The sequence below is a fragment of the Vigna umbellata genome, chromosome 2, assembly GCF_029865625.1.
Source record: "Vigna umbellata cultivar VRB3 chromosome 2, Vumbellata_1.0, whole genome shotgun sequence".
In the NCBI taxonomy this organism is placed as follows: Eukaryota; Viridiplantae; Streptophyta; class Magnoliopsida; order Fabales; family Fabaceae; genus Vigna; species Vigna umbellata.
The window spans coordinates 45,502,207-45,567,693 of record NC_142166.1 but is presented as its reverse complement, the minus strand read 5'-3'; the positions used below and the strand labels follow the sequence as shown (position 1 = coordinate 45,567,693).

At 32.2% G+C, this 65,487-nt stretch overlaps 8 protein-coding genes and 1 long non-coding RNA gene across 11 annotated transcripts; 4 read left to right on the top strand and 5 right to left on the bottom strand.

Annotated features, from left to right (window-relative positions):
• The first annotated feature begins 5,730 nt into the window (after nt 1–5,730).
• Nucleotides 5,731–12,747, top strand: LOC124838123 (oligouridylate-binding protein 1-like). Its single transcript, XM_047313643.2, has 13 exons — nt 5,731–5,902; nt 6,072–6,210; nt 7,066–7,127; nt 7,396–7,498; nt 7,956–8,032; nt 8,291–8,352; nt 8,473–8,560; nt 8,778–8,853; nt 9,218–9,248; nt 9,338–9,460; nt 10,397–10,485; nt 11,474–11,647; nt 12,105–12,747. The coding sequence occupies exons 2-13, from the start codon at nt 6,103–6,105 to the stop codon at nt 12,417–12,419; spliced, it is 1,308 nt and encodes a 435-aa protein (XP_047169599.2). The 5' UTR covers nt 5,731–5,902; nt 6,072–6,102; the 3' UTR covers nt 12,420–12,747.
• Nucleotides 12,748–14,286: 1,539 nt separating this feature from the next.
• On the bottom strand, nt 14,287–18,062 carry LOC148204104 (U-box domain-containing protein 34-like). The gene is made up of 7 exons (XM_088107065.1): nt 17,872–18,062; nt 17,731–17,782; nt 17,360–17,657; nt 16,894–16,995; nt 16,216–16,644; nt 14,910–15,665; nt 14,287–14,716 (listed from the first exon to the last, which is right to left on the bottom strand). Exons 1-7 carry the CDS (start codon nt 17,984–17,986, stop codon nt 14,645–14,647), a joined length of 1,824 nt encoding a protein of 607 aa, XP_087963191.1. The 5' UTR covers nt 17,987–18,062; the 3' UTR covers nt 14,287–14,644.
• Nucleotides 18,063–20,949: 2,887 nt separating this feature from the next.
• On the bottom strand, nt 20,950–23,720 carry LOC124838127 (putative nucleoredoxin 3). The gene is made up of 4 exons (XM_047313649.2): nt 23,563–23,720; nt 22,674–22,825; nt 21,936–22,415; nt 20,950–21,716 (listed from the first exon to the last, which is right to left on the bottom strand). Exons 2-4 carry the CDS (start codon nt 22,773–22,775, stop codon nt 21,135–21,137), a joined length of 1,164 nt encoding a protein of 387 aa, XP_047169605.1. The 5' UTR covers nt 22,776–22,825; nt 23,563–23,720; the 3' UTR covers nt 20,950–21,134.
• Nucleotides 23,721–26,594: 2,874 nt separating this feature from the next.
• Nucleotides 26,595–32,457, bottom strand: LOC124838128 (uncharacterized). 3 transcript variants are annotated; one of them, XR_015784396.1, is made up of 12 exons: nt 32,251–32,451; nt 32,038–32,159; nt 31,687–31,740; nt 31,347–31,448; nt 30,926–31,002; nt 30,466–30,589; nt 30,175–30,239; nt 29,695–29,764; nt 27,874–27,949; nt 27,660–27,738; nt 27,355–27,579; nt 26,595–26,864 (listed from the first exon to the last, which is right to left on the bottom strand). XR_015784396.1 is itself a non-coding variant. In XM_088107064.1 (11 exons), the coding sequence occupies exons 1-11, from the start codon at nt 32,361–32,363 to the stop codon at nt 27,451–27,453; spliced, it is 987 nt and encodes a 328-aa protein (XP_087963190.1). In that variant the 5' UTR covers nt 32,364–32,457; the 3' UTR covers nt 27,289–27,450. The 3 variants fall into 3 exon arrangements, 2 of the variants coding, with proteins under 2 accessions (XP_087963190.1, XP_047169606.1); XM_088107064.1 differs by lacking the exon at nt 26,595–26,864 and having other exon boundaries at nt 27,289–27,579; nt 30,199–30,239; nt 32,251–32,457; XM_047313650.2 differs by lacking the exon at nt 26,595–26,864 and having other exon boundaries at nt 27,289–27,579; nt 32,251–32,450.
• A 2,236-nt stretch (nt 32,458–34,693) lies between these two features.
• LOC124838122 (pollen receptor-like kinase 4) lies at nt 34,694–37,459 on the bottom strand. The gene is made up of 3 exons (XM_047313642.2): nt 36,612–37,459; nt 35,633–36,253; nt 34,694–35,527 (listed from the first exon to the last, which is right to left on the bottom strand). The coding sequence occupies exons 1-3, from the start codon at nt 37,240–37,242 to the stop codon at nt 34,872–34,874; spliced, it is 1,908 nt and encodes a 635-aa protein (XP_047169598.2). The 5' UTR covers nt 37,243–37,459; the 3' UTR covers nt 34,694–34,871.
• A 1,261-nt stretch (nt 37,460–38,720) lies between these two features.
• LOC148204103 (uncharacterized) lies at nt 38,721–40,713 on the top strand. Its single transcript, XM_088108011.1, has 4 exons — nt 38,721–39,166; nt 39,260–39,788; nt 39,899–40,157; nt 40,358–40,713. Exons 1-4 carry the CDS (start codon nt 38,790–38,792, stop codon nt 40,486–40,488), a joined length of 1,296 nt encoding a protein of 431 aa, XP_087964137.1. The 5' UTR covers nt 38,721–38,789; the 3' UTR covers nt 40,489–40,713.
• Nucleotides 40,714–48,615: 7,902 nt separating this feature from the next.
• On the bottom strand, nt 48,616–49,427 carry LOC148204102 (uncharacterized). The gene is made up of 2 exons (XR_015784014.1): nt 49,188–49,427; nt 48,616–49,114 (listed from the first exon to the last, which is right to left on the bottom strand). It is a non-coding gene; the product is annotated as an uncharacterized LOC148204102 (long non-coding RNA).
• A 1,850-nt stretch (nt 49,428–51,277) lies between these two features.
• On the top strand, nt 51,278–53,637 carry LOC124846567 (gamma-glutamylcyclotransferase 2-1-like). Its single transcript, XM_088107063.1, has 9 exons — nt 51,278–51,554; nt 51,792–51,905; nt 52,003–52,079; nt 52,161–52,217; nt 52,453–52,509; nt 52,608–52,648; nt 52,878–52,949; nt 53,056–53,135; nt 53,230–53,637. The coding sequence occupies exons 2-9, from the start codon at nt 51,797–51,799 to the stop codon at nt 53,397–53,399; spliced, it is 663 nt and encodes a 220-aa protein (XP_087963189.1). The 5' UTR covers nt 51,278–51,554; nt 51,792–51,796; the 3' UTR covers nt 53,400–53,637.
• A 6,580-nt stretch (nt 53,638–60,217) lies between these two features.
• Nucleotides 60,218–64,557, top strand: LOC124846569 (proteasome subunit beta type-6). The gene is made up of 8 exons (XM_047323849.2): nt 60,218–60,451; nt 60,630–60,706; nt 61,253–61,308; nt 62,004–62,076; nt 63,142–63,253; nt 63,660–63,733; nt 63,954–64,028; nt 64,247–64,557. The coding sequence occupies exons 1-8, from the start codon at nt 60,343–60,345 to the stop codon at nt 64,370–64,372; spliced, it is 702 nt and encodes a 233-aa protein (XP_047179805.1). The 5' UTR covers nt 60,218–60,342; the 3' UTR covers nt 64,373–64,557.
• Nucleotides 64,558–65,487: the final 930 nt, after the last annotated feature.

The window sequence follows — 65,487 nt, the reverse complement described above, 5'->3', positions numbered from 1 at the left end:
AAAATGATTATTTATATTATATATTATTAAAACAAACATATATTTAAACCTTTTAGCATAAAGATGCCTTGATACATCATTTAAATGTCATTTCATATGTAAGGATGTCAATTAATCTTGTAGTAACATAGAGTTTAAAACAAATTTTAATTTCCTCCTAATGTGTATAATTTATCTTATAAATGGGGAACTAAAATGAGCTTGAGAATGATCTAAATGAAATGCATGATAATAAACCTAATTACAACTACCTAAATTAAAGCAAATACGCTTGTATGAGAGAAAACCTAATTGTGCATAACAAAGTTAGTTGTCCAAATGCAAATGCAAACAAGTATAAAATTATCTTAATCAACTATTGAATAAATAATTTAACAAGAGAAATGATAGAATTAAAATTCTAACCAAACTTGTAAAACTAAACTAACATATAATTAACTAACCTAACTAGCAAGAACTGAAAATAAAATTATAAACCTAAAATTGAATTCACAAACATGATTTTAACGTAGAAACAAATGCAAAACATAAATTAAAAGTTTAATCAAGCATCATAAACCAAATTTTTTTATTCAAAACTAAGTTATAACCAGTGGTGTGAAAATTATTTAGAATAATTATCTAATCTGTAAAATAGGAAAATTTGTGGCATATCTGGAATTAAATGCTTGTTGGAGTAAATTTCAAATGCTAAAAATGTAATGTGAAAGGTAAAAACATAATTAAAAGTGAGTGTCAAAATATATATAATATTTAGAACTATAAAAATTAAGAAAGCATGTAAGGATTAAGTAAAACCATCTACATCAGAAAACACTTCCTCTTGATGTTTATATGATTCTACTTTTGACTGCCAAATAACATTTTTTATTTCAGGTGTATGGTCACTTTGTACTCATTAAGCCTCAACATAAATCCATAACTAAGTTTAATAGGTTACAAAAGCAAAAATCAAATGCACATCACTAAAAACATGAGTTGTAACGAATGAGTGAAAAGGCATTGTGAAGGCATCAAAAGTAATTGTGTATTGATTTAAAAGAAAAAAGTTCAAAAACTATATTCTTACATTCAAATTAGAGATAACTGGACCAATAATGCAATGCAAAAAATAAACTAAATTGAATTTTTGTGAAAAATATTATGGACCAAACAAAAAACAAAGGTAACAAATTAATTGGTTTAATGTTTTGTTAGGTCTTTTTTGGGCTAGAAATTCAAACAGGTCTCCTTCTTATTCGTTTTTTCAATTAGGTATTTATTTTTGAAAAATTGAAATAAATAGAGGTTTGTTGTCAAATTGGACTAACATTAGAATTATGTTGACGTGGATGTTGATGTTAATGTTTTAAATGATGTGGCAACTTTTTAGATGATTTTAGTTGAGTCTCGCATGAATTTTTGTTTTTTTTAAATTAAAAAAAAAGATAAGTTAATTAAACTTGATTGTTTTTTAAAATTAGGGTTTTCACCTGCCACTATCCTCCTTCCTAAATCCTTTTGTGCACCAGCCACCATTAACATAGTTAAACTACTATCTTCATCACTCTCACAACCATAACTGCATTGTTTCTAAAAGTTAGGGATTTTGTTGAGAGTTTAGGGTAACGTCCATTAATGGTGAAAGAGGAAGTTGATGGCTGTCGCGCCTCCATGAGGACACCACCACCACGTCTCAACTTACATGCGCCACTATAACCACCAGCCATGGTCACCATGCACAAACCACAAAGACGCGAGAGACTCCTAATTGCGAAACCCAGTTCGACAATCATCATCTTCTTTGTTCATCACCATTGCTTCTACCATGTATCCAAATCATGAGCCACCCAAAGTCAGCAACCATGGCAAACCTAAGTTTCGCGCATCCTCCATTGACGCATCAACAGTAGCACCTTTGCAAAACCTAAATAGCATCTCAGTTCAATCGTGCAACCTCCATGGGCGTCGCGACAGAGATAGCGATCCAACCTACAAAGAGAAATCAAAATCATATAACCAGAAACAACAACAACCCATTCAAACAACGTCGTTCAATCTCCTCCGTGAGCGAATCCTTCGAACCTCCATCTACCGCAAGAGAGTCCTGAGTCAGAGAACCCAACATCTTCATCCAAAATCTCTTCAAACATCAACCCTACGAATGAACCCTAATTTGAAAAAGAAAGGGGTAAGTTCTCCCGATTTTTTAATTCAACTTTTTTAATTCAAAAGTTACAAAATTCCATATCAGATTATGTTATTACAACAAAACTATACCACATCATTTAAAAAAAACAATTAGTATGCCACGTACATACCACTCAAACGATGTTTGTCTAATTTGACGGTAAGCCTCTATTTGTTTCAATTTTTCAAAAATAAGGACCTGAGAAAACGAATAAGAATGAGACCTGTTTGAGATTCTGACCGGAGAAAATGACCTACCGAAACATTAAACTAAAATTAATTATACACTTATTAATAAAAAAAATCTATTTAAAAACTAAATTATCACATTTTCAAAATTAATTGAGATTTTTATAGTGAAAACCAAGACTAAAAAAGATTTTAGAACTAAATACGATGCAAAAAGAATGTTATTAATTATGAAAAACATTACAAAATAAGGACTTAATAATGTTAAACTTTTATGATGTTTTTCAATGGAAAAATGAAAAACTGTAATGCATATAATTTTTTTTCATGTTTTCCATCCGTCCAATAATAATTGGTCGAAGTTAGTCCAATGAAAAATAAATTAAAAGTTATATATCCTTAAGTTTTAATTTCACTATTAATTTGAAAAATATAATATATATATATATATATATATATATATATATATATATATACTTAGTTTAAATATGATTTTCTTTATCCCTATTGAAATATAAAAACAAAAATATACTTTGACTTGGTCATTTGTGTGTTATTTTGATCAATTTATATTGTGGCACATTGTACAATGATAAAAAAATGAATATTAGTGACATTTTTTTATCCTTATTATTTATTAAAACTCAACATCAAGTTAAATTAAAGTTCATTTCTTTTTGTCAAGTTTCAAATACTAAAAATTAAATTAAATTAAATTTACAATAAACAATGAATATAAAGTATTTGAAGATTAATTATTAATTTAAAATATTTTAAAAACTCATACCATTATAAAAAATATTTAAAAGTTAATTAAAATTTATGGTAGATCTAACTTGTTTAATTATATTTCATTTTAAGTGATGACTTTGAGAGATCGAGACTGTTTTAATGCACTTATTTAGTGAACTCATTAAAAAAGAATTATGATTATCTCATGAATTAGTCATCACTTTAACGTTTCTAACATTATCAATCTCAAGTCAAGATAATTAATATTTTCACTAAATGATTGGTCTTGATTTAGTGGTTCATAAACCATCACAATGTTTAAATTAGTTATCAAAATATATTAAGTTATTAAAATCTTTAACTTAAATATAATGATATATTTTTACGATAATTAATATATAACAAAGAGTAAACAATATCACACTTATTTAAGTTAACTATATTTAAAATACACTTTTCACTGTCATGGATTATAATAATGATAACACTAATTAGCACCTATATGATTATTACCATTTATTTAGACTATAGATGCCAGAGCATCTTTCCAAGATCGAATATTAAAATGCTACAAATTAATTTGAACCATTCCACATTATTTTTAATATTCAAATTCACTCTTAGATTCTCTCTTATTAACAACATTGTTAGACCTTAAATTCTTCCTTATTTTGATTTGTCGTTTTCTATATTTCAGTCAAAATCTAAATTGACTTCACAAACACTCCAAACAATTAATCTTGTTTTTTCCCAAAATTTGACATACATAATCAAAGGAATTGACTAGCTTCTAGAAATTAGAGTGAAAGAAATTTTGACATACATAATTAATGATTAATTTTTTATCAATAACTTTTTTTTTATTTACTACGGTTGAAATTCATCTACATCACATATTTTTGTAAACACATGAAACAATATTTAAGAAAAAAAAATAGTAGGATTTGTTTGTAATAAAGTATTATAATTGTTTACATCTATTTTAAAGTATTAAATCAATTTACCGAACATGTATTTAAATGTTGATTTACGTTTTATCATAGTTATTGTTGGGTTAGAATAATTAAATAACTTATTATTAGTAAGAAAGAAACATTACGTTGCTTCATATGTTTTAAGAAAATAAATTTAGTATTATGACTATGTAAAAAATAACGAATGATTTGTATTACAATTGTGTTTTCGAATTATAAAAATGATTTGTTTTGTTATGAAATATGTATTATGGTACTTAGCATTTCAATATTTTATCTTCTTTATTGTTTTTTAGTTTTAGAAAATATTAGTGATAAAACAAAAATATCAAATGTTTAGAAATTTCGTTTTTTTTAAATATTATTATGACTAAATTATTTTTGTTTTTACCATTAATTTTTATTTTTAAAATATATTAAGAATAAAATAATATTATGAGATAGATGTAACTAAAGAGTGAATATTTTATATATTTTGTTATCAATTTTTAATTTTACAATTTACTTAAAAATAATAATACGTAGATGGAATGAGAAAATTTTGTTTATTACATATACGTAGTTTAGTTTCATTATTATTACCAGATAAAATACGTTCACTTTCTTTTATGATAATAAATTATTATCATCATCATTATATATTATTATAATAATAAAATTAAATATAATTAGTTTTATAAAATAATATTTTTTTATTCTGTAAATAATTTTATAAATAAATAATAATAATTAAATTTAAAAACATTCAAATTGAAAAAAATTGATAAGGAAAAATCTATACATTTTTCTTTATTAATTTTACAAAATATGACTATATATATTTTTTAATTTTAAATCGTAGTCAAAGATAAAAAAAGTATGAGATGGGTATATAAAATAAGATAACTTTTTTTTATATGTATTATTAACGGAAAATGTATAGAAACTGAAATGGGAAGCAATATGATTTTTAAATTGCAGCATATTTTAGTTAAATATATCCAAAACAGTAACTTATATAACTTAATAGAAAAAAAAAATTAAGAATAATACTGAATCAATTTTATATAGAAGCGTAGGTCATGAATGATGTGATTCAAAAAATACAGTGATATATAATTTTGACTAGAACACAATATTCATTCTAAGAAATAGACATTGGTTAAAATAAATATTTTTAATTCCTTAGAAAATTCTTCCAATAATTTTTACATTTTGCTTTTGGTTATCATTTATTATTTCATAACAATTTGAAAAAAAAATGAATTTAAGATGTAAAAAATTACTATAACTTCATAAAAACTTATTATCCAAACAAGCACTCACCATCCTAATTAATTAACAAATTTTACTTTATAGGGCTTAAAAATTGATTAAAAATATCAGCGACTCAAATTCAAATACAACCAATCAAACAATACATGGTTGTTGACTAGATATGGAACATGAAAATAGGATTTAGTGATCATAAAAAAAAAAGAAACTAAAAAAAATCAATCAGATTCCTTAAAAAAACAAAATTAGTTAGTAATAAAACTTATCTTATATAAAATTAATTAATATATTAAAACAATCAAGTGGGATGAATTTGTAATTGCCATAAATTACAGGTAAAAGTAAACGGGTTTACCCGGTTGAGTTGGGTAAGGCGATCCGGGTTAAAATACAGTGGAAGTGGATGGACATGGTTATGAGATTGGCGGAATGAGGTTGGAGAATTGATCGAGAGAGTGCGAAATCAAAATCCAAAATCCAAAAACCAAAAACCAAAACCAAAAACACCAATTGCGTTGGGACCATTCACCATTCACCATTCACCGCCTTGTCTTCTTCTTCTTCTTCCGTCTCTCCGAATCACGGTCAGAAAAATATCAAAACAGCTTCCCCTTTTCAATCTTTCCCTCACGCGCCTCAGATTTCAATCACCGATTTCACCATTATTATTAGATTATGTTACGATTATTTTTTTGGTTTTTTCCAATTATTACGAAATAGTTGCGGACAATTATGCGTTTTTTCTCTTCTCAGGAACAATCTATCTGAATCGCGGAGTTAAGATATGCAACAGAGGCTGAAGTTGCAGCAACAACAAGCCCTCATGCAGCAAGCCTTGCTTCAGCAGCAGCAGATGTACCACCCTGGCATGCTCGCCGCTGCCATGTCTCAGGTTAGTTTTTCCCTCCATTTTATTTTTTCCTTTTTTCTTTGTTTTTTGTTTTTCAATTAATTCTGAATTTCCCTATCGAATTTGTGCATCGGACGCCAATTGCATTTGCTGTGCTGTTCCATTTCCGTAGAGAAAGAAAATAGGGCTTGGGGATTAAAAGAAAACATTTAATTCACGTAATTAGGGTAGTTTAATTTTAGGCCACTTCACAGTCGTGTAGGGTACAATTGATTCCCGCGTTACTGTTTTCTTATTCTCTCCACAGGAATGATTATTCATAAATGAAAATCCCGTTGTTTGCTTCGATTTTATTTGGTTCATTTTCATCTAGTTTTCGTTGTCAAGAAAATTGCTGCTGCTGTGGTCTATTGTTGTCGTTTAAATTATTCTGAATTGTCGACTTGATATGATTTAATTGTTGGTTCTATTACGGAGTGCCGACTAGTGAGTTATATGTATTTGTGATTTGCAATTATTTTGCTCCCAAACTTTTAGCTCTTCAATATGTCAATGATTGCCAAAATGTTAGGTCGAAGTCAACTGGAATATGTCAAGAATTTATAACCTGTGTACCTATGAAGCATAGCATAGTTGTCTTATTTAATGGAGGAACTGTTGCAGAATAGTTTTTGACGATTATGTTATGAATTAAAATTGTTTTATGCATTTGGTTGATTTACTATCTGATTTGTTAGAAGTATATGACAAATAGCTCAGTCCTTTGCCGTGTCTAAATATTGTACTGTATTTTTCTCTATTTGATTCTCTTCAAGGTTTCTGTCTGTATATAGTTGTTTGGACCTTCTTTCTTTTTGTCCGTTTTATTTATTATTTGTTGTTTTGTAAACTTTGCAGATGGAGCCTGTTCCAAGTGGAAATTTGCCTCCTGGTTTTGATACTTCTGCATGCCGTAGCGTGTGAGTGTTTTATTTCTTTCATATTTTAGCTGATTTTTGTCCATAGTTTCATGTTTGTGCTCAAGTATGAGAATTTTCATTTTAACCAAATTCTAACAGCTGTAGATATATTTTGTTTTTGAAAAAATGGCGTTCTTATCTCACCTGAATTTCTGAGAGATAAATTTGATGCTACTGAAGTTCAATGTCATATTAAATAATCACTGCACTAGAATTAGTATAGTTGTCCTCTTTGACACCTTATTGATCTGAAGCTATGTTCTTTCAGTTATGTAGGAAATATTCATGTAAATGTCACTGATAAACTTCTCGCAGAAGTTTTTCAGAGTGCTGGTCCTCTTGCTGGCTGCAAGCTCATAAGAAAAGAAAAGGTTTTTGATTCAATATTCAACTCTATTTTCTTTGTTGGTGACCATTGATGCTATTATTATTATTGTTGTGCTTGTAAATGACCTCTTTTAACAGGCCTTCTCGCAAAACTAGAAAACCCTGTTATTTTTCCTATGTTTCCTTAATATTATGAATATGTTGATTATTAGTACTGATGAGCAAGCTTGTATTTTATTTTTTTAAAAACCTGGTTGGCATTAGAATTTAGAGTATATAATTACTTTACTCTGAACTTCTCTAATGGGACTCGTTTTGAAATCTTTATTCTACAAAGGTGTTATGTTTTCTAGGAATTATGGAAAGATAATTGCATTTCAGTACACAATTTGTTTGGTGATTCTGGCCTTTACTAACAAAATTATAGGTTTGAGTGTTTCCTACAATCTTGATTTTTAATTATTTTTTTGGCCTTTTCTTACTGTGTAATTGATGTTACAGTCCTCTTATGGTTTTGTGGACTACCATGATCGAGCATCTGCGGCCCTTGCAATAATGACATTGCATGGACGACAACTGTAAGCATTTTTGTTTGTGAACTGTGAATAAATTCTCCATCTTTATTTTCTGGAGATAGAGGAATCGTTATCGTTTTCACTTCTATATTCTTTTTTTACTGATAGACCAATTATTTACTTTTATACATGGCATTGCATAATATTTTCATGGCTCGAAGATGTTCTAATTGGACAATCTTGAGTCCTGGCAGGTTTCTCAGAGTTCACTTTAATATGTAGCTACTTTGCATGATTTTTTCTTTTTATTTCTGTTTGCAGATATGGTCAAGCACTCAAGGTGAATTGGGCATATGCAAATAGCAGTAGGGAGGACACATCAGGTTAATTTTAAGAACAGTTCATATGGTTTTGTGATTTCAATTATTTTGCTTCTTGGGGGCATTCTTTTTCTTTTTTCTTTTCGATTGTATATTCCTTTAATTTTAGTTTAAAATCATCAGGGCACTTCAATATATTTGTCGGTGATTTGAGTCCAGAGGTTACTGATGCAACTTTATTTGCTTGCTTCTCAGTCTATCCTAGTTGTTCGTGAGTTCCTCATTGCTTTTTTGTTTTTTTCTTCATTGTGAATTTTTTGGTCATTGGAGCAAGGTATATTCTATTTTTATTGTGACTGTTGTAGTCCTTATTAGTGGTGAAACGTTGAAGATAGTTAACTGGGGGGAACTTTTCAACAAGTTACTCAGCCTTGAAAGGTGTTTTGGTTTCTGGAATTTACTTTTCCATCTTCTCTCATTATTTGCAGTGATGCAAGGGTTATGTGGGATCACAAAACTGGTCGATCAAAAGGATATGGTTTTGTTTCTTTCCGTGATCATCAGGTAATGAAGATATCAACCAATGAACCATCCTGAAAGGGGAAAAAGTTAAAAGCTTTTTATGGAGCCACAAAAAAGAATAATCATTTTCCAAATAAACTGGACTAAATATACATGTGTTGTAAAAAGATCATTAAATTGTTTTCCTTGTAAATTAAACGGGAACAGAACAGTCAATATCTCCAGATCTCAACTTCATTTCAAGTGCCATACAAATTTTATTTATTGTGTTTTTGCTGGATGTGAGTATGAACTTTTTTAGAATATCTTCCAAGTTAAACCTAACAAAAAATTAGTTTGGTGTAACTATGTTAATTATGTGTTGAATTGATGAAATGATGCCTCTTTATGCATTTAATATATGCAGGATGCCCAAAGTGCCATAAATGATATGACAGGTTTGGCATTCAGTTGTATACCTTTGTTCCCTGCTTCTGTGTCATGTTTTTTGTTCATACCAACTTGTGGTATTTCCTTTATCATGTAGGCAAGTGGCTGGGAAATAGGCAAATACGATGCAACTGGGCAACTAAGGGTGCTGGTACCAGCTCCAATGAAGAGAAGAGCAATGAAAACCAAAATGCTGTTGTGCTTACAAATGGATCTTCAGGTATCGTGTACCTTTCTAGATAGAAGCACCTGAGCCTATATTCCCGAAACCATGAAAAATATAGATGAAGACTTAAGTTTACTTTTCTTTTTCCTTCTACAGTTCATGCTATGTTTTTGTCTGGTATGTGTTATTGATTGTGCTGAATGACGCCATACTGATTGAAAATATAATGGAATGATGTAACTCACCGATCAGAGTAGCATGTATATTTTGGTGGTTTAGGTTGGAGATCCACAATGCCTAAAGATATTATTAAATTATAGTATATAAGTGGATTGATACCTCAATTTGTATGTTAGTTTTGTAAGATTGAGTTACCTTTAGAGTTCACTTTCTTAGATTGTGTAAAAGTCTATCTTAAAGTTTGTTGGAATTATTTGGTCATCCCCTATTAGGCCATTATTAGATCATCTACAAATATATAGTCTCACGCTAATCCTTGGTGTGAAGGGTGTGTTTGAGATCCTACATTGAGCAGTTTATTGAAACTGAGTTAGACTTAAATTTCATAGTTGCTATAGACACCAACGAAGCTGCACTTTTAAGTGTTTGATTTGTTGGGCACCAGTTTTGATGCATACTTGGGTCTCAAAAAGTAACTTAAGTAGACACAAATAGCATGGTTACTTTAGTTTGTATTGGATAAATGTTGTGCTTTTGCATGGTGAGCATTTAGCGAAGTTTGTTATCCACTACTATATAATCTTTCCACTTTTATTTTTATAGTTACTAAAAAGTTTTTGCTGCCTAGAACTATTTCTAATTTGAAATCTCAGTGAAGTAATTGTTGCATTTGCTTCTCCGTTTCCTATGCACTTGTGTAACTAAATTTGCTCATCTATTTCCTGCGTGCTTCTGGAAACCACCATGGAATTTTAGAATTGTTGACAGTGACAGATACTTATAATTCATTTTTTCTGATGTGTTTTACAGATGGTGGTCAAGATAATAATAATAACGAAGATGCTCCCGAAAACAATTCTTTATACACCACAGTTTATGTTGGCAACCTTCCTCATGATGTAAGTTATGTGGATTGAAGAATGAAATATTATGTCGTTATTATTTTCACATTGTAAGAACAAAAACTTTGTTTAATTTCTTTATTCACGAATATGGAAAAATATTTAGGTATTTCTAGATTGATCTGGCTTACTAGAATTAGCTTTAAACATAGTTTTGGATGAATTGCTGAGGGGTGCATATTTTACAGTGATGTATATCTGAATCACCCTTGTTTAAAGTGCCAGAAAAATGCCATAAGATGTATAAGTTAGTTCCCATTTCAGGCTTTCCAACTTAATGACTTACATGTACTTAAAGGACAGACATGTTGGCCTTTCAAGAATTTATTGACTTGAACTTAAATTATTGTATTCAAAATTCGTGCATAATTTTGTTCTAGTTTTCGATCCATGTGTTATGATATTTCTTATAACTTCTCAAATGTGTTTATGAATTTGGCATTGGCAATAGTGACCCAGGTTTCTTAGAGTGTCAATTTACCTCCACCATAGATTGGTACTGCAAATCCTGTAAAAAAAAAACGTGTCTTTACATCTGGGGAGCAATTATCTGTCGTGGTTTGTGGTTTATTCACAACGTTGTCAATCTGTTTCATCATTGAGTCTTATCTGCTGCCTCTTGGTTTGGATCTGTTCTCGAAGTGAAAGAGGGGCATCCCCGTTGATTTGTGGGGAACTGCAAATATGGTGAAGGCATTTGTTGTGCGTCACATGGTTGCAGAGCTCCTTGCAACCGTATTATTGTTGCTTCTTCGTCTGATGCAGTCCATAATTCAAAATCCTGGTTGAAAATAAATTGTCTTAATTTATTAAAACCTTTTTCCAACATTTAGTCCTCCTTCCTAGCATCTACTTGTCGTTGAATGTGTCAAATCTGTGACAGCATTTCTCCGTATTGATTGATCTGAATGTCAGTCTTGCAATTTATTACAAATAATGAACTGTTCCGTTTACACGATTCTTACACGTGGTTTGAGGGTAACAGGTAACACAAGCTGAACTCCATTGCCAATTCCATGCACTGGGGGCTGGGGTAATTGAGGAGGTTCGAGTTCAAAGGGATAAGGGTTTTGGATTTGTTAGATACAACACTCACGAGGAAGCTGCCTTGGCCATTCAGGTGGCTAATGGAAGAATAATCCGTGGGAAGAGTATGAAGGTGAGAATTATTTCGCTTATCTGGTCAACTAATTTAATTGCCATTTCTTCTTTGGTCTGGTGGTTGCCCATAAAGTAATATGCCCATGCGAATGTTTTCCCCCCTTTCCAATAGCCGAGATCGTGTTACTCAGTACTCGCATGTAAAGAGACATGCTTGCACCTAGCCGTACCCTTACCTTTGTCCCTTCCCTGAGGCGCTGATTTACATCATGGGAAGGAGGCCATGTTTTTACAGCATTCTTCCATGCCTGTTACGGACTGATGGACCCAATTTAATATCGTTGGAAAGTTAAAATACTTTTGGAATATAAATGTCATTTCGTGGTTGTGATGCACCTCTAAGTATAATAACACTTAAATTCAGGCTCTTTCTACCGTTGCCTAATTTTGAAGGCTGGAGCGTATGCATTCATTATTTATGGACGAGTAAAAATTATTTTACTTGATTTGTGCAGTGTTCGTGGGGTAGTAAACCAACTCCTCCTGGAACAGCTTCGAATCCACTACCTCCTCCTGCTCAACCATATCAAATACTTCCGACTGCAGGGATGAACCAAGGTTATTCTCCTGCTGAGTTGTTGGCTTATCAGCGCCAACTGGCCTTGAGTCAGGCTGCTGTATCTGGTCTTTCAGGTCAAGCTCTTCTACAAATGACCGGACAACACGGCCTAGCTCCTGCTTCAATGGGCGTAAACTCTGGGGGATCTCAAGCCATGTATGATGGATATACCGGTAATTCATCAAGACAGCAGCTTATGTACTATCGTTGACGCTTGGGCTTGTGCAGATTCACAGTTGCTTTATCATCTTCTGGGGGACTTTGATGTGCCATCACATTTCTCTTTGGTTCCCCACAGCATGTCCTTTTCATACTGGGCTTTTTCTATTGGAGGTATTGTGGCTTGATATTTACTTAGTTTTTACGTCGTGTTGTAATTTGTATTGTTTGATCTAACGAGGATTTTATGACTCAGAAAAAGGGATCTATGTTTTGCTAGAAAGAGAAGCGAATTTTATGTTTGGGTAGTTTTAATTTGTTATTGTGTATTATAAGTATCGACTCAAGATCATGTTAATAATTCTATGCCTTTTGTTTTCCTTTCGTGCCTCGTGAACGGCAGAATACTTACAGACGCGTTACATCAGCCGTGATATTTTCTCGGAAAATCAATTATGGTCTTGATTTATCAACTTTTAATCCCTGTCACACTGCCGCATTCAAAATACCTTGATTTTTCTTTTGATGGTTCATATTTTCTAAATGTTTTTGCGAACTAACCCTTTTTTGGTCAATTGCCAGTTACCCTTTTAGGGGGCTAATAGGATATGAAGCCACCTGTGAAATTAAATTACTATTACTTTACGAAAAATTTCTCCGTTCAGTAGTGGTTTACTTTTAGGATAAAATAATTAGTGATATTTAGTTCCTGTCACGTATAGACTGGATAAGGCATAAAACGTAGTGGTTCAAAACCACAATATAAATTTTCCTCAACTTTGGGGAATGAAATTTAGGCCAGTAATTTGCGTTTTGTTTGATACTACAGAAGAAAATTAGTGCCAGATAAAAATAAGGGAAAATAGATAATAAAAAAAAATAGGATAATTTTGGATAGTTTAGTTTAAAAGAAATAATAGGAAAGAAATTGAAACAAAAATTGACTTGTTGGGTTTTAGATGGAAGGAAGGGAGATCGTTATACCATAATGAAAAAAACGTTATTTTAACCTTAACTCATTGTATAACATTAGATGCATTTGAAAACAAAGAAAACCAACATATAGACAACTATGAAAAACACAAGCAATTATCAAAGGCAAGATGGGAGAAACATAATCTGTTAAAAAACAGAGTATTATTTACCTTTGGCTTAGTAAAGTGGAGAATAAAATAGTGAATAACTGATTTGAACAGTAACAGTGTTTGCAAGCACAAGAAAAGAGATAAGATGACAAACACATTCTATTTCTCCATTTTTATCCTACTCTACACACAACATACAGTGTTGATAAAAGGCTTCTATTGCTTTGACCTAAAAATTATTAATAAAATGACCACTCATAAACAAACATTACGTGAGTTAAAGTTAGCCATAGTTTCTGCTTTTGACGGACTCATTTTTCTCTCTACCGCTCTATATATTTTCTGTTGCTTTGTTCATAATGTTTACCCTACCCAAAAATATGTAATAATAATAAAAAAAAATCAAAATAATATATTGAACGAAAAATGTTAAACGATTAATTGAGGTGGGAATGTCTTTAGTATTTCTTCATGGAATCTCAGCCCATGACCTTTGCGTTTGCGAACCGAACCAGCCTAAATTTTCTGTTTGATTTTTCGTACAATTGTCAAAGTAATTTTTTTTTCTCTTTAAACTAATTAATCTAAATACATACTTGGTTTATATCATATCATCAGTTATGAGTCATTACTTTCTCCCAATTCCACGATCTAGAGTTTGCTATTGAATTAAATCTAAATAAATTTTCAATGTAAATTCACATTATTAACTGTAACAATTGAAAAGTATTAACAATTACTTTAAACATTGTATTTCTAAAAGTCAAGCTGAAGTTAATTATATTAAAACGAAACACGGAGCAACGAAAGAAAAATGTATATATGTGGCAAAATTATTAACAGGAATATGTGGATAATACATTAATTCCCACAACGTGTTCCTCTCAAGTTTTTGGATAACTACTTCTGAAACTCTCCGAAGAGTCAAGAAGTTACAGGAAGAAAGCCCGGTTTACAACATGGCTTGGAATCGTGAAAATATAGTTACAATTTCTATACATGAATTAACTTCGTTTTGTTCAAAACTGCATGGACACAACCTATTACATTTCTGCAAAACAGTGAAACTGTAGCTCAAAAATATGCTACTCTTTTGGTTCAATTTACAACCACCTAAGCAATTTACACTTTCTCCTGGACATGAATCCATACAACATATTTTCTTGTTTGGTTCGATCGTTGTTTTCACTTGTCAGAAAGTCACTGAATTGTTAGCTCTAATTTCCCCTGAGACAGGGTTAGGAAATGGAGGACAATCTCCTTCCTGGCAAAATAAAAAAGCAGGCACAACTTTTCATGTTAGCATGATGCATACGTAACATCCTCTTCACAAGAAGAGGTAACTTTCCCATTTCACATTCTTGATTCTTGGTTAATTATGAGTTCAACAACTTAGTTTTTATGTGTGCTTTGTTTTAGTATTAACTTACTTGTATGATAAAAACAGAGAAACTTACCAGTACAGCTGAAACATGTCTGTCTCGGGGCATATTCGTAGGGTTACCCAAAGCTGAAATAAGGTCAGTATCTTCAGCAAGGTTTCTGAGTCTGTCGAGTTCTGGTAGGACAACCTTGCCAAGATCAGGTCTGTCTCTGCGCCTTAATTCAGCACACTGCACTCCCAACTTGGCAAACGTCAAGGCCTCCTCTTGTGGCCAATCAGAGAGTGATGGATCCAACATCTCAGATAAAGTTCCTTTCTCAATGGCCCTTGCAACATGATGGGTCAAACCCATAGGTGATTTTGCTGTTAAAATTTGTAAAAAGATTATCCCAAGGGAGTATATGTCTGATTTCACTCCTAACATTCCTGTCTGCTGGTATTCAGGATCTATGTAGCAGAAGGTTCCGGCTGCGGATGTCATGTGATACTGCGTGACAGAGTCTGCCACAGATGGTGGAACTAGCCTGGCCAAACCTACATCACTGATTTTGGACACAAAGTTTCTGTCAAGCAAGATGTTGGCTGGTTTCAAGTCCCTGTGCACCAGAGGTTCTGGTTTTGTCTGGTGCAGGAACAGCAAGCCTGTGCCAATCTCAGCTGCTATCTTGAATCTTAGCTGCCAAGGCAGTGGGGGAGTGTTGCCTTGTCGAAAGAGGCGATCTTCCAAGCTACCATTTGCCATATACTCATACACTAGACATCCATATTCTGGACATGCTCCTAGGAGTAGAACCATGTGTGGATGCCGTATGCAGCTCAATACCTCAACCTGTAATGTGCATTACATGGTTTAAGAAATAGCTTTGTTTTCACATATAATAACAAAAATATGTATAGTTTAACCTGTAATCCAGGAGATATAAGATTGACTTAGTGGTAAAATTGGAAAGGAAAGTGAGAGAGGTTGTGGTTTCAACTCTTGCTACTAATACTTGGAAAATATAAGACTGGTTTGACAGGTTTGGAAGAAAAGTGGAAAAGGTTGTCGATTAACTCTCCCTACTAACAAATACTAACAAGTAACATTATCGATAAAACAAAACTTTCATCCACTCATAAATTGCCTTGTTTGATGATTGAATTTTGTAAGGAATGAGTTACAAGTCAAATAGAGGATGATTTTGATTGTTTGTTAGCTTAAAAGTTTTACACTGTATGCAAATCTTTGAAAGTTGAAAACAAAGATGTCTTGCAAAAACAAAAATGAAAATATAGAACATTTTCTGAAACCAAGTAAAACCTAAAGAAAGCAAAATCTCTGATCATTGAGTTGAATTTGTTGTGTTCAAATGTAGTGTTTTGTTTCTATGCTTGTTTACCTCTCGCTGAAACTGTGATCTTCCTTGTTGTGCATCAGGGCGTAGAACCTTGACTGCAACAGGGGTGTGATCCAAAAGGCACTTGAAAACAGGACCATATCCTCCTTCTCCAATTTTAAGGGATTCAGAAAAAAAATTTGTTGCTTCTTCAATCTCCTCAATAGTGTATTTTCTATACCTGACATCTACATTTACCAAAGATTCAAGCACTTTTCTTTTCTCTTCTGATTCTTTAAGTGCTTTCATTTCTGCACTGAGTCTCTTCTGTGCCTCCAGTTCTGCAATCCTTTTTTGTGCTTCGGCAGCCTCAATGGCTGCTTTAGACTTGGCTTTCTCCTTTTCTGCAATTGCCAGTGCTGCTTCCTCAGCCAGCCTCGCTTCTTCCAATCTCCTCTCTTCCTCCATTTTCCACCGCTGAAGTTCCACTGCCTGTCAACCATGCATGCCATTAATCACACATTATTGAACTTTTCCAGGGAAAAACACAATTATATAATTCAAAAGTACTCATGTAAAGATTTTTTACACTGTCATTCATCCATAGATTCTCATGTTCTAGTAAGACTGTATACATCAAGTGATTTCTAATTGGTTAATGTTGTGATAACCAGTGCATGAAAAATAAATTCTAAACACAAACCATATATATATATATATATACACAATATATATTCACACCTTCTGTTGTGCTGTGAGTGCTTCTTTACAAGCCGTGTTATACATTTTCATGGTCTGCTTCAGCTCCAACTTCAATCTTCTCATTTCAGCTTCCATGTCATCCTACAATTGCCACAACTTCAACAATTTAAAAAATCTTATTCTTTTTTACAAAAATGGGCCTAAGCTATGGAATTCTCTTCAACTCCTTATCAGTGCAGGAACTGTTATAACATGTTCAAGCAAGCCAAAAAATACAAATGCAGGATACCTTTGCTATGAGAATCTGGCTTTGTAAATAACTACAAAGATACTACTTACTTTACCTGTTTTTCCATTTTCAAAGACTTACAGAATAAAAACAAAAATCCAGTTTTAACTAAACAAAGTGAAAACAAGATGAGATTCTTTTTAGTAAGTAATAAAACATAAGAAAACTGTTTTCTCAGACCAAACAGATCTCTACAGCACTGCGAACTTTCCTTACCGCTGTTTGTGACGAACAAGATGATTGCTTATCACTCTCAAATGAGAATGATGATAATTCAAGAGGAGAGCCCATTTCCGTAGACTTCCTTCGATAAGACGCTGACTCAAAGCTGAAGTTTGCATCTATGTCTGAGCTATATGATAGCCGACTGTTGGATATTCCTGTATCTAAGTTCAATGAAGGGATCAAACGTTCTGTGCTTCTCCTTCCAGAGCTTACAAAGGATATGTCCGTATCTAAATTGGGAGTGTCTCCATATTGTCTGCCATTGTAACGTTTCCTAGTAAATGGTGACCTGTTTCCAATAGATTTAGTCTTCATATGCTAAAACAAATGCTAAGTAGTATGTATTATGTAATGTCACTGACCTGAATGTTTCATCATACTGTGATCCAGCATCAAAGGAATACGTTTCTTGCTCTGATAGAAACCAACTTTTTCAGTGAGCAGCACATTTCACAATATGTTTAGGGACATAGATGTGTGGTTCTTGAAAGGATGAATCTAACCTCTTATGCTTCGAGATGAGTACACATTTGGCTCTGAAAGGTTTGACCTGCCATTGTTAATTTGACAGACCTGGTTAGAGAAAATGGCAGGTGCAGGACGAGTAGCAGATCGCATAGTTTGAATCTTTCCTTTCGCAATAACATAGACAGTACAGAAATCTGGCGCCCCTTTTGCAATTTCTCCTGGAATATCTGACACCTTGAATCTTCTGATGAGAAAAAAACATTCTTTAAGAAATCGAATACATACTGACACATCCAAGCGAGAGATTCAGGTTTCTATTTTAACAATACGTAATCATAAGGGCAAGTGACTCTAAGCTAGACAGGATAAGTCTTAAGCAATTGTAATCACATTTCCAAACTCTGCATTTTGACTATATCGTGTTTTATCTGAATGAAAGGAAGATGACGAGAAACTTGATGTAAAATTTGCAAGATGACAACGTGAGTTAGAAAGTAGCATACTTGAGAAAACTAGTTTTTGCTGAAGAGCCAAGAACCAGATGCTCAACTCCTGTCTGAGAAGCATATTCAATTATAGCTCTGGGTACTTCTGAATCTTCTAGTAGGACATCCTTGCATTGAATCTATGGCCCATCCACCACACCACACCAAGAAACAAAACAAAAGAGATTATAAGAATTCTAAGATGAACACCATCAGCAAGATAGCTGCTTTCATTTCCAGAAACATTCATCTTGAAAGGAAAAACAACTCACATCTTTTCTTGTACAGAAGACACGATATGGGAGGAAAACACTTCTGTTTTGGCCTTCGTGTTCTTTGCTTACCACTGAAGTATCATCACCCAGGAAAGAACTTATCCCTGCCAAGGTAATAAACCAAACGAGGAATCAATCATGTCGCCATTGTTCCCATTGCTGCTGAAAAACTTTCCTTTGCACACACACATATATGTGTGTGTATTTCACACGTTACTCTAAACTTCCATAAATTCATAATAGAAATTGAGATCTGTTTAATTTTACTTTTATGAAAAAAAAGTGACATTAACTGTCATAAAACTCATTCAAATTGAAATAAATTGTGCTATGTACTAGATTATTTACCAGTGAAGAAGAAAATCTGTTTTTCCAAAATTTACTCAACAAAAACCAATCACTGAACATGCAGAAATGTTGTGCAGAGACAATGATGTTTGAAGCTATGGTTAATAGCAATGGCAATTCCATTGTAGGGTACTTACTAGGGGCGAAAAGAGAAGGTGATGGAGAGAGGGTTGGTGCGAGAAGCTTGACATGGATGAGAATTACTGTTGCACTTCTGGTGAGGAGATTGTCAACTGCCCATTTGAGTGCAGATTGGCTCTCTTTCTTTTTATCAATTGCCACTGCTACTAATCCACTCACACCATCCTTTTTATCTGATCGATGCTTTGGCAACCACATTACTTTCTTTCACTGCAATCTTATTCTGCTCCTTCAATCAGCCAAATACCAAACTAAAGGGACCCTCAAGGCCAAAATGTATTTTCTTCTCTTCCTTTCAAAGGCATCATCTAAAGATCCTTCCTTTTAAGCCTTTTGATGATGTTTCCTAATCTGTGGTTGGTTTGGTTAAGTTGCACCCAGAAATTCCTCGACTTGCTTTGATGAAAAATATATAGGATCACATGATACTCCTGAATAACATAGGACTTGAGGAATTTGTTTAATTCGTTTACTTTGTTAGATTGTTGTTCCTGATTCTCTTTTGATGTTCAAAACCTTAAACGACAAAAAGAATAGTAATAACTAACCGATCCCTTGTATGTCTGTAGCAGCCAATCTGGGATTTATTTAACTATTTTAGGCTTCTTTTTCTAAGATGTAAGAACCACACACATTGTTCTATTCTGTGATGTTGTTTATCCCATCAAAGAATGACCAAAATTTGCGGGTTAACTTTGACTTCGTCCTTTTGGGAATGAAATCTGCTTACTAAATCATATATAGTCAGTAACAGCTCCCATTAATCATATTTTAATGTCATCGTACAAACACAGAAGGGAATTAAATGGTTATAAAAAACGTAAACTGACATCTAAATTTTATCATTAATGTTTCACTATGGTGGATTTAGTTTATTTAAATCAGTAAAGAAATTACAAATATAAAGTTATTTGATCTAGATTCACTATGTTTATATATTTTTATTTGTTAGTTTTGTCCTCTTACTATTACTTTTATAAAGTAAAATATAACTCTACATTGCTTAATGTTCTCAATTCATGTCTATTATTTTATTCAAACTTTAATAATTTTTAGTTTTTATATTTTTATTTTAATCCTTGTCCCTCTAAATGATGACATGCCATGCCTTTTTGATTGACAATAGATCCTGATATTTCTTAAATATCAGACTAAGATGAAAACTTTCTGATGGAAAAGAGATCTATATAAAAAAAGTTGTGCTTTAGTAAGAACTGAAACATAATATCAGTGACTAAAATAAAATAGATTTTAATAAGAACCAAAACATGAGAAAAATTAGAAAAAAAATGAAAATGAATTAAATCCTATTTGATATAATTAAAAATAAGAAAAAAGTTTAAATTATATTGATAATATGGTTGTTTAACCTGATTTTTTTTCCTTGGAGTGGATTACACAAAAAGCATATTGACATCTTTGTATGAATAACTAACTGTATGAGTCATCAACACTTTGAATACATTCTAATTAACTTGAATACCTGCACACATTTTCACTTCCAAGAAGATAAAAAAAAAGTATTGAATTATGTGTTTTACATTGATTATATATTTAAATACAAAAGGGACGTAAAAAAAATACATATAAAAATAACCTATAACTTATAATTATGTTAATATATATTATATTGATGAATAATTACAGTCATTATTATCATATTAAAAGTCATAAATAAAAATTAAGAGTTGGAGTATTGAACAGAATATTTGATTATTTTTACATTTGTTTTTCACCAACAGGGTATGTATAAAGTTGTATCAAAATCATGATACAGACAACCTGCAAGTAAAAGCAGTACATTCTGTAAACAGTTGCCCACACTTTCTTAAACTTAGTAATTCTATTCAGAACTTTATCTTACTTACAAAACTAATCTGATTTAAATCACTCTTAATTTCAAATGGCAGGTTTTGTCAACGTACTGATAAGAATGAAAATATATTCAGTGTTCAAATTTCTTAGGTATTACAACATTCTTTCCATCACGACAGAAACAACCATAATTGTTCCAAACTTACGTTTTTCTATGCTCTATAAGCTGTAGTTCTAGTTGGCCTTTTCTAGACAACTTGGATGCAGGTCATAGTCACAAACATCACAAGAAAATGTCCAGAACTTCCCTTGCTTTCTACAGGAATCACATACATATGCTTTGGCCATATCCAATTTCAGCACATGTTCATGCTTGACATCCTCAACCTGCTTTGGCAGAGCCTCTCCTTCCTTTCTCAGAGCTGCTTCTAGGTCTCTTATCCGTGATTCGGTAAAGGGAAAAGCTTCTGCCCCATATGAAGAGACCATAAACTTGCCATTCACACTGATTACTTTGCCATCAGCTCCAATGAAAACCAAAGCAGGAATGCCCTTTATATTGAAGATTCTTCTAAGATCATGCCTTGTCCTGTCCTCATATGGAACAGCAAGCCATGGCATACTACTTTTGTTGACATTGAATTCTTCAAGGTCCCTATCTGTTGATATTAAAACAATCTCAAAGCAGTCTCCTTTTGCAGCCTTGAGTTTGTTGTATGCATCTCTAAGTTGGACAGTGAAGGCAGAGCAAGGAGGAGACCAGTAGGCACAAAAATACAAGCCTATGGTTTTACCAACTACTTCAGATATGGGCACCTGCAACAAAAAGACTTGTGAATGGCATACTTCTGCAGCTACTATATAAAAATTTCTATAAACACTGATGAGAGAAGAATAAAAGAAGGAAAAATGAAAGTTTCTCAAGTTAAACTTAAATTGTGTAAGTTAACTTTAAGTTATGAAGAATTTCTTTTTCAATTTTCCTTCTTTCTTTCTTCTGCTGGTTTATGGGAAAACTGATCTAAATAGGACTACCTTTCTATCATCTCCAGAGATGAGAAAGTGGCGTTCTTCATGTCCCAGTAATTCTTCCGAGTTTGCTTCCTCACGCTTCCTTTTATCCATGGCTTTCAGTTCCTCGTGTCTCTTCCTAGTGAAAGGAAATGCATCAGCACCATAATCCTCAATGCAGCCAATCAAGTCTTCTTCAACAGTTATGGCATCTGAACATAATGGAATGAATGATGGGATTCGATCAACTCTGTATCTGTCAATCAGTCTTCTGTGCAAAGTTACATCAAATGGGACAGCTAGCCATGGCATGCTCTTGAAGTGCTCTTTAAATCCATCCTCATCACGGTCAAAGGAGATGAAGATGATCTCCAGATTCTTTCCCCTCTTTCTCAGTGTTTCATAAAGTTCAAGAAGATGGGGAGTGAAAGCTCTGCAAGGCCTGCACCAGTTTGCACTGAAAAATAGGCAGATGACTTTCCCATTGCATTCTGACACAGGTACCTAATCTCATGATTTAAAGATAGCAATCATTAGCTACAAACAGAAGTAAAAAAACCAATCAAATGATGCAATCTGTGTCCTTAGGTCGCATTTTACCCTTTTATTTACTTGGAGAAAACAAAAGGGAACCATCTGAGGAGTCTTGAAGTTAAAATACTTAAAGCATCGGTTGATCTCAAGTTGAATTCATTAACTAGCTTATTGTCTAATCAAAACACCCAACTAATAGAAGGAGAGGTTCTGCAGAATCTAAACTACCTTTCCTTCAGAAGATAAAAGGAACTCAACACCTTCAGCTTCAAGTATCTTCAGAATATCATGGTTGTCAGTATATGTGGCCCCAAAATTTAACCCTGCCATTGTAGCTCGATATAGCAGATGTCCTCTCTTTTGTTTAGCTTTCTTGATATCTATTTGACCAAGAGAAAAATATGAGTTTGAAAGTTATGCCCAACAATGACTATAACACTATCAATAGGACCTTGAACTTAGCTCCGACAACAGGTTCTGTCAAGAGCATCATTTGGTTTTTCCTAAATTACTCAATTTGTCTCAAACCGTCCTTCAATTGGATTGGAAGGAAGTAGAGTAGGAAAACATCATATTATATCTGTGTGAACAAAACTTAGAAAGCGGGATAACCATGTACGAAAGTAAACAGGGGGGAAGAATATTCCAATGAGGGTGCTTCGGTCTTTATAACCAGAGAAAGGGTTACGTACACGCAATTCCTAATGGAACCACAATCATATGGTTTTGATGATCAATGATTCAAATATAACTCAATTGAAAAATATAACTATATGGACCTGAAGTGGTGTGTAATTACCGAGAACCATATTTCAACTCACAAGCTTTAATATTTGCATTCAATGGACCCAAAAGAAAGATACCAAGATTAAAAGCACCCTCTTCTACTTCAGAGAATAATAACTTGAGATTTTTGCATCAAACCCAGTTAAGAGGCATGAATTTGTAAGAAGAATAAACCTCACACCCCTAAACATAAATTTTAAAAGGGGGTATGATCAAACTGCAGCAGAAGTAATCCAAAATAGAAGAAGTGATGATGAGTGACCCTTGTGCTGCAAGTAAACAAGTGAGTGGTTGATGAATACAGTTTCAAACTTTGAAGTAAAAGAATTACCTTTGAAGTTGGAGCTGAAGATGAACAGTAGTGGATAGGAAGAAGGAGGAGGTTGAGTCTCCAAGACGAAAGGAGGTGAAACAGAGCGAGCGTTGGGACAGAGAAGAACTTTAAATGTTACACTGACGTGATCAATAAGACTCAATCCTATTCACTACACACATTCAAAAAAAAAAAAGAAACACGTAATAATTATATTTATAGATCAAAACTTCCTTTACATGAGTTTATTCAGCAGCACCATCCTTACAACCTGAAATTAATGTTAATTTTCGCGGAGTAAGTATCAGCAAGCACGCATGTTACAGTTAGAAATTTTCTAGTTTTTTTTTTTCATTTTAGTCTTTGATTCAATATTGATGTCGTTTTTTCTTGAAAACTTTATGTTCCGTAGTTTGGGCATATGCTCCACATGTGAACCGGATAAGCTGATAAATCATAGTGCCTGCATTGTCCGAATGTGTCAGAATTTGATGCTTAATAATTTTATTTACTTCTCAATTGAGTTAGATTATTCTGGTGTAAAATTTTATGATAAGGGTCAACTATATTCATAAAAATAATAATGTGGATTTTGTCATGGTAAACTAAAAAATATTTTAATCTTGAGTAAATAATGTGCTCACTATTGTCCATGATTGAAGATTTTGTTTTCGGGTCATAAGTCCCACACCGCGGAATGGAAGCAAGTTTTTGTCGTATCTTTTTGAAAACACTACCGAACAAACTTATGCCATGCTTTTAACCTAATGTTCATGTAAAGAAAACATTCACATCATTGTTTCTAGTGATGATTAATGCCACTGAAGATGAAATTAAATTATTGATAAATTCATTTAAAATTAATCGAAAAGGAACTCCTTGAATGACAACAATATTTTTAGATCCATGGTAACATAGAAGTTAGATAATAGACGAATGTATACTGACTTATTCCATGTGCATACCTACTTTTATGCATACAATTTCTTATTTTTTATTTTCTTAATTTCAAAATAATACTTCTTAACATTTTACTTTCCCTACCACTTTTAAACATTTTTTGAGCTATTTCTTCGACCATAGTTCTGTATATAATTAGAGTGAACGTAGAACCACTAGTCAAAAGACAACAAGTTGTTAAAAGATATTTAAAGTTGTTTCTATTTAAATTTGTATCAATAAAATATTTCTCATTTAATTTCATAATCGTAAAAGTCCATTATTTTGGAAAAAAATACTTTAAAATGTTTTCAAAACATATTGATATATAACAACATAAATAGAGAGTATACATTCATCATGTTATTCTTAAATATTTTTAAAATTTATATTTTTCAGATACTAATAGAAAGAAGATAATTGCGGGTTTTTACTATATTTATATATTTATTGATGTTTTAAAGTAAAATTTCATATTACTTTTTATAAATATTAAAAAGTAAAACACTTTAAAAATTTGAGTAAACTTACTATATCAATAAGTTAATACTCTTAAAGCAAAAACAAAATGAAAAATTATATGGTGAAAGAAAATTTCTTCCAATCAAACGAAATTAATAAAAAGAAGTAATACATTTTTTAATTACCTAGAAATTTATTATTTACATTATTGAATCTTCAGAATCGATAACCAAATATTATTAAATAACAAAAACACAACAACAAATAAAAATATTTAAAAGATTAAAACAATAAAATGTACGTCTTATAAATGATTTAATGTGGTGATAAAATTAAATTTATGTCACTACTATTTGAAGAAAACCACAAATTATGTAAATATTTAAAAAAATGAAATAAAAAATAAAAGAATTACTAATGAAAGCAAGTTTTATAAAGTGATGAGTTAAAAAAATTATGTAATATCCTTTTTATCATTAATATTTATGTAAATATGCGTCAAACAATATAATAGTTCAATAATTAATACTGATAATTATTTAATTTGTCCATCAGGTCAATTCTTGATAATTTACTCTTGTCAAATACATAATCTTAACTCACGAAATTAGGAATTATTCCATATTTAAAGTAGCATCATCATATTTGAACCTTTAATTGCTTTATCACTTGATTAAAAGAGTAAAGCCTTACTAATTTATCAACAACTTTAATAAATGTTTACACTTTGAATTGTCTTATTGAATATTAAAATTATATACTATACATAGATTGATAATTTACAACTTAAAACTTAATAAGATTGATGATTGTTATAATTTTTTTATTTATTTACTTTTGTAAGCTAAGCTTAATGTTTATTTATTGAATTTATTTTTTGTATTATTAATAAAAAATCATTGATAAATAGAAGCATGTGTGAAACACCCTGATCCACGTATTTGGTTTTCTTTGGTTTAATCAGTTAACCAAACGATGTCACTAATTTTTACTATTTTTTTCACGATTATTAAATTATTAAATATTTTTAAAATATTAAATATATTGGTGTAGTGATAATGAAGTTTAAGAATATGAACTTAAAACTATATACAAACTAGCCAATCTTGATTGGTCGAAGAATATTAGCTTAATTACTTAATTTTTTATAAAATATTAACAAATTAATGTAAAAGAACACTGTAAAAAATTATATGTAAATCCAAGAAATAACGAGATGAAAGAAAATAGACCCTCACCTTGAGAAAAAAAAATTGTAAGGTCGTGTCTTAAATTCTCACCTTTATTTTACTGATTATGTAAAATATAAATTTAAATAAATTTAATCTTATGAAAAATATTTAATTAAAATATTAATTTTAATAAAAATATTTTTATAACATTTACATAAAGTTAAATTTAGTTTTAATTTGAAAAAAAATATTATTTAATTTTAAAAAAAACTAAATTAAATTGAAACTCATACAATGATTTCATAAATAAAATTAAAAAATTAAAAATTATTTTTTTAAAAAACACAAAGGTACACATAACACATAATTAACGCTGTTATGATATTAAGAAATAAGCTAATTATTATACATTTTAAAAAACAAAACCTCAATTGAAACCAATTAAAAAGTGTTGCATTCTAACATAATGAAATGTCTACATAAAGTCTAACGCTTTTTAACATAATGAAATGTCTACATAAAGTGTTGCATTCTATAGCTATCTAAAATGAAGCATTTTCAATGAGATGCTAAAAGAGATGCCAGCGGTCTATAGCTATCTACAATAAAGTGTTTTCAATGAGATGCTGAAAAAGATGCCAGATGAGATAAGTGTTACGAGGGTATTAAATCAGGTCAGTGATCTAATAGGACAAAAAGACCCCCAAGTTATTTTGGATGTAGACTCGACTCCTCCATAAAAATATCCTAATTCAGATTGAAAAAATCAACGGTATAGCATTAGGGAAAATTTATGGCAAACCCGAACTTATCAAACTACAAAATTATATTAATCCATTTAAAAAAGTAAACTAAAAAATAATTCCAAATTAAAAATACATATTTAAAGGTTAAGTTAGGCGTAATATTTTAATAAAATTTCAGTACATATATTTTAACAAAACTATTACTTTTTTATTATTTTTCTGACCATAGCATTATTGTTAAAGATGAATAAATCAAATTTTATATAATTTGGTCTAAACCTGTTTAAACATCAGATTAAACAGGTATTTTTATCTACTTTAATTTAAATTATTATTTTTCAAATATAATCCGATCTATTTTATGGGTTATTCAAATCGGTCCTGAATCAGATTTATTTTACCAACTTTACTCCTCACTTGTAAAATTAGATAAGGCGAAATTGATAATAAATGATAATAGAATCTAAAAAAAGAGTTGGGACGGTACAAACCAGGAGCTGAGTCAATGCTTATCCACTCCTTGCAGGTCTAGGAAATGATACACTATGACAATGACCCGTTTCCACCAATAGAATGGGAAGGGAATGTTAGCTTTTCTTTCGGGAGGCCCTCGTAAACATATCTTTGATGTTGTGTGATTCTGTCTCCAATTTTACCTTCTTCGCTTGTCTACCTTTCTTTACAGTTGTGGCCTTCTTATCTTCACTCCGTTGTTCCTGATAATCAGCAGTATACAAATTAGTTCAAAATGAATAACAAATCCAAAGACTTATTCTTCTTCCGTCCCAGTAAATACCTGTGATTCGTTACATAAACCTGGGTTACTTCCTTCAGCATATACTTGTACTTTTCCAGTAACCTCAAGTATATTTAACCTGCAAAACTAAATATTTTAAGGAATATATCTTAAAGAATCCCATTTCAATCCCTCTATGGTTTCTCTTGTAAGTTATCACCACAAGGAATATTCAGGTAAAATCTTTAAAATAAGATATTATAAAAGGCTATACTTTAGATGGTTACACAAAAGCTCCAGCCAAGGCTTTTCCTTCAAATACTCTCCTAATATACAGACGGCATCAATCACTGCATCGGTAACACAAGTGCGTGAATGCACAGCAAAACAGTGAAACAAAAAGGCCATATATGCATTTTTAAGTATTAAGAACTGTACCGTATGACTGTCTCACTAATTATTGACTGTCACGGTCCATATAGTCAAGGATACTACGAGAGTAATTATGATGACCATTCTTGAGATCAAACAACTATAATCTACAGACAGAACAATCACCTTTTAAGAACGACTAAACCTGATTGATGATCAATTTCCAGCAAAACATGATTAGTACCAATTGTCATTAATAATCCAAAGTCTATTATGAAATTTATAAATATAGATTTGAGGTAAAAAGATAGATGATTGCTTTTATTACACATTAATTCTATCAGATTTTTACTGATTTTGACATCAAAGTATCTTCTACTGGTAACCTTTTTGTCCGAACAAAATTCCAAGATGAACATTAACAAAGACATGCAGACATCAAGGATATATAGTCAACCGATAACCTCAATCCCATAACCAAAACATTTTAGTGCTCACTATAGGCCCGAGAAATCAGTAAACAACTCAATGGTGATCACCAAGAACATGAGTACAACTGCTCTGACAACTAGCAAGATCCTATAGAGCTGATAAAGGAGATGCAACACCATATGCAAGAGATGCAGAGAAGGCACAAGGAAGAGTTAGCGGCATTGAGGGCCGAGAAAGTGACCACTCACCAAAAACAGACGGCCCAGCATTCCATGTTGGGCGGTTCTGGCCTGCCTGAATAAGCAAGCAGAAGGACCAACCAAGACAGTTCAAGAAGGAAGCACAAGAGCAAGCAAGGGAGCTCCTTCGATACACACAATCCACACAATCGGCTTGCTACCATTCACGCCAGCTATCATGGAGAAGCCCATGCCCGAGAAATGGACGCCTCCAACATTCAAGAGGTTCGTGGGTCAACTAACCCATACGAACATTTTGGAATGGACTTCAGATTACTAACGACTTAATCATGGTCCAATTAGTACTAATCATGTTTTGCCTTAAGTTAACCATCATCAGATTTAATCGTTTTTAAGGGTGACTATTCGATATGTAGGTTATAAACATTCAGTCTCAAGGATGGTCATCATGATTAATCTCATCATATTCCTGACTATATGGACCGTTCAATCAATAGTTAGCCGAACGGTCACAGGTATAGATAGTATTGGTGGACCAATTATTTAAATACACGATTACAATGAAACATCAACACAGACGTGTATTTTGCTCATGCCACAATCCAGAATGAGGGAACTGTATTCTTGATTGGAAATCCCTCAAATAAGAGGGTACAGCAGTAACCATTAGTATATTTTCACATAGTAAGAAAGAAGATAGATAGCCTGTTAACAAAAAGGATAAATTCCACTATCCTTTTTCTATCTCCCAGGTTTAACAAACAGAACAACATGCAATTATTTATTTCAAGGCATTATAGAGTATAGTATATCTTTCCTCATTTATTTTAGCCTTTACATAAAATAAAAATGTTAGTTCTACAAGTTGCCATTGTATCCCTCATCACAGTCGCCCATGCATACAGACACAATACAGTAAAAGGCATGATAAATCTCCAAAGTATTACCATATTAAAATGTCTCCCTTTTCCATATACAAAGTATTTATATTTTTTTTTTCCAAAAGATAAACACTTGACTAAGTATTTAACCTCAGCAGAATAAAATTCTCCAACAGCCAACAGAACACAGAATGATAATAAACACTTTACATGTGTCTTTCTCTGATTGAACAGCATAGTTTTTGTCCAAATTGGGCAGTGTCTGTTTTAGCTGACAAACCTAAAATAAGACAAACCAAGTTAACAAACTTCCGACAGGTAAAAGGTTTTCTACCATTTAAATCAAAGATGGCGTCAAACATCAGCCAAAGATAAATAGAAGTTTGAAAGCAAACTACAAGCAATTTAACTATTTCCTATATTGCTTTATAGGTGGATGCATGTATCAGCAATCAAATATAAAATCGACGAGACATGTTTCGGTGTTTGTTACATTTTCTCGAAAACACATGATGAAGTTCAGGCATCCATAGGCCAAATATCATACCTCCATTATAATTAATGGAGGATTGAATTTTCTGCGCTGCGCAAATACCATGTCACACGTATACTAGTTTTTTTCCCTGAATGAGGGGGAAGCTTAAACATCACATCAACCAAATGACAGTAAAGGAAATAATATAGATAAACCTTATAGCACAACCAACGTAGAACCTTTGAGTCATCAAGTCTGAAGAATTTTGAGGATCCAACTTCTGCATATGCATGCGTTAGAAGACCATGAGAATTAGAACAAAGAAAATGATTAACAATGTTGTCACCATACTTTTATATCATCAACATTATAAAAAACATAACGTCAACAACAAACTTCTCAATTTCTTTCCCCAATATCCGCCCAATAAATAACTTAAATCATAAGAAACATGGCAAACTTTCAAACTCAAGTTGTAAATAGAAAGAGTACAAGAATATAGTCACCTTTGATTTCAGAAACAACTTGCATACAGTTCTCCACAACAGACATTAACTGCATATATCCTGGATAGCCATCAATAAATAATATCTCGTCCAATTGCCTGAACCTGCCAAGATCATCCCCTTTCTGCGTGCATTTCAAGAAAACCAGCTACATTCAGAGAAGTAGTTTTTCGGGGTGAAAATACTATCTAGACCTAATTAATCCATTCACAACACTAAAAGGTAGGAGTTCTGCGGACCTCCAAAAAGGGATATCATGGATTTTGTGTGTAGAGGTTTCTTTGAGGATATAAACCTATAGTTATTAGTTTGGGTGGGTTCTATACATAAGGTGTCATATGAGCAATTAAAACTTTTGTTCCGTTTAATAGTTGATCAAGGATAAGCAAATGGAAAATACTTCGGAAATAAAAAATGTCTTCGAATTCCCATGGCTCAAACGAAATATAAAACTTATTACCTTCATTCTAGCCTCCTCAAATATAGGCAACATGATGAAAACAGGATCAATTGGTGTGGATAAATACAACCGACCATCTGTTGGGGAACAAAAACAATAACGATTAAAATTTCTGTTTAAAGTGCTGCTTAGTTTCTCCATTAGTGAAAGACCTAGAGAGTAGAGCCTACTGACATGAGAAGAGGAAACACAATGCTTTCAATCCGAAAAAGAACAAGAGATTTTTCGAATTTTTTTGTGTTGATTAGGAGTACAAGAATATGGCGTTGGCAGACCAGGAACAAAAAAGTATTGTTTTAGTAGAAGTAAAAGATTTGTATATAAGAGATCAATGAGAGAAACAAAGGTACCTAATGCAACATAAGCATGAATAACAATGCAAAATGCATACTTCACACGTAAGCTATTCAAACATCTCTACCTTCAGTTATATAATCTCCCAAACACCAAGACCCGTACAAGTTCTTAAACCACTGAAGTTCTTGAAGCATTCCATTTGCAAACAGATACTGCGTTGCATTTCCTATCAAAGAAGCGAAAAATATGTAAAAACTGAAAGAGAGCACACGTTCAAGAAGCCTTAATCAACTCTAATTCCTTGAGAAAGATTTATAGAAAAAATGTGTGTGATGTGATGTGGTTGACAGGACTAACAAATTGTAATCAATTGAGGTGGAAAAATCACAATAAACAATATTTATATAAATAAGTAACAAAACACTATGAGAAGTACATAAAATAATGGATGTTCTTCAAATTACCAGATTTGGGATGGCGGAGCAATATCATCTGTCCCGGACCAACGGTGCCAGGATCTTCACTCGCATAATAAATAATTAAATAAAATGCATTAACAACTTATTATAAAGTAATGCAAAAAATATTAAAAATATATATCTCCAAATGGCGTATAACAATCACAATATGGTCTAACAAGAAGAATATAAATCGAAATGAATGATCGGCAGCAATACATTACCAGTGCCATCGAAAATTAATTTTGGTATTGTTTTCCAGTTCGTGTATTCTGTCTTTGATGCGACTATAATTTTATAGATGGAAATAAAAAAGAACAGAAAATAACAAGAAGAACTAGTGAGACGTAAATTTACCCGGCGCCACGAGAACCCGTGGTTCTTGAACGCCATCGCACCAACTCATAGGCTTAGCAGAAGAGGATTCAAAAGCCCTAACACTACCAGTCACCGATCGTTCCCTTCGCCAGCAACCGTAACTGTAAATGCAACTGAATACAGTTAATCTCACACGTGAATTGCAGTGTAGAAATACAGCAACACATTAGAGAGTAAAAGTAGGGCACTTACATCTTAGAGTAAAGAGACTGTACAGGGAAGATAACGAGGGAGGAGTTGGAGTGGCGCTGAATCGCGAAATGAAGTACGCGCGGGAATGTGGAGCTCACCCACGCTCGCGCCATTAACCTTTCTGCTTTTTTTCCTTCTCACGAGCGGGCCCTCTCTATACCAACCTGATCAAGCCCAAAGGGATTTTTTTTTTCTTGTTTTTGTTTTATAAGTAACTAGTAAGAGACCTGCGTATGCACGGGTCTCTTAATTATTTTTTATATAAAATGTATAAATATTAAAGAAGCAATCCAATATTAAATAAAATTATTTGTAATATTTTTAGAAAACTATATAACATAATAAACCATTATATTAGTTTGATAAAAATTAAATTATTAGACACAATGTAATATTAACTTTGTACTTTGATAATAATACTAGTTGTTTGATTATTAGTAATAACTTTATCTATGTATGTCATATAATTATTTTCTCGGTTACGGATCAATGTCAACTATTATTATGTATTTTTTGAATATTTAAATGTTTATCTTGGTTAACCTTGGTCTTAGATGCCTACTTAGTCAAAACGAGAAGTTATGTTGAAAATACTCTGTCAAAGTTAATAAAAATTTATAATTAATATGTATTAATTATAATTATCTATTTATTGATCTTAAATCTGAATTTATAATTTTCAAAATAAATTAACAAACGTAATTATAACTCAGATAATCACACTTTATTCTATTATAATATTATTATAGAAACTTTTCATTCATATCAACTTAGATTCCTAGCATGTTAATTTCTTTGCTTATTCAGTTCATCCAGACTATTTATTAGTATTTAATTATTAATAACAACTTTGTTTATGTATGTCATGTTATCCAATCAGCTGGACCAGGTCCGACCCATTACGGGTTGGTTACTTAGTGAGTCAACTCAATCCGAGTCACTTATTAGCAAGCTGAAAAAATTTGAATCCGGTCCAACCCACCACGGGTTGGTGGGTTAGACGGGTTGGCTCACTGACTCACATGAGTTTTATTTTTAAAATAAATTATAATTTTTTTAATTTAAATGTAAATAAATTTCACTCTAAAATGATATTAAACTCTAAAGATAATTAAAAAAAATATATCATACAAGGTAATAAAAAAACAAACACAAAAGACGAACAAATAAGTTTTTAATATTGATATTTTTTGTATCATTTGTCCTTTTATAATATTAGAGTCTTGAATAGATAAATCTATAATATTCTTCTCTTGAAATATATTTTTTATCCCATCTACAATATAATAAAAAAATACTAATTAATAATATTGAAATACAAAATAATAAATAATTAAATTAAATTAGGTGGATTGGTGGACTCATCACGGGTTCAACTCTGTGAGCCAGGTTCTAAGTGAGCCACGTTGAAAACTAACCCGCATAAAAAAAATTACAGTTTTTCAAACCCAACCCAACTCAAACCCGTGGTGAGCCAAGTTGAGTCGCGGATTACAACTCATTTTGACAGCACTTCATGTAATAATGGAATTTACAATTGACTTCGTTATTTAGTTGTAGAAAAATAAATTGTGAGATTAGTTTACGTAAAGGAGATAAAAAAAATGTTCTTTTAAGTTATTAAAAAAACTTATTTCATCTTACCTTATCTTTATTTTAAAATATCAGTTTTTTTTATAGTTTTTACTGTTAAATAGTAATTAATTCTTATCTTTTTTATATTTGTAATTTTTTTAATGATTATTCAGTAAAATAATTAACAAAGGTTGTGAAAGTTATATTCATTACTTTGAAAACTATACATGTTTCAACAAACTATACTAAATCACACTGATTATATATATATATATATATGTTTAGATAGGATTGAGATCTTTAACTCAATTTTATCATTCAGTTGTCTATTCTCTCTTCTCTTTGTCTTAAATGCAGGGAGGATGTATGCAGAAGACACACTCATGTGAGTGAATTTGTGATAATAATCTTATAATAAAGATTATATATTTATAAATATTATAATAAGTTTACCATTTATGTCTGACTCATTAATCACTAATAAATGACTATTGCTTTTGTTAATTATCAATCAATAATTGTTATTCTCGTTCATTAGTGACTATTATTGTTTAGAATAATTTCGAGATCGGTTGATCATTTTCTCTCTTTGGACGGTCACTCGTTCCTTGTCTGACGTGGTGACCATACAATATATATATATATATATATATATATATATATAATCTTATTTGAATTATTAAAAAATAAAAATTTGTTTAAAACTATAGAAAGTGTGATGTTATTTATAATCTTACAACATCTCCTTTATGTGTCAATAATTTTGCTAAAAGCAACCACAGCCTGAGAATTATTAGAAGACATATGAATACATATTTTGGTTGATTGAAGTTTATTAAAAATGTCATCTTATTCAGTAATTATTTTTCCCCTTACAACTTTGAAAGTTTTACATAGCTAAGACGGTCCATCTCAACACCAACAACTTATTACACAAGTCCAAGGCTAAAAATTGTGGTGAGTAATATTATACAAAATAAATGAAGAGTTTGAAAGCGAGAGAGATAAAACGAAGTGAAGAAATGAAGAGGAGGAAGATCCATTGATCATGAAATAGACTGTGAGAGAGAGAAGTCATCGAGACTGGTAGAAACTGAGTAGAGATGATCCAGTTCACTTCCACCTTCACCACCATCGTCACTCTCCTTCAACTCCTCAATCTTTGCCACAGCTTCCTTCCAACCCCATCTACTCTCCAAGCTCCATTCACAGCATCCCATTCCAATCCTTAACAGCTTCACCATCTCACCCTCTCCACTCCCTCTCCCAGGAATCTCCTTATCAAGCACCTCCGCATTCCACCCTTCGCTCACTATGGAGTTCACCCACGCCGCCAAATCCTCATTCGCTCCCTTCCCATGCCTCAGATAACTCGCAGGGAACTTCCCCGTCAAAAGCTCCAGTATCAGAATCCCCAGACACCACACATCGCTCTTCTCGCTTGGCTTCTCAGACTGGCTCGCCTCTGGAGACTTGTAAGCCACCATGAACTGCTGAGCGTGGCTCTTCTCCACCACTGCCACAAGTCCGTACTCTGCCAAACGAGCCTCGAAGGAACCGTCCAGTACAACGTTTGACGATTTCAGATGACCGTGTGGTAAAGCTTGGTCGGGGAACTCCGTGTACAGATAAGCCAATCCCCTCGCCACTCCTTTTATGATCTTCAAACGAGTTGCCCAGTTCAATTCAACTCCGCTTCTTCCTACAAATCAATTACAGACAACATTACTCAAATGGGTATGGGATATTTTAAGGAACTGAATCTAAAGTTCAGATTTTTAAGAGTAAAATAACGAATGGGTCATACCGTGAAGATGACTGGCCAAGCTGCCATTTTCAGCAAAGTCATGAACCAAAAGCTTCTCTTCTTTTCCGTAGTAGAATGCAACGAGAGGGAGTAGATTGGGGTGTGACAATTTTCCGAGCCTGCTCATGTGGTCAAAAAACTCTTTCTTCCCCACGCCGTTCATGTGCTTGAATCTCTTCACCACCACCACTGGCCCGTTCAGAAGCATGGCCTTGTAAGTGGATCCAAAGCTGCCACTCCCCAGAACCTCAGCCGAGGCCCTTAGCAGGTCTTGCAAGTCAATCCCCTCCCTCTGGTTCCCGACGAAGTTCAACCCTCCGTCTTCACTTTTCTTGGATTCAGCTGTCACAACAATGGATTTGGACTCGCTAGAAAATGGAGTAACGTTCTGGGGTTGTGCATCTTTGACCAGCACGGGTTTCTTTCGACGGTAACGGATGATCAAGAGTGCTATTATTGAAGCCAGCACAATCACCCCCACCACTACAACAACTGTTAGGATAATGCGTTTTTTCTTGTTTTCTTTTTCTGTATGTGAATTTGGCGGTTGATCAGTGTCCGATGGTGGGGTGGGGCTTCCAATGCAGGGGCCTAGAGGATCTCCGCATAGACCTGGATTACCTGTTTCACTAGAAAAATTAGATCAGAAAATTCAATTTCAAGCAGCATAATGCACCTTAGTGTAAAAGCTATCTGTGGTGAATGTACACTTGGAGCTGACCATGAATTCATTATCATGGACGGTTGTATTCAATTCTGTGTTCAAATGCTGAAGAGTTTTCTTCAGATAGTCGTTGCCATAATTAAATTTCCTTGATTAAGATTCCGACATTTAACACTGATGTGAACATGTCATCGAATGTTCCAAATAAGGCTAAAATAAACGGCAACAAACAACGAAAGAGAACAAATAGTAAAGTAGATAATCTCCATTGGTAGAAACTATAAAGAGAGAGAGCATAGATGGCTGTCAACTTACCAGCAAACGAAGTTGGATCCTTGCCGCTTAAGCTTTCTGGAATTGGACCCTCTAATTTGTTGTAAGACAGATTAAACACTCTGAAATCACTCTGTTGAAATTCTGGTATGTTTCCTTCAAAACTATTTCCATGTATGTCCACATCAAAAAGTTTAGGCAATTGAGCCAAGGACGTAGGAATATGACCAGTGAACTCATTTTCAGCCAAGAATACTCTCTTGAGACGATTCATGCCATCAAAAGCATCATCTGGGATTTCACCAGAAAACTTATTATTGCTCAGAAACAACGCCCTTAAATTGACAAGCTTCTTCAATTCGGGCATTGGACCCTCGAAGTTGTTGTTAATGACACTAAAGCTGTTCAAATTGGACAACAGAAGCAGCGTGTCTACGTCAACAGTGCCACCCAGTCCCATGTGTTCTAATCTCAAGCCATGAAAACTCTGATTGAAACACAGTACACCAGTCCAGCTGCACACACCGATTGATTGGTTCCCCCAGTTGCTTAAAGCATCAGCATTGGACAAGAATGTTTTGAAGTGGATCAGAACTTGAGCATTGTCAGCGAGTGAAGGCAAAAAACAAGTGAAGAGCATGAGAAGACAGAAGCACTCTACCATATGCGCCATAAGAACTTGGAGAAAAAGTTTTTGTTGGCGAGTTTAGAAGCAGGAGAAAAAGGATAAAGAAGATGAAGGGATATGAGAAATGTTAAGCATTTTGTGGGGTGACATTGACAAGGACAAGATCGTTCCCACAAAGAATGAGCTGGTGAGGCCGGCCTATGTATAATGTAAGTGTTTGGACTTCATTTCCAAAGATACTTTTGTTCAATGGTTATTTATAATGCTGGTTGTGGCCTGGTTAAAAGCTGTCATTTCTTGTTATTGGAGAAGGTGATGCCTTCTATCACATTGGTCGTCTCTAAAATATGCATAACAACAATTTTACGTGACTTCTATTTGTCTGGTGTGTTTGTTATGATAGGAATTTGTTACACTACATGCAAAGAGATTCAAATTACTCATATTTTCTTATTTTATTTTATTATGTTTTTTTTGAGAGTTAAGTTCTTTAATTTTTTTGTTACCTATGATATATATTTAATAAAATAAATCCGTGCGTATTTGATTCGATTTATTCTTATGAATTTCTTCATCGAGGTTGTTGGGTTTTTTTCTATTAAAAAAACTCTACACCAATTAACTGTGAGCATTTCATTTAATAATTTTTATGTGTATTTTTCTAAAATATTGTTCTTCAGATTCATTGATATCCTATGTGGGATTAATACAATGATTTAATCAGGATTTGATCACTTATGTGTTCATGTCAAGACACTACTTCCAATTCAAAGACTCATCTCCAATTTATTCTTATCTAATACTCACTTAAAATCTTAAAAAAGGTTTTGAAAAAATTAAAAAAAAAACACCTGTACATTACCATAAATCCCAATAGAACAAATACTCAAAATAACCATGGTTATGTAAAAAATAAAAATAAAAATAAAAATGGATTATTGAAGTGTTGAAGAGAAAAATAATTTGAAACAACGTGTCGTGTGTGTAAGAGATTCGAAGGATTTGTTTTAATAATATTAGTATTGTGATTATGTTTATTGTTGTTTGCTTATATATAAAAAAGTGATTTGATCACAAATGAATTTAATAATGAAAGTTAAATTGTTGTCACAATCAATAAAAAAAAGAAAGCAAAATAAATTGACAGGTAGACAATGATCAGTTGAAGACTAGCATGACAACAACTAAATACTAATATACTATTATATATATATGTGTGTAATTTTATTATGGTTAAATTTAAATAAAGACTTTATTTATTATTAAATGAAACGTTCATTATTCCTAGCTTAACATGTAACCTGAAGAATTCTCACAACGCAAAGTAAGGTTTATACTTTTCTTTCTTTATTCCTTTGTAAATCATATTTAGTTAGCAAAATGGTTTTTAACAGCCACTTTTTTTAAACAATTTACTATATAATTCAATTAAGTTTCTTTAAAACTCTAAACTAAGATATTTACTGTCTTTTTCCTTTCTATTTTTCTCCATTAACAGTAAGTAAAGAACACCCTCAAAAACCCATCGCTCTGTTTCTTCACTTTTCTTTGCTCTGTTTCTGTGTCTCATATTACTCAAAAGAAACCCAACGATGAAGCCCTCCACAGAATCAAACAACACAATCATCATCGACATTGGTTCCTCCATCAGAAGCCCATCATTCGTGGAAAAACACCAACAACTCAACATTCCCTTGCTCCTCCGACAACCATCTTATGCCACCCACGAACTGCAAAACCTACGCACAACCCTTCAATGTTGTGCTCTCGACCACTCTTCCTTCCTCACAAAACTCGTTTCCTATGTTGTCTTCGTGTTCCTCACCATCACTGTCCCTCTCTTCACTTCTCTCTTTGTTCACATCCCGGCTTCGCAACTCGACCCCTTTAGCTTCAACAAGCTCCTCCAACTACCACAATCAGCCCTCGCCATTTTCGCCTTCTTCACCCTCTCCCGTTTCTTCCCAAGGTACCAAACAAAAAATGTGTACACTTTAGTTATTCATTTTCTGAAACATCTCATTGTAACGGAATCGTCAATTCAATGCACATGAGTTTGCAGTTATGGGCTCAGACAGCTTCTGTTCCTAGACGTGTTACAAGATGACTCCATCAATGTCCGACGTGGGTACACGCGCCACATTCAGAAAGCATTCAGATACTTAGCGTGCATGGTGTTACCTTCGTTCATCGTGGAACTTGTTCACAAAATCATCTTCTTTTCCAGGGTGGAAATTTCTGTTCCATGTGGGACCCTCCTGAACTGGGTTGTGTTTGTTTTGGTATTGCTTTCCTGGGTCTACAGAACGGGGTTGTTCTTGTTGGCGTGTGTGATTTTCAGGCTTACCTGCGAGCTTCAGATACTGAGGTTTGAAGGACTGCACAAACTCTTTGAAGGGCGTGAATCTGATGCAAACACGATATTCAGAGAGCATGTCAGAATCAGGAGACAATTGTGGATAACAAGCCATAGATACAGGTTCTTTATAATAAGCTGTTTGGTCACAATCACGGTTAGTCAATTGACCTCTCTCTTGCTGGTTTTGGAATCCAAATCTGACACCACCTTCTTCAATTCTGGTGACCTTGTGGTAAAGCTATTTCTTCACTTCATTAAGCTTTGTTGTTCTATATTCTTACTTGGTCAATGACATTGCTTGAACTTTAAAGTCTCAGGAGAATTTACTGGTTTTTGGTGCAGATTTGTTCTGCTGTGCAGTTGTGTGGATTTGTCTTGTGCTTGAGTGGTGCTGCGAGAATCACACATAGGGCTCAAGGGATAGTGTCAATTGCAGCAAAGTGGCACATGGTGATGACCAATGCATCTGCTGAATCAGACCAGTGCAAAGGCGAAACGTCAGAGGTGTCACCTAGTCCTTCTGCTACTGATTCCGATTCATCGGAAATACATATATCAGTAACCCCACAACCTTGTTCTTTCCATACCAGACAAGCTTTAGGTGAGCATTATTATAGTTTGTCTTACAGATATTTTCTTTGAAAATGTTTTTTGTGTGTTGGCTAGAAAACCAGATTAATTTCTGTGCAAAAACTGAATTATGTGAAAGGTGAAAATTACATATTTATCAAACAATGTCGTTAAAATAATTAAGTTAGAATTAAAATTTATTTTCTAAAATTTTATCTGCAATTGATGCAGTAACATATTTGCACCACAACTGTGGAGGGATAACACTGTTTGGGTTTGTACTTGATCGAGGATTGCTTCATACTCTGTTTGGATTCGAGCTATCTATGGTGCTTTGGATTCTGAGTATGGTGGTTGTTTAGTGTTAGAATAAAGAGCAAAAAATGCCTTCCTTTACAAGAATGTGTATAACTCTATATAGCTTGTGTTCTTTTCACTACTATATTCAACTGTGTGTAGAATTAGAGTTTATCATTTTTGGAACTAGATCAAATTTTTAGTGCACTCTACATTATATTTTTTTATTAATTTACATAAATAATGTATTTTTTATAATTTTTAATGCTTAGTTTTATATAAAATTGATTGTGATAACTTCATAGTTTTAAACAATTTCCTCTTTATTTTTTTAATTTATCTAAATTTAAATAATATTTTCCTTTGGTTAGAATAATCGTGAAAAATATTAAAAAGATGTCTAGTTATGTGTAAATTAAAGTTTTTACATCTTTATCTAACTTTAATCTAGATTGTGTACATACGGGATATAATCTCGATTTTTATTAGAAAATAATATTAAAATATCATGTATATATATATATATATATATATATATATATATATATATATATATATATATATATATATAGAGAGAGAGAGAGAGAGAGAGAGAGAGAGAGAGATAGATTGGAAACTACTTAGCATTATATTGTCCTATATTTAAAAATGTTAATTTGTTGTTATTATTATGTTCGTAATATTAAGATTAAGGATTGAATTTCTTTAGACAATTTATATAAAAGATTAAAAAAATTAAACTCTAAAAAGTAAAGACTGATAAAATAAGTCATTGAAATACGAATTTTGTAAGATTCTTGCTTTAGAGTAAAAGTGACAAAAGAAAAAGTTCACTATTATAATATTATAATTTATATAAAGTAAAATAAAAATCTATAATATAATTATTACATAAGAGATAATATTACATTTCTATAGAAAAACTTATTTAATAACTTGATGTTTTTACATGATTATAATATAATAATTTATATAAAGTAAAATAAAAATCTATAATATGATTATTACATAAGAGATAATATTACATTTTGTAACATCCCAAAAGTACAGTATAAAATAATATACGAGAATCATCACATATTAATAATACAACAGATCAGTTCTACACAGAGCCAGATACTATTATGGTCGAACGGCCTTACATAAGATCGGGAAATTAAAAATCGTACGTTAGCTACCCCTAGACCGAACGGTGTACAAAATAACTTATACCGAACGATCCTACAAAAGATAAAGCTAATAACAGACCGAACGTTCCTAAGGTTCGGCCTTCACTTCCGCTGTGTTTTCCAATACTTCTTCCAGCAGCTCTTCTCCTTCTGCTCACATCCACACGGATGATCATTGCAATAGGACAACGACAGGACGCACAACACAGACAAAATGATAAACAGGGTAAGCTTATGTAATTTAATTTGTTCAATAACAACATACAACATTCACAATTAAACCAACAACACCCAAATCATCATTCATACATCAAGGCATGCAATTGACGACCACTTGACTCTGATTGTCCGGACTGTATGAATCCTGTGTAGCTACGATGTTCGTGCACCCGAGTGATGTAGTAACTGGGATGCCCTCAATAGTTGTCACCCGAGGTTAATCCGTTCCGTCCAAGTTAACCTTATGGACTAGGATCTCCTGTCATTCCCACACATGACTCACTCCTCTCTACTTGAGAATGAGTAATCATGGAATATCAGGATAAACGTCCGCTAAGCTTTGCCCACATTCATATTTTACCAATCAATAACCACTTTCTGAGATATTCCTCCCTAGAATACTTGTTTATAATTAAACTATTTCATTCACATCACATTTCAAATTCTCTTATACTTCATCATTAATACATTCAACTGAAATACGATCACCCTCTCTCATCATAGCATAAGTCCAACTGGAATAACACTTCTTAGAAAACTAACATGACTGAGCGTTACTTATCCACTTCAATAAACAGACCCCTAATAGTTCAAACCGGACGCCACGAAGCTTAGGCCGAGTACTAAGACTTTAGGCCAAACACCTTTTAAAGACCAACATTGTTTGACACCCAATACTAATACTGATGAGAAATTATGAAATAACGAACGCTATCGATTTTGGCTGAAGACTCTTATTCTAAAACGGTAATAATAGATTACTGTAAACGAGACCCAACACTTGGTTTAAGATCGAGCCATGTAGAAACCAAACACTATCGAACGAGCGTTGGTCCAAGACCAAGTACTTATCAGGAACGAGTGCTACTGAGGTCGAATGCTTGGTCCAAGACCGAACACTAATAAACTTACATAAAACGAAAGAATATATATATATATATATATATATATATATATATATATATATATATATATATATATACAATCACACACACAATTGTGCCACACTTATTTTTAATGAAAAAGAACGATAACGTCTACGACCTTAAGTAGTATATAATACATTAACTAAACTGTTTAGGAAACCCAAAGAAAGACTACACTTAGGCCGCACACTCATTTATACATATCTAGTATTATAACACGATCTTCATTAACGAAATTCCTTGTAGAAGAAGAACTTAATATAGACGGACGCTCAAAGGAAAACTGAACGGTTAATACGAACTCTTGGTCACAGTTTACCTAATCCTATATAGTATTACACAAAACTCTTAGATACTATCCCTAAAGCATGAGGAATCAGTTAAGACCATGCACTCCCAAGAAGAACCGAACGCTCGTTAATGACGCTCGATCATACTATCACCTTTACTCAAAATACTACAGTTCGAATATCAATCCCTATTTCAACTCAGTTCACAACGTATATCATTCATCCATCCACACATTCAAACAAGCAGTACACGCATATTTCATACTCATCAAATAGTCAAACAACGTATCATGCAAACATACCAACGTTCAAAACAAGAATTTAATCAAATTATATAAGCTTCTCTTACCTCTATACTTAACTGAACGCTCAACGATGTAGAATAGAGCTCCCCACTACCAAAGACTTAACGTGCGACAATCACGTTTTAGCAATACGGCTCAGAATCACAAACTGAACGGTTTAAACGAAAGCTCTTGACGTCGGGAGTGTTCAAACGGTGCCTAAGAGGTGATCGGAAGAAGAAAAGGTGTGATTTTCTTAGACAGAAGATGGAGATGGCAGAGAGAAGGAGGAGAAAATGGTTTCAGCAGTTTGGAGAAGAAGGAAGGCATGCAGAGAAGTGTCACGACATTTGAAATTTCGCATTAAGTACTGCCGTCACCCAAGCCGAACGACCACTCTCCTACAGCCACCTGTTTTCCACTAACTGAAACGCTCACTCACTCCTTGGCACATGGATCCCACTACTTGAGGGTTTTGAGTGTGTTTTAATGGGATCTGACACATTTTTATAGAAAAACTTATTTAATAATTTGATGTTTTTACATAATTAAATATATTTGTAAAGATCTCTAACTCTAAGCACTTTGAACTTTCCCACAGTTTTTTAAAATGATACTTGTCCTTTCTATTATGAATGGAGGTTGTATATATAAAAGAGACTCTACTCAACAAAATATGTTATATGATGATAAATGTGGTAATTAATTGATGTAATCAATATACCTTGTAGAATGTGCAATTTATACTATTGTTCATGAGTCATTACCTTACCTGTTAATGTTACATTAATCCTTCTATCCTTAGTTTAATTGAGAATTATCACGACTAATCAGTTTGACTCACATGATTTCATCATAATCAAACATGTGTAAGTCATGTACATGTCGACTTAGGCCAACATGTCTCAACCAGGTCATGTGTCGTTATGGTCGATATGTATTTGAACATGTATAATACATTAGTCCTCATACTTTAACATGTTATATGTTGTGCATAGACTTTTCACTGAAGTAAGATGTTGAGATTTGTCATGTTTATGAAGATTTTGGCCTTCAATTCTCATTTTTGTGATCGAGATACCAATCTCTAACCCTCGTCTTATTTGCAAATAATTTTTGTATTTAAAAAAATTATTCTTTTAAATTTGAAGTTTTAATATATTTTTTAAATTATCAAGCAGATCCAAAATTTAACAAGATAAAAATTTAATTATTAAACAAATATAAGATTTGATATGATAATTAACAAAAGAAAAAATTAAATATGGTGAAAATTTTAACTATTAAGTAAGTCCAAAATTCAACATTACAACCAATTTTTTATTTAAAAATTTTAGATAAATGAAAATTTTAATTATCAAAGAAAGTCTAATACTTGAGAAAATAACTAGTAATTTTAAAAATTATATGAAAATTTTAATTATCAAGTAAAAAGAATACCTAAGATGATAATTAATAATTTTCAATATTATAAAAATTTGTATTTTGCAATTTTAATTTAAAAATAAAAAGAGGTCTATAGGTGAAATATAGAATGACAAATAGCACAACTTTTAAAAATTGAAATAAGAATTAAAATGAAAGAAGCCCAGCCCAAAAGAAATTTAAAACAAAAACAAACAAGATTGGGTACAAGCAGCAATACAAGGGTGAGTGTTTCATCCTACATCTCCAACATCTCATCATATACTTTTGAAAATTTCATTTTTAACCTTCTAACATTTCATTCTTATCCTTATTTTACACCTCTAACTTTTTTAAAAATTTATCTTTTAACTTTAATAAATATCTCTTCATTTTTTTCTCTTTTCTTATTAAAAACATTATGCACCATCTTCATAATAATTAAATTTAAAATTCAAATATTATTTAATATAATTATATATTTTAATAATTATTAAAACATAATTTATATTATAATAATAGTTATATTAAAAATATAAAAAAAATTATATTAAATAATATATTTAAATATATTAAATTATATTAAAATATTAAATTAAATTAAATAATTATTAAATTTAAATAAAAACAAAATTTAAAAAACAATCGAATATCAAATAAAATTATATTAAATAAAATATTTAAATACATTTAAGTTATATTAAAATATTGAATTAAACTAAATAATTATTAAAATTTAAATAAAAAATAAAATTTTTAAAAAAATTATTCATCGGATATGGATATCCGTAAGATAACTTATCTATCCGATTAACAAATTTTAATTTGGTTTTTGTTTAAACTTTAATAATTATTAATTTTAATTTAATATTTTAATTTAATTTAATATATTTAAATATATTTAATGTGATTTTAAATATTACTTTTATTTTCATTATTATTATTCATATTTTAATTATTATTATTTTAATTTTTTTAATAAAACTATTATAAAAATATAAATCATATTTTAATAATTATTAAAATATAAATATAATAAATAATATTATAATTTTTATTTAAATTCAATATTTATTAAATTTTAAATAAAAAACAAAAGTGTTAATGTGAGAATCTAAAATCCGGATTAAAAGAGTGGATTAGTGCATTAGACTAATAGAACCAGAGTTATTATTTTATTATAAAGATGAATTTCTGAACACCCTGATTCATTAGTCTACTTCCACTATCTCTCTCTAAAAACTCATTTTTCAGATTTTTCTCTGCCTTCTATCTACCACATCTATGCCTTCTCTCTTCCATTCCTTTTCACTGAGCCAGTGGATTTCCGATCAGGTGGCACCAAAACGTCCGCAACGTAAAGGGCTTCGAAACTGACCAATTCATTTCGGGTCTTAGGCTGGTAAGTTCCTGCATGCAACCTCTTATTTGTTCTTGAACCTAGCACGTGAAATCTTTGCTGGTTGCATGTGTCTTGTGCTTTCATCTTTTTCATTTTTCCACACCATTCTAGTTCTAAGAGCCGTTTCTATCACCAATGTGGTGTTTTGTAGGATTTTGTTGAGTTCTCACAACTCGAGGTATTGTTAGGGCATTCTAGTGAGCTGTGATGTTCAACTCCAAGGTAAGAGGAGCTAGGTTTTCTTAAAATTTATTTTTATGAAATGTGTAAATATGTTGATCTTTGTGTGACCATGTTGTTTGGGTTGAAATTATGTTTTTGAGATTTTTCGTATGAACTGAATTGTATGCTGGAAATTTGTGACTGTGGATTTGGTTGGGCTGAGGTGATATTTGAAATTTGAGATGTTTAAGGTATGGGTTCAGTTAAATGAGTGTTCAGATGGAAGGTAAGGGAATTATACACGGTGTTGAGTGAATTAATAGGGTTTTAGGTCATATTGATAGGAAGTGAGGTAGTGATTTTGGGCACTGGAGGTCTTGTGTGTTCTTGTGCTGTTTGGATAGCTCAGATAGGTTAATTTTGACTTGTTAGGAACCTCAAACTGGTCTAAAACGAGTTACAAGTAGTAGAATTGGATTTGGGTCCTTAGGTTGTTGAGTTTGGTGTTCTATAGTAGAATTTGAGCCTAAACCACTTTAGAATTGTAGTAGGAACGTTTATGAACATCTAGACAAGTTTAACTAAGCATAAAACATGAAGTAGGGGTGTTAGAAGTTAGGGGCAAAGACTATAAATTGTAAGGGGTGTGGGGATTGCACAATTCTGCAGCATTTGCGTTATGCAAATTATGCAAACTCGCTATGCGAATGATCCCGCATAGCGAGTCCATGCAGAGGGTGCTCTCTGTTTGAGTCATTCGTTGTGCAAGCTGGTGCGTTGTGCGAATGACTGGAAGGTGCTGCTCTCTGTCTGGTGATTCGCATAGCGAATCCTGTCGCTATGCAACTGGTGATGGTCTGGAACTACTAAGATTTTAATTTGAAGGGCGAGTTTGGGCGCATAACGAGTCTTTGGGAGGGGTAGTCTCTGTCTAGGCTCTCGCATATCAACCTGGGTGCGCTATGCGAGAGGTTTGAATTCTGGTGTATGCTACGAGTCAATTCGCATAGCGAATTAAGGGGTGCGCTGTGCGAGACTCTCTTGTCCCGCCTTGCGAGTAGGATGCGCTCTGCGAATCCTTTGAGTCCAGATTTCTCTTTTGCTCTTGCTTTGGTTGAATTAAGTGTGTGGAATGATTAGAATGCATAGTATGTTGGTGGTAATATTATTATACTGAAAGTATGTGAATGTATGAGACATGTTTGGTGGTTGAATGTAACAAAGTGTGGTTATTGGACGTGATTCCATGCTCCTCAAGGAGAGGATTCATGGTGGTGCCCTTGGTATGTTTTAGAATGATTTGCATGGTAGCTCAGTCTTGGGGGTTATCCTGAAACTACAATGGTCAATCATTCTCAAGTAGAGAGGATTGAATCATGTCGTGAGTAGTAGCAGGAGGTCTTAGTCTTGGGTGCTTCCAGTATGGCCCAAGGTGAGTGATAACGGACTAATCTCGTGAGTGTGGAGGGTGATACCCATTGGCAAGCAATGGCTTTGCAAAGAAGTAGAGGCCACCATGAGTGCATGACCCGCCATAGCTCGGCAATCATTATAAGTCCAGACGAGTCAAGTGTAAAGTGTAACAATTGGTGTTGTATGGTTCATTAACTTTGAATTAAACTTGTAGGTTGTGTGTGATTGTTATAACATGATTTTTGTATATCTAGCTCACCCTTCTGCTTGTGTTTGTCTGTTGTTTGTGTTGTGTTTCTGTTGCAATGATCATCCACTTGGATGTGAGCAAAGGTGGATGAGGTACCCCTGGAGAAGGCCCTGGATGGTGGTGATGCTGCAACTTAGTTTGTTTAGGAGTTTCTAGATTAAGTACTATCATTTTGAAATACTCTAATGTGTTTAAGTTTTAAACTATGACTTCTGTTTTGGGATGACTGTAACTTTAATACTTTATTTACAGTCTTATTCTAAACGTTCTCTTATATTAAAAATGTGGATTACTATATTATATATTTATATATAATCTGGGATGTTACAGTTAATAAAATTTGGTTTTTATTTAAAATTTAATAATTATTTAATTTATTTTAATATAATTTAATATATTTTAAATATATTAAATCAAATTTATTATTATTATTATCATTAATTTTGTTTTTATTATTTTATTTTTATGTTTTTAATATAATTATTATTATAATATAAATTATATTTTAATAATTATTAAAATATAAAATTATATTAATAATATTTAAATTTTAAATTAAATTAAATTATTATTAAGGTGGTGAATAGTGTTTTTAATAAGGAAGAGAAAAATGGGAAAATATTTATTAAAATTAAATTGAAAGTTTTAAAAAAATTAAAAATGAATGACGAGATGTTAAAAGGATAAAAATGTAATTTTTGAATGCAGACGAAACGTTGGTGATATAGATGACATACTCTACAAGGGTATAAACAGCAAATCCGACCTTAAAATAAAACAAAAGGATAAAAACAGCAAACAGAGGAGTCTAAAAAAGAAGAATAAACTGGGTAGAGGCCATACTCAGGTTTTTTAATTATTATATTTTTTCTTTTTTAATTACTAACAGATAAGCTTCTCCTCCTTGCTGCATAACGTACACCGCATCAGCAACATCCACAATCACACCATGGCGCTGCCTCGCCCAAACCACGACGGCTACAGCTTCAATCACCGGTGCCGGCGGCGGTCATCTTCGGCGTCCTCTTCAACGGTCACTCTGTGTTTTTCCTTTCTTCAAAACAACTAACCCTAACTCATATCCACCTTCAAACCAAACCATCATCGACCATGACCCCTTCTCCATTCGATCAGACTCGTCATCCACCAGACTCGCCGGCGGCGATCGTTTTCTGTACCACATCATTCAATTAGTCAATAAGATTCCTCAAAGTTACTGTAAATAACACAAAATTGAAATTTTACTTTTCGATGAGTAGACACTTAGCTGCACACCACGACCGGGAGAAAAACACAGTTTTTGGCTGTACCTGACACTTTTGACCTAATTACGTTCCATCCTTGACTTTCTGCTTATTGAAAAATGTTTGTTATTTGGAGATCAGCCAAAATACAGTATAGCAAGACCATGGAATCGAGACCTTGAAAAGATATATTATAAAATTATAATTTAAGAACACGTTGCATACCCATTTCCAGAATCACGTCACCACTATAAACTTATTGACTACTTTTCTTTCTTTGACTATACTGACGAAAGTTAAAATAAAAAATAACCACAAGTGACGCACATTTCTTTCTTTGACTATATGACGAAAGTTTAAATGAAAAATATGGTAAGTCACACACATTTATGTTTATTTAATACATATTATAAAAATAAAATAATTATAAAAAGGTAAATTTTTGTATTTAAAAAATAAAAGATAATATTAAATAAATATAAAAAATTTGTGTATGAAAAAAATATAATTTCTACATGTGGATTCCAACTGATTCGTTTCCTCTTACTTGACTTGGTGGGGTTACAGCACGACTCCAGTAAAACAAGGTCTTATTTTCTATTCCACTTTTTTTAAAAAAAATATAAAATAGTTTCAAATCTCGAGTGTTAAATATTAATATAAGAATAATTCTAAGTGTATGGAAATAAAAAAGTAAAAATTGTTCTTATTTATAAATTATAAATTAATTTTATCTTTCATCAAGGGATAAATATTATTTTGTACAAAATCTTTAAAAACTAAAAAAATGCGTTTTATCAACTTGAAATGTGATTCGTTTATGAATCTTATCTATTTTATCCATCCAAGTTGATTGCAGACCATGTTGTTTTAATGGGTTTTATGGAGTAAAATCATTTGTTTTTGTTAAACATGTTTTTGACTCAATAGCACGAGGAAAAACAAAACCAACTCCATATATTAGTTTACTCGATTGCTAACTTATTATAGTTATGATTAATAAAAAAACATATAAAATACTTATTTTAATAATGAATATTATTATCTTAAAATTATCCAACCTTAGATTGATAGATATAAATAAATAAATCATACACCACCGAAGTAAATTGAGTATAATTTGTCTGAATAAAAATTAAATTAAAAAAAAAATCGAAGCAAGTGGCTAAGATTGTGATGCTCCTCGTGCTTTCTTCATTTGTCCTCCTTTTGATTTTCTTGTCTGTTTCTCATCTTTCTGTCATTCCTTTATCACCATTGGCTGTCTGGAATAGTGGCTCTCAATCCACAGTCCCATTTGTCTCTCTTTCTATATAAAAAATTTAAAAAGCATATTCAACTCAAAAAGTACAAATTGATTCATCATGAAATTCATTAAATTTGAAATAAAATTAATTTCTACTTTTACATTTAACTTTATTACCAAAAATCTATATTAATTCAAAAAGAAACACTTCATTGATTCGTTATGCTTGTTACCTGTCCATTCAAAGAAAATAATTATTTTTTTCCATAAAAACATTAACATCAATTAAATTTTAAGGGAAAAAGTGTCGGTTAATAATTAATTTCTCTACAAAAATAGCAGTAATAAACATTAATGATATAGTTGTACATTTATTGCTGATTAGAATCTATATCTACTGAGCGCTGCTACAGTCGCAGTGATGTTATTACAATGACGGGAAAAGCCAGCTATAAAATTCGCGCAGATCGTCTCAATTTTCCAAATGTGCTAGAAAATTCTTCTAAATTCTAATGTTACCTAACTTAAACCTAATCACCAACCACAACTTCTCAACCATTAAATTCCCTCCTTCTATCAAAAAACCGTCCAGATTCAATCACTACAAAAATTCAATTTTTCACTTTTTCATATCCGTCTAGGTTCAATGTATGTATCTTCTTCCTCTTTAAATCGGAAACACGATTTCTTAATACTTCCAGGTACTATTAACATCTAGGTAAAAGAAAAGAAAAGAAAAAAGGTTATATTTTTTGAGAACAGTGTGTGTTGATTTTTTTTTTTTACGTAAAGTAAAGAAATTTTTAAGGCGTTGGAGAAGAAGCACGTGACAGAGAGGTTGTTCCGGGGCCAGCGAAGGCGTTGAATCCGCGTTGCGTGGCGTGCGACCCCCACACCATAAATACCAATCTATCGTGTGTGGCATGTCTCAAGCCTTGTCCATCCAAGAAAGAAGAGAAGGGGAAGAAGAAGGAGAAGAGAGAAAGAGAGGAGCCATTGCAACCCTAACATTTAGCTAAACGACTAAACCCTAATCGTTTAGCTTTTCCTCTCTTTTTCCCTCTCTTCTTCCCCCTCGTTAATCCTCTCTCGTTCTCCTCGCCAAACCTTCCAGATCCAAATGTGGGTACCTTTTTCTGCTTTTTATTTTTCTTCATTTTCGTTTTCTCTTTCGTATCACCTCTTCAATGCCCTACTTTATTAACATTATCGTTCACTGTTTATCAACCGTATAATTTGTGTGTGCAATGTTTTAATTCCACAACAAAACGCTCCGATCTCAGATATCTGTTGCTATAGTCCACGGCACAGATTTGAAATATTTATGTTAAACACTGATGTTTGATTTTTTTTCCTCAGAAATCATGGTTTTCTGGGTGTTTGGCTACGGTTCACTGGTGTGGAACCCGGGGTTTGATTACGATGAGAAGATTGTTGGTTTCATTAAGGATTACAGACGCGTGTTCGATTTAGGTGAGGCCCTTTATCACGCTCCGTTAGTTTTTGTGCCTGTCTTTTTGAATTTAAACAGCTTCCGCAGTTGCTTAGACATGTCATTGTGCATTTGCAGCGTGCATTGATCACAGGGGAACCCCAGAAAGCCCAGCAAGAACTTGCACGTTGGAGGAGAAAGAAGGAGCTATTTGCGTAAGTTCCTTGTTATGTCGTTTCTGTACTTAATTGTTATCTTTCTATTTATTTTCGTATAATTCTTCCGTCTTTCTGCAGTGGGGAACTGCTTATTGTGTTCGAGGAGGCCCTGAAAGGGAAAAATTGGCCATGCAGGTAAAAGAAAATTTCACCTTTGGCTGTTATCAAACTAGCTTTTTAACCTTAATGTAACTTGGAAGAATTTCAAGGGTCGTAATAGAGTCCCTTTAAAAGTAAACGGACTTCTGGGTTGTGGTATTTCATTAGTGATTTCAGATTAAATGTGTCAATAACCATCCTAAACTTTTTAAACCTTTTTAGCGAATTTATGTACGTTCGGGCTTCAATTGTTTGTTTCTTTGTTGTGTAGTATTTGGAGCGACGGGAATGTGAATATGACAGAAAAACTATTGTAACCTTCTTCAAGGTGAGTGACGCAATCTTGGAATATTTTCCACCCAAATGATCGTCGTCATTTGTAGTATTTGGTTGCCATCAACACTAATTTAATATCTTTTTCTTCAGGAAGGAGATTCACAGCACCCTGCTTTGACTGACGTAATAGTGTATGTCATTTTTGACATTCCTTATGATTTTCTTTAGCTTTTAGATATCAGTATATGTAACTGTCTTCTGGGGAAATATTTGTTTTTCCAAAAGGTCAATCGGAAAGGGCATATAATAAGCAATAAGTTTTTTCAAAATAAGTAATAAAAAATGCAGAGTTTCAATTGCTTTGTTCATGCTCACGAAGACTAGGTCAAGTTTGCTAATAGATATAATGTCAATCTACAGATTTACATCAACTCCAGACAAAGTGAACAACAAATACTACCTGGGACCTGCCCCACTGGAAGACATGGCTAGGTATGTGTGTGTGTGTGTGTATTGCATACATTTTTCTCCTGGCTTTTATTTGGTGAAGTGGTAACCTGTTCTTTGGTTTCACTAATTATTTTGGCAATCCATTCAGGCAAATAGCAACTGCGTATGGTCCTTGCGGAAACAACAGGGACTATCTTTTCCTTCTAGAAAAGGCTATGCATGATATTGGTGAGTTATTTCCTGACACATACAGATGCAGTTAGTAAAAACTATTCTGTCTGTGTGACCCAGCACTCTTATTTATACTCGTTCCGGTGTTCAGGCCATGAGGACAACTTAGTGATAGAGCTTGCGAATGAAGTGAGGAAAGTACTTGGAGTGGGAAACATGCTAACAAATGTTGCAACAGCTCAACTTCCACACCCTCCTCATGTATCCATACCTACACGTCAACTGCAGCCACTGCCAGAACCTATTGTTTTGGATGGGTGAGTTTTGAGGGGGCTGGAGATGACCGGAGAAAACTGACGATGAGTTCGACAACTACACTGATTTAGCGGACCCTGCTAACCCTCATTCAATTTTCAAGTAACATCATATAGTTAATCCCCTCTTTTACGGCCATTTTAAATTCAGGAGGGCAATATTTTGAATTGGAATGTTCGGAGACTTTTGACATTTACACTGTTATAATTTTGAGAATGGTTAATCTTTATATTTATTTCGTTCACACCAATCCAAAAATTACCAAGTTAATAGCTATTCCGAAATTAATGATACTTATGTTTTGAGCAAGTTTTTACCTTTGTGTTTCGTCTATTTCTTGATCGAACGAATGGCTGTGGATTCATGTGCAGTATAATCTTGCATGTGTAAAACATTGAAGATTTGATCATGTATGTTGGCTAGTAGTTAATTAAACCATAACAATCTACAATTGAGTTACAATTATATCCATAATGACGCAACCGCACCTTGCAGAACAGGATTTTGAAGGCACTCGCCTTAATCTTTAGGGCGGGTGGGTCGAACTTTTTTACGGGGTTTACCTTTTTCTTTTAGCTCTTCTCCAACCTCCTCCATCATGAAGTCACTTTTCAGTAAATTTACTTAGTGGATTAAATACATTTAACGTATATTCAAATATTAGATTAAAAATTTCCTGATCAAACTTCATGTTGCATAAGTGAAATACATTTGCTAGATGATTTTTCTCCGATTCTTCATGAACTCCAACCCTTCATAGTCTTCATTCCAAGTCCTCAATCATTTCTGCTTGTAATAACAAAACTTTTTCAATTAATGCTACAAACTACATAATTTAATTATAAGTTTAAAGGTTAAAATGAAACTTTGTTTAATATGTAAATTTTCTTAACCTGTATTTATTACTAAAATCATATTAATTTATTTTTAAATTTGAATGTATAATAATTGGACACAAATATTAATTATATTTATTTATTTTTAAAATTTCAACGTATAATAAAGTTTGAACATGAATACTATCTATATTTATTTATTTTTAAAGTTATATTAATTATTTATAAAATTTCAACTTACAATAAAGTTTGACATAAATAAATTCTAATTTCACATTAAAATTTATTTATTTTAATTACATGTGTCTTTTTACTTAATCATAAGAGATTTAAAAGTAAGGGAAAAATAATTGATTTTTTTTACACCCACACATATAATGTTGGGCATAATTAATGGAATGTATTAAACTATAGATAAACTATTATATTAGAAAAATTAATTGCTTTTATATTTGTCGTTCAATTAATTCCTTGCTTGAATTATGTCATTACTTTTATCTTTTTGTTCAATGTTTTATTGTTGTTCCATTTCTTTTCAATCACTATTGTTATAGAGATAGAATTTTTTTGTCGAAATCATTATTGAAGGTTAAAGGCATCTTTTTATCTACTCTATCCTAATTTGGTTTTTGAATTTTAACCACTATAATTCACTTTTGTTCTTTTACTTTGATTTGTTTGTTAATCACGATAGAAATGAATGATACTTAGATGCAAACTTCAATTGGTGATGGAAATTTTCTATACAAAGTGTTTAATCGAAGGTCACCCTTTTTTAGTTACATATAATTATGGAAACACCAACAATGTTGTGAGCCAAAGATTGATGGGAAACTTCACTTACCAACAAGCTCGTATCCGAATCAAGCATGAATCAGATTCACTACTAACAATGTGTACAAGAAGTATTATGTAATATTGCTCCCATGGACTCTTGTCATTTTATTTTAGGACGATCATGACTTCATTTTAAAGCATTCAATCTCGATGAATGCTCACTTCATTTAAGGCATGAGGGACATGAAATGAAGTGGAAGTTTATGACAGCAAAACAAGTCATGAAGGATCAACTTATGTTGAAGGAGAAAATAGAAAAAGAAAGAATAGAAGAAAAAACAATAGAGAAAGAAGAAAGAATGAGAGAAAACGAATGAGAAAATGAAGATAAAGAGAAAGAACTAGAGAAATAAAAAAAATTTATTTGTTAATGATTTTTCTTGTACTGTTTGTGATTTCATTTTACAGGAACAAAATGATGGGCATGTGAATGAAATACATTAACTCCCATTTTTGAAAAGGATGTTTGTTTGTAATGCTTTATTATGCATCCGGTTTGTTGATGAAAAACAAAGTCTTGGAGATAATGAAACACAACACATAGAGTAATTTGTTGTAACATATGAAGGCGAGGGTGTGTTGGCAAAAGAGTTGCTCCACATATTGCCACCATTGGAAAGGAACAAATATACATTTATTCAAGTTGTATATGATCCTGGAGGACGAGAAGTTGTTTCCTGTTGTTGAAAATAAAATCCTTTACAAGGACATAACAAACTCCTATAGTAGAAGAATAAAGCCTTAAAATTAGGGACAAATCTTCTCAAAGAAGGAGGGCATGATGTGAATCCAACCAATGATTGGACGTGACCATGAGTAACAATAAGGATCCACTTGAAAGACTTGGACGACCTATGACAAGGGCTAGCAAGGAAAGCAAATGAAGTTGTTCAACAAGTGTTGTCCATATTAATTGAATATAAACCCAATTTTCAAGGATAAAAGACCAAGATGGTGAATTGCATTATGGCCCAAATGGAAGAGAAATAAAACACCATTTTGCTGCTATTTTATTTTACAAGTTATTAGTTTGTTTTTAAAATAGTCCAATCTTTGTAAAATTGGCTAACCAAATTATGTCTTTGGGTCAATTAATTAGTGGGCTTTAGTTTGACTTTATTTTTAAGTTGTAATAAGAACCAATTTGGAAGCTTAGACATTATTCCTTATAAGCTTAACTATTTTCATTAAAATGCACAAGTCAAGTTTTTATTCAGATAAATTAAGGTTGTATCCCTTTTATCTTAGTGAGAGTGAGTCTTTTAAGTTCTTGAGTGATTCAAGAATCTTTTGTTGTATCAAAGGACTTTCCATCTTCGTGTGTTGCCTCCTATGAAAAAGTGATTCTTTCATTTTGTTTATCTTTGTCTCTTTATTTTTTCTTCTTCTTCTCGATTTATAGAATCTCAATTTTTGTCCACTTTTATCTCATACTTATAACTTTCTTTCTACACATCCAAATTGAGTGTTTCTTAAGCCTAATTTGTAGCTTAGAATGTGATCTTTCACACCATTTTGAAATCACCCAATGAGAGTTCTGTAGCTCAAGATATTGACGTTTTGAAAATTTTGTTTCCCATTTTTACTAAATTTCTTTCAAGGTTCTAACTCTAAAGATCATCAACCAACCTTTTTTATAAATATGGTTCACATACTCTATATTTTGGCTAAACCTAGTTTCTAAAACAAATTTTCACTTAAAAGTTTAGAGTCGTGATTACTAAAGAAACTCTATGTGTTTGTGTTGAAAAAGCTAGTGTAGATAAAACAATAACTTTCACCAAGTAGGTTCTTAGGTGATTGAGTGTTGTTGTTGTTACTAAGAGAAATTGTGCATCCTTTGTGTAATTCAGAGATGTTCATTCCTTGTGGATTTAAGGAATGTGTTTCTTCATGTCTTCATCCTTTATAGGATGAAAAGGAGGTGATAATTCTGTGTAGATTTCAAAAGAGGTGTCTAGAGAGGTGTCTTTCATCTCTTGTGACTTCAAGAGAGATGTTTTCTAAACCTAAGCTATCTTCTTTGTGATTGTAAGTTTTAGAATATTTTAGTGATTGATTAATCCCTCTTTAGAGGCATTAACAACTGGATGTAAGGTTTTTTTATTTGAATAAGTATAAAATTATTTGTGCAAACCTCTTTTTTTCCTATACTCTTTATTTTTCCTATTATTATTTAAAAGAAATCAATTTTAATTGTAAAGTCAATTTATGAAAAGGGTTTTTTTGTAAAGTACTGTTTTATTAAAGAAACCAATTCACTCCAAATGCAATTATTTCAAGAAACCAATTCACTCCAAATGCAATTATTTCAAGAAACCAATTCACTCCAAATGCAATTATTTCACTGCATAATTCTAACAATTTATATATATATATATATATATATATATATATATATATATATATATATATATATATATTACTTTATATTTTAAGTATTAAAAAATGATGAAATATTTTATTTTATTTTTGTAGAGATAACCTCTCAAGATGATGTAAGACCTTTAAGTGCTAGTAATTTGGATGATTGAAGATGTATTGATTTTTTTGAATTTTGTTGTTTATAGAAGAACCTATGTTCTTGAGTAAGGGAAAATCTTTCCTATCTACTTAGTTTTGTGTATTTTTTTTATGAGGAACCTATACTGTGTATGAAATGGATAAATACTATTTTTCTAGTTTTTTAATTCAAAAATATTATAGTTCAGTTTAAAATTTGTGTAGTTCGGTTTAACATTAGTGTCATTTAGTTCAAAATTTGTGCAGTTATGTTCAAAATTAGTGTAATTCGGTTCAAAATTAGTATAGTTCGGAAACATGTTAAGGTACATAGTATTTTAGTTCACATTGCAATTTAGTGTAGTTGAGTGGAGTGCAAATCGATATAATAAAAAATAGTTAATTCAATTCGTCTTAATTAATTTTTAGTTCAGTTTATATAAAATAGTTTTTGGTTCATTACAAGTTTTAACAATTCAGTGCAATTTAGTTAATTTTACCTACATATATAAGGTAGTGAAAAATGGGCAAGCTAGTAAAAAGTTAAACAATACTACATATAACAATTGATCATCAACTCAAAATAACAACATTCATAAAAAATCAAATGTCTATCAAATAACACAACCCTCATGGCTATATAATAACATATGCATTTGATTTTACTTTTAGAAAATTAATGTATTGAACGACAGAGACTCCACATTTCTCATAATTCACTTTCACCTCTTAGAAACTATAACTATAGATTCATATATTAGGAACCATAATCTATCTCGAGTAGGACTAGGTAAATTCCTTATGTCTATGACGTTTGATTTCTTTTTCCATATAAAAACTCCAAATTATAGTAGGAACCTTCTTCAATTTTCACAACCAACATCTTCCTTTACTCGAGTCCAATACTAGTAGAGTCAGGACAATTTTTATATGAAATCCTTTTCAATACACCACCTATCATCATCTCAATGCAATACTCCCTCCTTAGGAGTCACTATATTCACAACATCCACACAAAACATATATATCCAATCTAATTCAATTTGATACACTATACTCATATTAAGTCTTTTACCAAGTCCCGATTCTTCCAAAACAGTTCAATCACAACATAAACAATTACTATACAAAGTTCAATATCTTAAACAATTATCACAACCTTATCATGATTATGTAAGTATGTTTTTAGTCTTTGAACTTTGATGAAAAATTAAAATTCGTCTTTATATGACACTTTAATACATTTTGGTTTACAAACTTTAAAAATTAATGAATATAGTTCTTTTAACCCAATTACGTTAAATTTTTTAATGTGTCAAATGCTACTACCTATGAGTTGCTGATTTATTCTTCAAGACGGGCATAGTCAGAGTCTCGGACTGAGTCTAACTTCTTCTCACTGTTTGGGAGCTTACGATTTCATGTTCTATTTTACTTTCTGATGGGGTTCTTTTCACCCTTCTTTCACTGTCAGTCACTTGAGAGTATTTAACCTTGCAAGGTAGTCCTTGCTCATTCACTCGGGATTCCAAGTACTTATCATACTTGGTTTAAAGCTTAAATTAGTGATGTTTTTGACTACTTGACACATGATAATGTCTAGCATTCAATTTAGTCCTTATATTTAAAATTTTGATTCAATTTAATTCTCATTTTTTAATGGAGCAAGATTGTCCTTCTGCGTCTAAAATGAAATAAAATTAATAATTAAACTTAGTTACTATATATATATATATATATATATATATATATATATAATTAAAATATTTTTCAATAACTTATACATCAAATCACACCATCAAAATATTCAAATTAATTTTTCACACCACCAAAATATTCAAATTAATTTTTCAATAAATATTTAAAATGAAAAAGTTAAGTGATACTTGAAATATTTAAATTTTATATCTGTGAGATTAAATTTATAAAGAAGCTAAACAAGGAAAATACATTTTTAAATTATTTTAATTATTAAAATTTAAAAAATAGCAATGTCATTTTACATTCACATTTTAATATTTAAAAAAATTATAAGTTTAAAACAAATATTTTTTTTCAAAAAAATAATTTAACATGTATATATAAGTTTTACTTATAGTTAATTATTTTGAAAAGAAATGATATTTTATCATTTAAAAAATAAAGATTATATTGAATTAAATTTTTAAATATAAAAACTAAATTGAAAATAAAACATTGTTACTAAGACCTAATATACGTGAATGACGTATTAATGACAAATTTTTTAAAATAAATTTTTAAAAAAAATATAAAAAATGAAAATATTACAAATTTACGCATCGTATAAACACAAAATCTAATGAAAATGACCTAAAAATTACTTTTAAAAATACAACATGACATTAAATTAAACCAAAAGAATTATGTGACCAAATTGAAAGATACCAACAAATACAAGAAAAAAACCAATTAAGCCTTACTTTTATCAAATTAATATAAAAAATTATAGAAGGTCATTTTTTATATATGAGTATACAGTAAAGATGATAATATACGGGTATACTATCTTGTCTTGTCATGTATTTTTTTTCTCCTGTATATAATATCTGGTTATATTATATAATAACATAATAAATTAATAAATGCTTTTCGTCTTCTTTAAAAAAAGATAAATAAAAAACTTATGCAACAAGTCTAAAGAAGAATATGTAAAGCAGGACCTGTTTTCTTGATTTCTTCTTATGCTTTATTAGGGCACTCTCAACATTTTCACTCTTTCGTTCTTCTTGTTCTTGCTGCTTCGCTGTTGAATCATGGATCAAAAAGTCGATTTCAGCGCTCCCCATTCCATGGGAACCACTATCATCGGCGTTACTTACAAAGACGGTGTCGTCTTAGGAGCCGATTCTCGAACCAGCACCGGTACACTCTCTTTCTCCAGCTCAAATCCAAACCCAAATTAATTTAGGGTTTTTCGTTTTCAGTGTTTTAAACAGCTTCTTCCTCTGGGTGATTAATTCCTTGCTTCATTTTTGAGAATCGAGATTGGATTATTGCTGTTAATTTGGGGAGTAATAATGGGTCCTTTTTCAACTTGCAGGAGTGTATGTTGCCAACCGGGCATCAGACAAAATTACACAGCTCACTGATAATGTCTATGTCTGTCGTTCTGGATCGGTATTTATCTTTCCATCCTATGACTCTTTTTCAGATGCCAAACTGTTGTTATTCATGGTGATCTGTGCCTGTAATTACCCTGGATTTGCTTCGTGCTTATGTTAATATGGATATTCACTTGCTTGCTGTGTCATATATATATGCCTTTTCACTCCTCACAATGTATTGTGTTGAACATTTTTGTTAAGGTTTAAAATTATGCGATTTCATACACAGTTTATTAGTTGAATGTATTGGCGGAGAATGGGGCTTTTAGTTGTTTGGTATGTTATTATCAAAGTTCCCCTGGATTTCTTACATTATATATGTTGCTCACTTTCAATTGTTTGTCTGTCGCTAAAATTTTGTCAATGTGAGTGGATGGAGTTTAGTTGGAAGTTCTGTTTGGACTTTTGAAATTAATAACGTAATTAATTATTTTGCTTCGTGCTAGCCTCGTGTGATGCTGAACATGTTTGGATTCTAATCTGGAAGAAAGATGATTACGGAATCTCTCATCCACTGTTATAGTTTTATGAACAAATTATAATGTGCATTATTTTTCAGGCTGCAGATTCTCAGATTGTATCTGACTATGTGCGTTACTTCCTCCATCAACACACGTAAGTGACTTTATTTCCCTCATTTTATACTAATTGGATATACTCCGCTGGAGGCTGAAGTTTTGGACTATGATTCAGTGTGTGTTTACAGTGATATATACCTAGGGATGGCAACGGAGCGGGTCGGGCACGGATAGTGCCTACCCGCAACCCGACCCGACAAAAAAAAATTCACCCGCTACCCGACCCGTTACCCGCACGGATATCCGCTTAAAAAATATCCGCGGATGTTTTAAAACCCGCGGATATCCGTGGATACCCGTGGATATCCCATAAATATTTAAAAAAATATTTTTTATAAAATATTATAATAAAATTTAAATAAAATTACAAAAAATATATAAAATATAATATATATTAAATTAAATATAAATTAAAATTTAATTTTAATTATATTTAACTTTATAAAATATAAATTAATGTTAATTTTAATTAAATTTAACTTAATAAAATATAAATTAAATTTTTATTTTTATTTTTTGCGGGTAGCGGATATCCGTGGATACGGATAGTATAATACCCGCACCCGACCCGTTTATAAGCGGGTATTAAAAAACCCGCTACCCGCAACCCGCGGATAGTAAATATCCGCGGGTACCAACTATCCGTCGCGGATTTTATCCGCGGATATCCGCGGGCGCGGATTTTTTTGCCATCCCTATATATACCTCATTGAGACTTTTCTTTTTCTATAGGATACAACTTGGACAACCTGCAACAGTTAAAGTTGCTGCAAACCTTGTCCGGCTTCTCTCATACAACAACAAGGTTTGACCTTAAGCCCTGCTCTTTGTAATTCACTTGCATGGTTGAGTTTCACCATTAGTGATAGTATGAATTCTGAGCTCTATGCATTACTCTCTTTCCACAAGATTTGGCTTTAAGGCTTGTTCTGCTTAAGCTTGAATTATCCAATGTTTTCTTGTTCACCTTGGTGATACATTATCAGGTTCATCTAGACCTTACGTTACACCTGTAAATTGATAAAGTTGAGACTTTGGGCTAAATAAATGTTAAATTAATTTCACATTGTTTATTAAAACTAGCTGTTTCATTGTATTATTTTTATTCTAGAGCAGTTGAGCTGTAATCATAGCATTTATATCCAATTTCAACGAGGAAGAGACCAATATATACTACAAAATGAGAGTTGTGAGAAATGTATAGACCAAAATCATAGTGATTACTTTGGAAGAAGAGTTTTCAAAACTTGCCCAACTCAACACCTTTACTCCTGTACTTGAAATTTTGGTCATCACTTTTGAACTGGATTAATTGATCAATGAAGTGGATGAGTCAAATTCGATTATTAGAATTTTCTCATTAAAGGAATATCACACAATGCCAATTTAACGAATCATCTCTAATATTTAATCATAGATCTCACTGAACAACTCAACATCACTTTGGACTGTTAAGATCAGAATAGTGAAATATTTTAAGTTTAGGTAATCGTGATTGTGGAAAAGTTTCCGTTAGTATTAGTGTAACTTTGGAAGGGGTTTTAGGGGACATTTTTTAAGTTGCAAAGACCTTTTATATTGGTTGAGTGGGAGAAGGAGAATCAACTGGGAACGATGTACTGCAATTTTCTGACATAACTGTCATTTATGCTAACCATTTTCAATTCTAGATAAGAATTTTCACATTCAAACCATAAAGGAAATTTAGTATTCTTATTCCAAAGATTATCAAATGTTCCATTATTGTGTTAACCTGATGGATTCTCCTAGTACTCTCTCTCTCTCTCTCTCTCTCTCTCCATTTATTTAATATTGGAGAGTGGGGTATAACTGATATTTAACTTTATTGTAAATTAACTTTCACTGGCAGAATTTCTTAGAGACTGGGTTAATTGTTGGAGGTTGGGATAAATATGAAGGTGGACAAATTTTTGGCGTCCCTCTGGGTGGAACAATAGTACAGCAACCTTTTGCTATTGGAGGTATTTAATTTTAAAATGTGTTTATGACAATCTTGTTGTTATGATTTCTGTATTCATGTCCTGCCATTAATGTGAATATCCCTATATACATATATTGCTTCTATCAATTGCCCATAATATTAATTGGATGTCTTATTATCAATTTCCCACCCTATCATGTCCTATAATTATAATTTTTTTTCGCATTCCTATTTTTTTGTCTTGTATCTGTCTGTGGTGTATACATGATTTTAGATGTCAATTTGGAATACGCCTGGACCATTGTTTGCTGCAAATGGGTTTATGGGTTTTTGTGTGGAGCTTATTTTTATTTCTAAATTTTTCACTGCTAGCCTGTTAGATTTTTCCTTGGGTTGCTGACTTTTGTTTGTTAAGCTTATGGTTTACTCGATGTGTCTTTCTGCAGGATCTGGCTCTAGTTACTTGTATGGTTTCTTTGATCAAGCCTGGAAAGAGGGAATGAGCAAGGAGGAAGCTGAGGTATGCGTTTTGATTCCTCCTGTTGCTATTTCTAAGTTAAACAGTGAACTCAGGACCAAGAACTATTGTAGATGTTAGTTTTTGGAGACCTAATCTGATTTTCCTGTCATTGCAACAACATGCTTCAGATACGAACAATGGAAAATAACTAGAAATGATTAGGATGAAATTGTTATCCCTGTTGATGTTTGCTGACTGTCTACATGATGTTGTGTGGCAGGATTTAGTTAAAAAGGCAGTTTCACTGGCTATTGCTCGTGATGGTGCCAGTGGTGGGGTGGTCCGAACCGTCATAGTAAGACATCTGACCAGTGTTTTGTGTTTCTTGAATTATAGTAGGCTTTATAAGGAGGGGTAGGGGAATGAGCAAGAGGCATAATTCATTGCGGGAAATTGAACCTTATGTACTGAATTGACTCGAAAGGATAATTTGTATTTTAGAAATAAGGTTCATACTATATACATGCACAATGATTTGAAGCCACCTGATTTTAGCTTTTGCAATCCTTGTAGATAAACTCAGAGGGAGTGACCAGGAATTTCTACCCTGGCGACCAACTTCCATTATGGCATGAGGAACTGGAGCCCCATAACTCTTTGCTTGACATTCTTGGTGCCCCAGAGCCGATGAGCATGTGAAGAAGTTGCTGTGTTTCTGAATGGATCCCGGATAGATTATATCTTGCCATCTCTCTTTTATGAACTGCTTAACGATTTGTGTAGTTGCTTACTTTGGTTGGATATTGTTTTTAGTCGGGTTTTATCCTTGAGTTATGTACTATGATTAACCTTTGTTTCATTATATAGCTCCCAAGTTACATGCATACTTTCTTAAATTGATATTGCAAACAAAACAATTATCAACTCAATGTTTTTAAAATTTTGATTTTGGTCCTGGTAGTTAGTAGTATAAAATGGGAGAGATCTCAAGATCTAGCATCAAATTAAAAATGGACTCTTGAATATTAGGCTAACCTTGAGACTAGATTTTTTTTTCTGTGAAGTTCGTGAAACGGCACTTTTTTTTATTGTAGCACAGCTTAAAATCAAGTGTTATTGTCGTGTCAAAGCATGTGAAAGGTTGATTTCATTATTCTGATAGTTTTTACTGGTTAATTTGTGAATGTATAATTAAATTAAGTAAAAACTTTGGTTATGTAAGTTGTAAAAAAGGATGAACTGTTAATTTTGTGGAACGTAACGAATTTTTTACTGGTTTGAAAGCTTCTAATGATAGTTTTTACTGGTTAATTTGTGTATGTATAATTAAATTAAGTAAAAACTTGGGTTATTTAAGTTGTAAAAAAGGATCAACTGTTCTTAATTTTGTGTAATTTAACGAAAATTTTATTGGTTTGAGATGAATTTTGTTCATATATTTTTAAAACATATAATTGAGTTGTTATTCCTTAATTATTAAACTATTTAGGTTTAATACCTATTTTGGTCCTTCAGTAGGTGTATTCAAAGTTATTCTTTTTTTTTTCAAAAGTTCACTAATGTCTTATACTTTGCAAAAACGATTCACGCTAGTCAATTTTGTTTACGACGTTAAAAAGGCTAACGACAGACTTGTTTGCTAGCAAAAACTTGATGACGTGTACAATTATTATTGACGTGGCATTGTGAGGTCATTTGATGCCAATGAAAAGATGTCACGTGACAGATTCCTTTCCACCCAAAATTAGGGTTTCACAATTGCAACATCCATTTTCTTCCTCTCCAGCATTGACACCAATTTCTTTTGATGTTCT

Bases quoted from the DNA above. Each gene is read 5' to 3' on its own strand.
- LOC124838123 (XM_047313643.2), top strand. From the start codon at position 6,103: ATGCAACAGAGGCTGAAGTTGCAGCAACAACAAGCCCTCATGCAGCAA. The intron at 6,211-7,065 runs GTTAGTTTTTCC...TAAACTTTGCAG, and splicing joins TCGCCGCTGCCATGTCTCAG to ATGGAGCCTGTTCCAAGTGG. The intron at 11,648-12,104 runs GTGAGAATTATT...TGATTTGTGCAG, and splicing joins TCCGTGGGAAGAGTATGAAG to TGTTCGTGGGGTAGTAAACC.
- LOC148204104 (XM_088107065.1), bottom strand. From the start codon at position 17,986: ATGCGATCTGCTACTCGTCCTGCACCTGCCATTTTCTCTAACCAGGTC. The intron at 17,783-17,871 runs GTTAGATTCATC...GGTTTCTATCAG, and splicing joins CTCATCTCGAAGCATAAGAG to AGCAAGAAACGTATTCCTTT. The intron at 15,666-16,215 runs GTAAACAAGCAT...TGCACATTACAG, and splicing joins GATCACAGTTTCAGCGAGAG to GTTGAGGTATTGAGCTGCAT.
- LOC124838127 (XM_047313649.2), bottom strand. From the start codon at position 22,775: ATGGCAGGGTTAAATTTTGGGGCCACATATACTGACAACCATGATATT. The intron at 22,416-22,673 runs GTAGTTTAGATT...TCATGAGATTAG, and splicing joins TTTTATCTTCTGAAGGAAAG to GTACCTGTGTCAGAATGCAA. The intron at 21,717-21,935 runs GTAGTCCTATTT...TTTTTGTTGCAG, and splicing joins TCTCTGGAGATGATAGAAAG to GTGCCCATATCTGAAGTAGT.
- LOC124838128 (XM_047313650.2), bottom strand. From the start codon at position 32,363: ATGGCGCGAGCGTGGGTGAGCTCCACATTCCCGCGCGTACTTCATTTC. The intron at 29,765-30,174 runs GTTTATCTATAT...GTCTTATTTTAG, and splicing joins TACGTTGGTTGTGCTATAAG to GTTTGTCAGCTAAAACAGAC. The intron at 27,950-29,694 runs GTAAAGTGTTTA...TTACCGATGCAG, and splicing joins TCAATCAGAGAAAGACACAT to TGATTGATGCCGTCTGTATA.
- LOC124838122 (XM_047313642.2), bottom strand. From the start codon at position 37,242: ATGGCGCATATGGTAGAGTGCTTCTGTCTTCTCATGCTCTTCACTTGT. The intron at 36,254-36,611 runs GTAAGTTGACAG...CTAGTGAAACAG, and splicing joins GGATCCAACTTCGTTTGCTG to GTAATCCAGGTCTATGCGGA. The intron at 35,528-35,632 runs GTATGACCCATT...ATTGATTTGTAG, and splicing joins CTTGGCCAGTCATCTTCACG to GAAGAAGCGGAGTTGAATTG.
- LOC148204103 (XM_088108011.1), top strand. From the start codon at position 38,790: ATGAAGCCCTCCACAGAATCAAACAACACAATCATCATCGACATTGGT. The intron at 39,789-39,898 runs GTAAAGCTATTT...TTTTTGGTGCAG, and splicing joins TCAATTCTGGTGACCTTGTG to ATTTGTTCTGCTGTGCAGTT. The intron at 40,158-40,357 runs GTGAGCATTATT...CAATTGATGCAG, and splicing joins CCATACCAGACAAGCTTTAG to TAACATATTTGCACCACAAC.
- LOC124846567 (XM_088107063.1), top strand. From the start codon at position 51,797: ATGGTTTTCTGGGTGTTTGGCTACGGTTCACTGGTGTGGAACCCGGGG. The intron at 52,218-52,452 runs GTAAAAGAAAAT...TTTGTTGTGTAG, and splicing joins GGGAAAAATTGGCCATGCAG to TATTTGGAGCGACGGGAATG. The intron at 52,649-52,877 runs GTATGTCATTTT...GTCAATCTACAG, and splicing joins GCTTTGACTGACGTAATAGT to ATTTACATCAACTCCAGACA.
- LOC124846569 (XM_047323849.2), top strand. From the start codon at position 60,343: ATGGATCAAAAAGTCGATTTCAGCGCTCCCCATTCCATGGGAACCACT. The intron at 60,452-60,629 runs GTACACTCTCTT...TTCAACTTGCAG, and splicing joins CGATTCTCGAACCAGCACCG to GAGTGTATGTTGCCAACCGG. The intron at 63,254-63,659 runs GTATTTAATTTT...GTCTTTCTGCAG, and splicing joins GCAACCTTTTGCTATTGGAG to GATCTGGCTCTAGTTACTTG.